Here is a 72,089-nt window from a genome sequence, read left to right on the forward strand (position 1 = left end):
TGCTCTGCAGGTAGAGAGAGGAGAGCTGTCCTTCAGCACCACACAACGTTCCTGAGAAGCTCTGCGTTTACAGCAGGTTTAGAGGAGCTGTCCTCTAGCACCTCATATCATGCACAAGTAGAACCCCGCCAGTCACCCAAATTTACTGGTAGATATAAGGCGTAATTCAGCAAACACATACTCATATGGAACTGCATGCTTATCCACCGCATCTCCAGAGTGGTGATATCCTTAAAATTCTCACATTATTTTACAATGTTATTACCTGGCCCCAAATCTGCAGGCAGTGTGCGTGTTTGGTGGGGTGGGGGGTAATTGCCCTTCAGTACTTCATCACAGACTCAGGTGGTAGACCGTAGCCAGACAGCCTAGAAGTCTCTCTCTTAATGACAAGCACTGCATGTCTGCAGCCCGGTCACCCCTTCTTATCCCCTTCTCCCTCATCAGCTGCAGGATCTAAAGCCACTGCCTGCCTGGCCCACTGGAAGGATTGCCTGACTAGAGAGCAGCAGCGTTACCCGCTGGAGGGGCTGAGGGAGGGAGGGCTGGAGCAAGGAGACATTGCAGCATTGACCAATCTAGAAGACCAGGGTGGGCTCCTTTGGCTGCAGCAGTGCGGCGGATGCCACAGAAACTTCTGTTTTGATTTTTTTGCTCACTCCACCCGAAATGAGGCACCCTCAGAAGAGATTAAGGACTATTAACCTGTCATGTGCCTAACAAGCATGGCTGTTCCCTCTGAGCTGACATGGAGTTAACCCTGTGCGCCTTGGTTCCTGCCATAAGATTTCCAGTTTGCATTAGGGGTGAGTGGGTAGATATAAGGTATTAAAAACCATTCTTGTCACGTCACGCAGAGACTGCTGTTAATCCTTTTTTTATGTGGGAACAGGAACTAGAAGTGCACTGCAGAATATCGCTTGCACGTCTGCAAGTGAAATGGTTAATGACAGCTTGAAAGCAGGTTTGCATCTGAATAACTTCTTAAACCATATTTCATCGTCATGCATCATTGCATGACTTTGCCTTCTGGTTGTGTTCCCATACAAGAGCTAGCTTTCACTGGTCTGTAATAGATTGGGATGCAGAGCTTTGGGTAATATTTTGCAGATGAAGACATACAACAGTGACAGATGGCTTGAATGAAGAAGGCTTTAAAGTGAAGAGCATAAAGGTGTATGGAGACTGCTACATTAAAAACAAGTTGTTATTAGATAACAGTGGAAGCATGGCAGATCATCCCAACAGATTCAGGAGGAAACGCATGTATATGGAAGTTAATGCAGATTTAAGGAAGATTGCATTATTTACACTCTAGCTTTTTAAGTATAGAAATGAAATGAAAAAGAAAATTGTAATTTATGTTACTATATGACAGAGACATTTTATATGACAAAGCATGTATGTATACAGGGGAGTATATATGGCCATAGACATATTTCTCCTTGAATATGTTTACCCATGGACATATTTACCCTTTTGTATGGTAGAGCAAATGGGGATTTAGATAGTGTGTAGGCGAATTGATCTTTATGCACCCAACTGTAATTTGTTGTCTGCATTGTATGTGTATTCTATGCACTGGTGGACATATATGTGCATTAGCAGTTTGTGTATATCTGTATGTTAGTACAAGAGATTCAGTGTATGTTTGGAAGGCTATGTGTAGCTGTGTGGATATTAGCATGATAGAAGGGTGTATAACTCATTGCTTTGAATCACAATGTGCACCCACCTGGCATTCAGAGTAAACCCTCTGTGCGTTATTGTTGTGTTTTTCACTCCTTTGTAATTTGAGATAGAAATTGTAAAACCATAATAATTTAATGAATTTCCACTTCGTTGTGACAGCAAAGGAATGTTGCAGTCCTTAAACATACTGCAAATGATTACCTGCTTGCCAGACTGCTGCTTTGAATGTGTCCGTGGACATAGTATAAAAAAACATCATTTTATCAACTGAGATATGGTGGTCAGAGGACTTAGGAAAAGTTTTTTTTGTCTTTGTGGCTCTTGGGGAGCTTATAAATTAATTAAATACATAGAATGCACATGATCATGTGTTAAGAAGCAGCTCCATCCGTATTCTAAGTGTGAATTATGTTATTTCGTTTTTCTTTATGTACGTCTTTACTGGTACGTGATTCATTGATGAGTTATGCTCTGCTCATTTTGTCTTCTGGATCTATTACCCTAACACTCTGTCTTATAATGTCTTTTATATAATACACATAATACACTCATGTTTGGAGAATTACAAACCATTCCTGGTGATTTCATGTTCTCCTTTGGTTCTCCCAGGTGTCCATGCCCTGTCCATGTTTTTAATGCCCTATGATTACTTCCTTTCTTGTCCTATAATTCCATGTTTTACCTGCTCTATGTTTCCAATAGTAAATTTTCTGTCCTTGTATATACATCTCTTGAGTTCTTAATGCATCGTGACTTCATGTCCTTAATGACCTGTGTGTCTCAATTCTAAATAACCACCTCTATCCCTGTGGTCCTTTCTCTAGCACCGGTGATTTCTGCCTGCAGTTGTGTTAAAATCTCTAATGCATCAAACATGTTTAGTCCTTCATGCTAAATTGACATCCTACTATCATGTTGTACCAATGGCCCCTTGTCTTGGGGATTTTTTTGCCTAATGACTATCAGTATATTGAGCTTTAGGATCACCTTATGGTTAACCTTTAGCACTTTTGTATCTGTACTTGACAGTGATTTGAGGTTTATTTTTTTTAAAAATCGTTGTGACTTCCTTCCTGGTTACAGCCTTTTTAAACTTTTCTTTTTCCATGAACATATCAGACTTGCCCTCTGTATCCAGATACACTGCAAGTGTATCTGCCGTAAATACCTTGTCCAAAGGGTGGTACAAGAAGCTGTGTAAGTAAAGATGTCAAATGGAGATAGACAGATAGAGGAAAACATAGGGTGGCAAAGAAGGTTTCGAAAAGAGACAAAAACGAGTATTGAAATAGAGGGAGGGCAACTGCCTAGATGAAACGAGAGATGATTTGCAGTTGCTCTCCTGCTATGTGATGAGGTGTAATGCTGCAGTCAGCCTGTCTGGGGAAAAAACATTCAAACCATTGCATGTATTTTCTGTTTACCATGTGTGTTTCCATCAGCATCAACATGCAGATACTGTACCTCGACAAATCGCTGTCAGCTAAACTACTTTGTTCTGCTCTTTCCATAGAATTAAAATGTTTCTGTTCTATTGTCTGTCAAAGTGTGTTCCACTGTGCACACAAACTGCAGTTTATAATCTAAATATAAATAAACAGGGGTTTAGATACATAGGTTATGCATAAAAGACTATTCTGGTGCAAAGCGGTAAAAGTATATCATACAAAAGGCACATTATATTAGTTGCTATAGTGATTGCTGCAGTTTTACCTCTTTGCACTAGAGCTGGCCTTTATACATATCTTCCTCCGTTTTCTTATATCAGTTTACCCTACAAGATATTCTGCCTGCTGTATATGTACATTAATATTAATTTAGTGCCTGAAATATGTCTGTATATATGTTTACCTCATTTCATGGATAAACCTCTGTTGACAGACTCCATTAACAGATTATATACACTATATGACCAAAAGTATGTTTAGGTGTTGCAGCCATACCTATTACTAACAACTGTGTAAAACCAAGCACATAGGCATCTCCATAGATAAACATTGGCAGTAGAATGGGCAGTACTGATCTCAGTGACTTTCAAACTGGTACTGTCATAGGATGCTACCATAACCACAAATTGTTACATTTCTTCCCTGGTAGATCTGACCCAGTCCAATGTCAGTGCTCTCATTGTGAAGTGAAAGTGCCTAGGGGTAAGATAAGCTCTGCCACGCAAACTCACATCTTGCTAGAGATGCTATATTGTGATGCTTATACACATTTTGCCTACAGTAAATACTATACATATATGAATATAGTTAGACAGTGCACCACAAGCCAAGCTGTGTTAAACTGATAGCAATATCGCAGTTCATCAGGAACTACAGCAAATGTATTCTTCTATTGCTTATTTCTGTGATAAAGATTTACTCTTATCTGAAGCATTCGTCTATTTACTGAAATTGTATTCTAGTTTTAGTTGCTAGACAAACTAGTTTAGGTAACTAGGAGCATCCATCCCTTTTCCTTTCATTTAATTCTCCCTTTTTCCAGTGGTGTTTTTTTTACTCTCATTTCACATTTTGCGATTGCATATTATGTTTAAACAAAGCAAATACCAGGGCAGAGTTTTCATACTTTGCCTGAATGCATTTAATATTTGTATGTACAGTATATATATAGTTTCCTTATATACCTTACACACATTATCAGGCACTTGGCAATAAACATACCATTTTACCTTTATAATCATCACTATTATTTATTTACAGAACTGCTAATGTAATATACCAATCTGATATGAGGGTGATATGGGGTTATCCTTGCATCCACCCATTCTTCACCCATGAATCCACAAAAACTCTGCTTCATTCACTTATCATTTCCCATCTTGACAACTGCAACACTCTTCTGGTTGGCATTCCACTTTCTCGACTCTCTCCTCTGCAGCCCGTCCTAAATGCTGGTGCTATACTTATCTTATCTTATTTTCATGCCGCTCTTCTTCTGCTTCCTCACTGTGTGAAATCCTCCACTGGCTCTCTGTTACCTTTAGAATTCAATTTAAAATCCTGGTACTAACATATAAGGCCCTCCATAACACTGCTCCTCCATACATTTCTGCCCTCATAAACAAATACTCCCCTACTCGATCTTTATGTTCTTCCCATGAGCTAAGGCTCTTCTCCTCACTTATCACCTCTTCCTTTTCCTGTCTACAAGATTTCACTTGTATCTCTGGAACCTGCTTCCACCAAACCTTCAGCTTTCACCCTCCCTCCCAACATTCAAGAAACTTCTTAAAACCCACTTCTTTAGAGAAGCATACCATCTTAGCTACTAGAACTCCCCTGTCACTGATACAACCCCCACACTACCTCTCACCTTTCTCTGTTCCTTAAGTTTATTCCCCATTCCCTCAAGATTGTAAGCTTGCGAGCAGGGCTCTGTCCATCTAATCGGCTTGTCTTAATCTATCAATTCTTGTTTTGTCATACTACTTGAATATATCTGTATTTTAAGAAGCGCTGCATAAATTGTTGGTGATATATAAATAAAATATATTAATATTATGAGTATCTCTGGATTATTATTTGGGATGTCTTTTTTGGAGTTCACTGTGATAATTAACATAAAAGTCACAGACACAGTATGCGGTAATATAAAAAAGAAATTAGGAGACTAGTTGCCATTTGATGAAGTATTTTTATTGAAATGCCAATGCATTTCACATCACACTATGCCCATTTAACACCTGGTTACACCCAGTGTGGGCACTAAGCATGTGCAGTCCCCAGCAGCCTCAGAAATTGCAACACTTGTCAGAACAGTATACTGTCAAGATTGTCCTGACCAAATTGGAACTGTTGCCAGCTATAAACCATCTGGCTCCTATCTGCAGTGAAATACTATACGTGTCAGTTCAGCCTCAGATTATATTATGGTAAAGGCTAGGATAGCGGTAGCCACCAGTTCATTTTATAAAACTTGAGGCATATTACTGTTTAATGCAATTTAAGTGAATTAACCTCTAATATCCTTATAATCATTCATCTCTATTTTTTGTTGCATCTGCAACAAATATATACACATATGGTACATATATATATATATATACATATATATCCTATTTTTTTATTGTCTTAACCATCTTTGATTCATGTTTCCGACTTTACTCATAAGTAAATGAGGTAAATGAAAGGGGGGGGCATAAAAACAGCTGCTGTTGCAAATGGCCAGGTAAAGAAAAGAACCTTCTCTATCCATTTTGATATACACTGTGTGCACAATTTAGTATTTTGACCACATCATCATTTTTATGCATATTTTCCAACTCCAAGCTGTATAAACTTGAATACTTATTGGATTTAAGCATAACAGGTGATGTGTAGGCAGCTTCATTTTCTCAGGCAAATTTGGCAGAAAAGAAGATTTAGCTAACTCTGAAAGGTCAAAAATTGTAAAAAGGTATGCAGCACTCTTAAGATATTGGGGCGTGATCACAGAACCATCAAACATTTTGTTGCAAATAGTCAATTGGGTCGCAAGAAACATTGAGAATAAAAGACGCAAATTAACTGCCAGAGATTTGAGAAGAATCAAACATGGATCTACTAGGAACCCATTATCCTCCAGAGCTGTCATATTCCAGAACTGTAACCTACCTGGAGTGTCCAGAAGTACAAGGTGTTCGGTGCTCAGAGACGTGGCCACGGTACGGAAGGCTGAAACCCGACCACCGCTGAACAAGACACATAAGTTAAAATGTCAAGACTTGGCCAAGAAATATCTGAAGACAGATAGACTGATGAGATTAGAGACGGTCCAGATGGATGGGCCTGTGGCTGGATCAGTAATGGACAGCAAGGTGGAGGAGGGGTACTGGTATGGACTGGTATTATCAAAGATAAGCTAGTTGGACCTTTTTGGGTTGAATATGGACTCAAACTCAACTCCCAAACCTACTGCCAGTTTTTAGAAGACACTTTCTTCAAGCCGTGGTACAGGAAAAGGTGTGCATCTTTCAAGAAGACCATGATTTTTATGCAGGGCAGTGTTCCATCGCATGCATCAAAGTAATCTGCTGCATGGCTAGCCAGTAAATACCTTAAATATGGAAAAATAATGACATGGCTCCCTTTTGAGCCCTTCCTAAATTGTAGATATATGCTGAAGTGAAACAGTTTACCTCTCTGACCAGTGTCTGGGAGTCTGTGGTTGCTGCTGCACAAGAAGTTGATCAGCAACAGATCAAGAAACTGATATTACATGAATAAAAGGCTTATGGATGTTATTAAAAACAAAACAAATGTTTATTTGTAAATTTTGGGAAAATTATTGTTTTTTATTTAATTGCATTATAATTGTGCACACTAATAGCTGCCCAATAATTCTGCACACATAGATGCGCACCGGTGCGGGGAACTCTGATCTCTGACAGCCGGGGAAGGTCTGCGCGATGGACGCAGACAACCCCCGGTGCCAGCCACGCCTCCTTGCTGCTGCAGCGGAAGTTGTCTACGCGAATCGCTTAGACATCTACACGCTGCCCCAGCTACACACCGGGGACTCAGAAGTACCGGTAAGTGGGGGGATGGAGACAGGAGGATCCAGGCTCCTGACACACAGCACTTGTGCAAATGTTGCTTTAAGAGGTAATTTGGAACTCTGTAGTGAGCGATGCTACTACAGAGGAAAGGTGATTTCTATGTGTTACACACATCAGCACTTAGCAGCCCTGCTTTGTGTGTGAGTGGTCTTTCGCTTTGTGGGTGAGCTGTTGTTACTACTAGATGCCCAGTGGACCAGGGCAGATCTAGCATGGCATAAATTAAAAAAATATTTTTTGCCATGTTTAAATTAACTGAGTGCTTTGTTATTGGGTTTATACACCTGTTAGCAATGGGTGTGCCTGAAACACCTAAACTCAATAATTAGGAGGGTTGTCTACATACTTTGGTGATATAGTGTATATGCATGTATTCTCTGTTGTGGATGACCATATCTATACAGATACCTCTGTTCTATATTTTTGTATGCATATACATGCATATATGCATACATATATGTTTGTATATTCTATATCGTGTATATTCATAAGCTGTATTTATAACCTTACATGATAATTGCACAATCTTTCATTGATATATCCTTTAATAGTGCATAGGGTAATTCTCATAGGGCAAACATGATGCCACTGGCCTTAAACAAATAAAGCAATTCTACAAAATGTGTGTGCTTATTGTTAAAAACCACAAATCTTGTGAAGTATTATATCAGAGAGTCATCCAGGCTAACCTAGGTCATTGGTCATTGGTTATACATCCAGCACGTTCTATTTTGTACTGTGTGCATGTCTTCTGCTTCTATACCAAATGCATTTTTCTGAAATGCTCTATTGCTATAGCATTTGTGATTATGTGAGTTATGATATTCCAAAAAATGGGCAAAACAAGTGAGTTAAGTGTTGTAGCATATGCATTCAGCTGTGTGTATTTTTTTTGTGTCTGCCTTTCAGGAGAACATTAACCTAAAGCCAATCAGTCATGGTGGTCCAGGAGTGTCCTTCAGAGAGTCCAACCCTATTTCGGACATAGCCATGAACAGCTGCCGGTACAACGGGGGAATCCCAAGACCCCTTAGCAGCCTGGGCTCCTCTAGAAGAAACCTACATGATACAGACCCTGAGACCCAGCCCTTGCAGACCCTACATAGTCCTGGACTAGAAGTGGTGGTGTCCAAGAACGACCCCATCAAGACATCACAGCGCAGCTTACGAGGAGAAGAGGGAAGTCAGGGGGCCCCAAAGGGCCAAAAAAAGAACCAGAACGTGGGTTACAAGCTAGGCCACCGGCGAGCGCTGTTTGAAAAGAGGAAACGACTTAGTGATTACGCTCTCATATTTGGAATGTTTGGTATTGTGGTTATGGTCACTGAAACAGAGCTGTCCTGGGGGGTCTACACTAAGGTAATTGATGGAGTGTCAAGACTTTGGTGGAGACTTTGTTTGAGTTAGTCAGTAATGAGGTGATGTTTAGAGAGACTTTAAATAAATGTTGTTGTAAGAAGAGGAAATCTAGTAATGGGTTATTTGACTAATAGGCTGGCTTATAGACAGAGATTATTATACAGAACATATCTGTATTATATTGTATATTATTATACAGAGCAATCATTTGGAGCAATAGTAGTAGGTTGGGGTTATATGTAGCAGGAACAATGAAAGGGAGTTATATTTGGAGTAAGAGAAAGAGTTGATGGATGAGGTTTTATAGAACAATAATAGGAGTTATATTAACTGTACATTAACAATAACAAATGCCATTGTATGTATTTTATAAATGCAAGCTATGAGGCAAAGTAATATGAAATTAGTTTGATTTTCTTTTTATAGGAATCCTCTTATTCGTTTGCACTGAAATGCCTTATCAGCCTCTCAACTGCTATCCTGCTTGGCCTCATTATCATGTACCATGCCAGAGAAATCCAGGTACCAGCTACATACACGTGTTTATGTATAAATGAAAATTGCAACAAAACAGCAAGAGGTACACTTGTCTAATGCAAAATACTGAAAAACACCTGCAAAAAGATCTATAGCAATTATAGCAAGATACATACATAGAACAATTACCATTTTGAGGGCATAGGTAACAATTGCTAGCTCCCTTGGCCTTACAATGATTGAGTGTGAGCAGATCAATAAAGTGACAGGAATTTTACATGCTGAAAGGTGACACATCCAAAAGTTACAGGAAACACAAGACCCTTATGCATGGCCTGGTGTGACCTTGTCATTTGAGCTCATAACCTTGTTCCTTTGGCCGCCTCTGCAGCTGTCAAACTCATGTCTAAACTGTAAACAGAGGAGGACACCACAATGTATGTGTGTCGCAGACTTCATCACACACCTGACATCGAGAACAGTGGCTAATCTATTTATATAATCTATGTAAATATGATCCTGGGGAAAACCCATGTCCCCTGGACTCCAAAATAAATGTTTACTTTCTTGAAGCGATAGAAATGAAAACATGTTTATAAATTTAAAAAAAGGATTCTTAGGAGAGATGATGGCCTTTGATGGACTTTTTACAATGCTTACCATTTCAGTTGCACAGGAAAGAGAACTTTGAATTATCTTGCTTTCAAGGCGGTTTTTCCCTATTGGCTAATTTAGTAGACCACCTTAATTCTTAAATATGCTCTAGAACTTCATCCACAGGAAGCAGGAGCAAGGTCAGCCCTATGGGCAAACAAGGTGTGTGCCTAGGGTGCTGACTTGAAAAGGTGAGCTGCCATGAGGTTTACTCCTATGTAAACAACCCAATGGACGCAAGAAGAGGTGGTATAAATGCTATTGCTAGCTGCTAGCCCTGAACAGTTACTTGGTTACAAGAGGATAAAAAGGAGAGTCAAAAAAGAATGAAAATAAGATTATAAGAGAAATATGAAGTATGAAATGACAGAGCCTGATAATAAATAACCAACCTATTTTACGTTTTAAAAGCCACCCTACTTCGCTAAAGTCTGACAATAATGAAAATAATGAAATAGAAATATTGACAGAAGTACCAAACATTGTGTTGTAAAACACATTAACTCATGATCTTCATAACATTTCTTATTCACAGATTTAACAATGCATTATGTAGTGCCAGCTAAGACATTCATGCAGGAGTGCAGTGCTTTTTCTTGAAGTGGTTGCTGCATTAATTGCTTGATTCTAATCGGCTCCTTTTTCCTCGCAGCTTTTCATGGTGGACAATGGAGCGGATGATTGGAGAATAGCCATGACTTATGAGCGAATATTTTTTATCACCCTGGAGCTGACTGTGTGTGCCATCCATCCCATCCCTGGACAGTACTCGTTCACCTGGACTGCTCGTCTGGCCTTCTTCTACACCACCTCGGTGGCCAATGCCGACATAGACATCATCCTGTCCATACCCATGTTCTTGAGGCTTTATCTGATTGGACGTGTGATGCTACTCCATAGCAAGCTGTTCACTGATGCTTCCTCTAGGAGCATTGGAGCTCTGAACAAGATCAACTTTAATACTCGCTTTGTAATGAAGACACTTATGACTATCTGCCCTGGCACTGTGCTTCTAGTATTCAGCATCTCCTCCTGGATCATAGCAGCATGGACAGTTCGAGTGTGCGAAAGGTAAGCGCTGCAACCATCCTTTCAATATTAAACAGATGTTTTTTTGTGAAAGCAAAATGGAAGAAAACAAGTCTCGTTGTTAGCACGAGTTCATGCATGCTTTTCTGTTTTAAGTCCAGCTCCATTTTGCTTATTTTGATCTGACAATCTGGATATTATAATACCTGTCTGTTTATAATGTTACCAAAAAGGCAAAATTACAGATAATTTCCTACTTAGTGTTATCTAATGTAAGGAACGTCAGCTCTTCTTTTTTACATACTCTCTTTTGATTATTTTATCTCTTTAAGGATTGGAGGAAGAGCAGTGTATTGCCTTTTTTACTTTAGTGCTCATGTGGTTAATGTGAATGTAGCAGGGACCATCCAAGGACAGTACTAGTTTTAGCAGAGTGAGATTTGAATATGGAGCTCTTATTTTAGAATCTCATTAGTGATCCTAAATGCTAGAAGTATATCCACTAATTAATCTTTTACTAACAGTAGCTCATGCAGCTCTGGTCAGATACTTTTTAGTTGAAGATTACTTTGAGCCATATTTTATTAACAGTAATAAACGTATCATTAGTTGTAAGTCCAAATCGTCTCCTTCCTCCCAGTTGAATACTTTTTGATGAAGACCTTTAATACATTTATCACAAGTAAATGTATCAGAATCCAGAACTGTATGTCTAATAAGACATTTGTAACTTTCTCTACTTTTAAAGTGGTAACACGAGAGCTTACTGTTGTTTTATATTTAATGTTCAGGAATTTAGAATTTTCTAAAAAAAAATGGCTAATTGTTTGAGAAAGTATTAAGTAAACATTGTTGTTTAAAATCCAGGGCACACAACTCCAGTCTTCAAACATATCAACAAGCTATTTTTATGTTTTAAGCACTAAGTCTCGGTTCTGTGCTTCCACCTGACTAGACACTTATACAATTTCCCATGCCATTTTACATATTTATTAACACTACTTGTAGCTTGTGTTCCTAATTTTAAGAGCAAGGCTATGTTTAGTGTATATGGGGCAACCCAAAGATATTTCATTACTTTTGCAGCATGGTCTACTGTTTGAGCAACAGGTTATACTAAGCATTTAATGTTGTCTGAAATTATTACTGATGAAGTAGCCAAAGGACCTTCATACACACATATCTCTTACCTGTCCATGTTTGGCAGGGCCCAACATCTTGGAATACTTGTCTGGTATTTCTCATCTCCAGAATGCAGGACAAAAAAACACGACTTTCATGTTCATCATCATACATGCTCAGCAGTTTTTTGTTTTTTTTTAGGTGACTAAGCAGCAGTAACATGCATGCACATATCTCCTTGGCAGACTGTGTGCCAATAATTGCACAAAATAATTACTTGGAGCACTAAGTAAAATGTTATTATTCCTGTCTAATGCTTAGGGGATAGGGACAGTTCTCTTTTAAAGTACTGTATTTGCTCAAATCATAAGACAACCCCCCAAAATTTTAATATTAATTTAGAGAAAAAAGAAAAAGCCTGCCCTATAAGAAAAAAGTTTTATTAGTAAATATTATTTCACATGTAAACTATTTTATTATATTTAATAAAAACTCTGCATTTTTTGTATGCATTTCTTTTTATTTCCCAACCTGCCCCCCAGTTATGCACATCTGCGCCACAGCTTGCTACACTGCCCCCTAGATATTCCTTATACCCCCCTATATGCCTCTTTGCCCCCCAGATATGAATTATACCCCCTATATGCCACTCTGCCCCATATATGCCTTATACCACCCCTATTTACCACTCTGCCCCCCCCAGATATGCCTTATCCTCCCCTATTTGCCAATCTGCCTCCCAACATGCCCCTCCAACTTACCGATGTCTCCCTAGACTTGCCCCCCGTGCTCCAGACTCCCTGGTGCCAAGTTGGGGCAGCCGGTGGACTTCTGCGTGATACGCGTAGACAGCCTCTGCTGCTACCATGGACTTCCGCCGGGGCTTCCATGACTGAGCACCAGAAGGTCACGTCACGCTGGTGCTCTGGCATAGAAGCTCCGTCAGATTTCGGTTGGCAGCGAATGTTGTCTGCGAGCCTCGCACAGACGTTCACCGGCTGCCAGAGAGGAGAATCCAGGTCCCCTGCACTGCTGCATCTTAGTCTTATAGTCAGACCTCTATCTGAGGTCTGATTATAAGACAACTTTGAATTTAAGAAGAGGGGTAATTTTCAGAGCATTTGCTCTGAAAAAACCTTGTCTTATAATCAAGGAAATTTGGTAGATTCCATAATAATTTGGTTATTAATGTTTGAGGACTGGAGTTGTTTACCATTGCATGAAACAAGGTGGGAAAACAAAAACAGTTACAGTTAATTTAATGGTAGTATTACAATGAAACTTACAATATTATTATAAATATATTGTATACTATTTTGAAATATATAGAGAGCTGACATTGAAATGTTACTGCAGCTAAAATTGCACTATGTATTGTAACTATGAGAGTTAGGATTGTCATGTTTGAAATTAACAAAGTTTCATAGCTGTAAAATGCTGAAAAATTGGGTCCAAGCTGTGTAAATTTTCAAAATGTCTCTGATAACTAAGCACTGGTGCACCTGATCTGGTGCAAAGAGACCTTGACATTGTTCATTGATAGTGGTTACCTGGCAGCTGAGTGTAAAACCTTATGCTATGTGCATGTTTTCAGTGATTTTAGTTAGACTAAGAAGATTTATACAGTATATTAGTTTTAGTAATGGTTTTCCCATCATAGCAACCAGTAAAATGGCCAAGTCAGCCGAAATATTTAATTGGTTGCTATGAAAGACTACTTTTCAAAGTGTGCAACTGAATCCTTCTTTATGGACAACCCCCAATGTTTTCTAGAGTGTGGGCATATTACATGAGCAGCCTGTTTTATCAGTTATTTTTATCTGTTGTTGAACTGTATGTTTGTGTTCTGTCTATACAACAATTTGTCAAGTATTAAACAAAAACGTAAGACCAGTGATGCAGTGATATTGGAATAAGCACTCTCCATGCAATATTTCTAATAGGAAAAAAATGTCTGTATATTTGTACAGAATCAATACATTGTAAAAACTTCAATACGGCGTGTGTTCCCTTGTTGATGGAAACATATGCTCTGTGGCCCATAACTCCCTCTATCCTTCTCACTATTAAGATCTCTTCTTAAGTTCTTTGGGTATTGTGAAGGTACCACCTCTGAGGAAAATTTGCTAGATAATTACATGACTGTTTTTGTGCATATCACATAACCACAAACTATATTAAACATAGCCGTTACCATTCCCTATAAGCACAATAGCAGATGGAAATATATATGATTGTCTAAGCTTGGGCAGATAGCACAGCCATCTACTAATGCACTTCGCAACTTTTATCACAATGACAGATTATATATCACACAGAAACACAAGGTGGAGAGACAGAGGTGCAGAATTAATGAAAAGATCACACACCCTGGTGGTGCACCTGGACTTTGATTTTGTAGTAAAATGAATGGAAACGTAACGTATGGCATCAAATTGGTAGTTGGTGTCTCCTCCAAGTTCACTCTCTGTCAGCAAGCAAAGTGCCTGCAGGATGGGAGCCACTCTGGCTATAGTGCTAGTAAAGGTGCTAGAAACTTTAAGACTAGACTGAACCCACTAGTTCTAAATGGAACACGGTTGTGAAGGCCACCTTTTTGGAATTTCTCCATTTATAGATATGTTGTCTATACCGGGTGTTTGCAGCTTTTTGTGAGCTGAAACCTTTACAGGTCACTGAATTTACTATAGATTATGATGGACCAAATCCTGACCTTGTATATTGCATAGTGAATGTGGAAAGATTCCTTGAATGTCATCTACCCATATTAACTATGCATTATGCAGAGCTAACGTAAACCTACTTAAGCAAAAATTCAAGGAACTAAATCTCAAAGAAAAAATATACCACATAATCATGATCTGCTAGGTCAGAGAAAGCAAATTTGGATTTACAATTGATGGGTGGATGCAGCAAAATCCTAGAGAATGTGACCCCGCAGTGATAGGGGATGTAGGATGCTAGAGATATTTGGAGAAAAATAACAAGTACACTATATAAACAAAAGTATGTGGAAACCTGACCATCACACCTTTGTGAGCTTGTTGGTATACTATTCTAAAGACATAGGCATTAATATGGTGTTATACCTCCTCCTCATTTGCACCTATGGAAGCTTCCATTCTTCTAGCAGGGACAAAACTTCACAAACTGACTAGTAGCAACAGTGCCATGTTTAAGATCACTGAGCTCTTCAGTATGACCCATTGTGCTGCCAATGTTTGTCTATGGAGATGACTGCCTATATGCTTGATACCTGTTAGTAATGGGTGTGGCTTAAACACCTAAACCCGATAATTAGGTGGGATGTCCACGTACTTTTGGTCATATAGTATAAGTTCAAAACTGCATCTATGTATTTTGGCATACAGGGTGTAGAAGGAAACAGCCTTTCCATCACAGGGTCATGTAAATAGAGCTCGTAACCATACAGCCCCTGCATTGACTTACAGAAAGACAGTAGTAGACGAAATGGAATTATGGGATATGGAGTATATCCTTCCAATACAAATGAAATCGTACAATGGGATTACCTGTTATTTCACATTCAGCTGTTATCAGGAGAACTGTATGTATGTGTCATGCTTCCTAAACTGCAATATGATGCCTTTTAGCAACGGTTACATTTGAAAATTGAATTGTCTATAATGTGTTTGAAGGTCCGTTGGTGCATTACATTTTACAATTTGTACACGTACAGTGTAATTTTCCTTCTCATTTTGCCCATTATCATCTGCGTAATACTAACTTCTATATCTGCCATTGCAGTAGACTCTAGAACCTTTCCCTTTTAAATACTTTCTTTGTATTATCCCCTCTTTTAAATGCAATGTTGTCCCATTCATTCCCATCACTTGACCTGTATTAAAATTATATGGATGGAGTTGTTGGCTCCTCTGGCACGGAAGGGGTTAAAAACTGAGGAGGCTCCAAGGAAGGCTGGTGGTTTAAAAATGTATTACAAGAGCCACTACCTCCGGTGGAAAAGATGTTGCCTTTGTCACGTGTCAATGCTTGTCCATTCCTGTCCCTTCTTTTACCCTTCTCCTGCCTTTCTCCTGTTGTTTCTCCTCTCCCACCTTTCCCAATATGTTTCACTACTCATACCTACTCTCCACCTCACCCCAGTCTGTTAAATGCTCCCTAACCTTCCGTTGTCTCCCCTTTTTCTAACGTTTAATGCTGCTCCTAGGGAGAAACTGTGAGTTTAATGGCAACTGAATGCCAGGCTTTTCCTAAATGCACGACCACTTGACCACTCAGACCCCATTCAAAGATTTAGGGTTTGCTGCAGCTGTTTGGAAACCGTTAAATGTGTTTGTGAACCCTACAGATTTAGACATATCTTGAATGTCATGACAGTGGTGGTTTTCCATCTAATGGACAGCGGTCTGCCTAAAATTATGTTTTGTACAAATAGCAATAGAATTTTATTACATACAATGGGCAAGATGGATAACTTTTAAACATCAATGAAGAATATGTAATGTTGAGTTGATATATATGAAAATAAAGAAAATCATGTGGTTGATCCAAGGAGAAATCTAACTCCACCTTTGGAGTCAAGGTGTAGTTTTTCCATTTGAAATTAAATGCTTCAGTGTTTTTGTTTTTCCTTTCTCTCTTTTGAATTTAAAACTTTTGTTAGGTACATCCTAATTGTTTGTTTAATTGCTATATTGCTATGAACTTGAATTGAATTGTTAATTAAAGGTGCCACTGGGTTATTTTTTTAAAATGCTTTGTGACTTTTATTTCACCATTGGAGCAACCATCTTAACTTCATGTTTTACAAATTTCATGATTATTCCTCCTGTTTTGTTAATTTACTGTTCCCCTTTGTTGTGTGCTGATTGGCTCTGGTTGGTTTGTTATGGCAGCAATTATGAAACGTGAGCCATAGCTCTAAGCTTCCCCAAGGTAAATTAGCCCTTTGGTTTGCCAAATTCATTGCAAACCAAAAAAAGATCTAGCAAGTTTTAATTTAGTTGCACTAAAAGCTTTAAAGGTACCAGCACTGCTTTAAAAGAGAAACTCTAAAGAAACCATGTAAGCCCCAGAGAAGCCTCCAGGGCATTAAACTAGCTTGAAGTAGACCCCTGGTAGTTCAGCAGTTATTGTAATAAATAATTTATTCATGTTAACATGGCAGAGGAAATCCTGTTGCTAATAGTTACAAACAATATAGATTGATGATTCTACAGAGATAGATGGCAAGAAATTAAATCTCTATGTTAGAATCAATTGCTTGAAAATGAAAGCCAGTATGTGAAAGCTTGGAGGCTGGGCATTATCAGAGTTGTAATCCACAGCAGGCAGTGTGCTTGCCTGCCTGCACAACGTAGGAATTATAGTCCGGAGCAGCTAAGTAGGCCACACTTATCCAGAGAAAGCTCCTGTAGAAAGACAGCTAGAGACAGCTATTTTTCATAAACATTCTGCATTAAGTGGGAGGAGTGTATTATCTTCGTGTATTGTTAAAATGTTCTGCTTCTCTCTGCTGTTAATTTCCTCTGGCTGCAAGGAAGACGAAAATCACATTTGTTTTTCTTTAGAAAAACAGTGTGTGAGCGGTCTCTCTTTTACTGCAGAGTCACGGAATGTGACCTGCTGCCTTCCCGTGGTCATTTGTGAAGTTTTTTCTACTATCTACATACAGCATATACTACACAAGATTCACAGTATTGGCGACATCCCCTAATTTGTAATTTACAGTGAGGTGATATCAGGTTGTTGATCTGGCTCCCTCTTAGGAAACATTCACAGGAATTATAGAAAGACATAATTATTGTTCCACAACCACATCTCCAACATTAGGGAGATCAGTGGATCACATACATACTGTATTGTTCTACAGCCAATAGGCATACCTGGGAACTTCTCAGCTCCGGCTACCTGGAGCCTTCCCCAGTCAGGACTGCACACTGACGTCGGTGGGCGGCCCCGCTGATGTCGTCGGCGTTCCCACTGATGTCGGTGGGCGGTCCTGCTTGGAAACACCCCCATTTTAAAAAAAATGGACAGGTAGCGGGGCAAACCCGGAGAGTTCCCAGGTATGGGTATGCCAATAGGAAGAAAGTCCACTGACATTCCCCAGTCCCAGTGACATTTTTGTGAGCTAGCATGTGTGTTTACAAAAAAAATGTAAAAATTGCTGTGAGGATGCAATTTTACTGTTATTTAACCCCTTAAGGACAATAGGGGTTATTACTCGTAGTATATTGTGGGACAATGGCTATTTTAACATTTTTCAGTGTTGCTGTTTAGCTGTGATTTTCTTCTTTCTCATTTCGTGCTCCCACATATATATTATATATTGTTTTTTTCAGGACAAACAGGGCTTTCTTTAGATACCATTAATTTTATCATATCATCTAATTTACTATAAAAAATGATAAAATATGGGGATTTTTTGTTAAAAAATTACTTTTTCTCACTTTTTAGACAAAAAACTTTTACTCATCTGCAAAAACGAGTGAAAAAACCTGCTAAATAGATTTTACTATTTGTCCTGAGTTTAGAAATACCTAATGTTTTTATGTTTTTTTTGCTTTTTTCTGCACGTTATGGGGCAATAAGTACAGGTAGCGTTTTGCTATTTCAAAACCTTTTTTTCTAAATCTGGTAATTCTTCCCCCCGTGTGCCATTTCAGGTATCTTTGAAGCCGGCCAATGGAATTTACCCCATCAAATCATATATTTTAAAAAAACTAGACACCCCAAGGTATTTGAAATGCTGGTATTTTAACCCTTTCCATGCACTAATTTTACCACCAGCCTTTGTGAAACTTTATGGTAGTACATTTTTTTTTTTTCTTTTTCACACATGTTGTACTTCAGGTATAAATTTATCGCTCCTGGTATATGTCCGTGTCAAACAACACCCCAATATGTGTTCAGTAACATCTCCTGAGCGCAGTGATACCCCCCATGCATGGGTTTGTAGGGTTATTTGGGAGGTAAAAGGCCGCCTTTGTGAGGTGTGTATTTCTATGCCATTTAGACATCTGATCCTACTGCCCCCATGTCCCATATTTGGGACATCTTTGAACCTGGCCAATTCAATTTACCCCATCCACTCATGCATTTTTTTGTCAAATCTCCGTTTATTGACAAGTCATGACAAAGTACATTCAGAACAGTCATTAGCATACACTGACAATATGCATGAAGAGACATACGCCATAAAAACATAGATATGTGAATATAAACAAAGTACGCGTAACATAAAGAAAAAACATAATTAAATTCAACATAATAAACAATGCTCCGAGTGTGTGTCGTGGGTGTTCAGCTAAGGTAAGAAAAAATAAAACATGTAGAGCACGTTATGAGAATTAAAGAAGACGCAGTGGACAGTGTGAAGGTGTAGGTACGCCCCCAAAAACTGGAGAAGCTAGCAAGAGCGTGACAGCAGGTCTAGTAACCGTTCAGAGGCTACAAAAGTAGTCCAAGGCAACCATTTAATGTCATTGGCATATTCACGACCGTGCGCCGCAGCCACCAGATCTTCCATACGGCATATGAAGTTAATCCTAGCAAACCAGGCGTCAACAGGTGGGGGACCAGGAGTCCTCCAGTATCGAGGTATAATGGACTTAGCTGCGTGGATTAAGTGTATAATCAATGACTTCTTATAAGAACCGAACGAGCGTCGGGAATGGTGCAAGAGCAGTGACTCAGGGGTCGCCACAAAGGACGTCACTCATGCATTTTTTAATACGAGACACCCTATGGGCATTTGTAATGCCAATATTTTAACTCTTTCCATGCTGGAATTTTTGTAAAGATAACGAATTTTAGGACTTGCTTATTAAATTTTTTTATTTTTTTTGGTGACAGTGGGGATTTTTACATGTTACCATATTATTTTAATTTTTTTTTTTTTTTTACTAATCACTCATTAGTGAGCTGGGCTCCATTGACCTTGCATGGTTGGATGCAGTACCTGCATTCAACCTGCAGGAGGAGCTCGAGAGTTCTCAAGAGGGTCTGGATAGATCCTCTATGAACTCATATCTATTGTTGATGCCATCCTGTGAATGACGGCAACTTGTGGTTGCTCCTCGGAGCAATCACAAGGCTATCGGGGTAGGGGGGTAGTGTTACTGACATGCCTCGATATCGACACCGTTTATGCTTTATGCGATTCCGATCTCTTCCTAAGCTGTTTTAGCCGGGCGCCGCCGTGATCTTTGACGATCGGTGCGGCGGCAGCCATTTTTCTTCCGGGGAGGGCTTTCCTCCCCGGATTCACGGTCAGCCTCACTTGTGAGGCTTCCGTGGATGCTGCAAAGCCGCCGATCGCGGCTAATTTATAGGTAGCCCGTACATGTACGGGCATTGTCGTTATCTCGTTGCTGGGCAACCCCGTACATGTACGTGGATTGTCGTTAAGGGGTTAATCACACAGTCAATAGTATTGTATTTTAGCAGTGTGTAGGCCCGGGTGCACATTACGTAAGCATAAAAACATAGCATGTGGTAGCGCTGACCTTAAAGTGACCTCTACCTCTGTCCTGAGTAAACAGTAATCCAGTGTTAGAAATAGTGTGTGTTGGGGTGTCATTGTACAATGTTAAAAGGAGTGTGGGGTGGGTGTACAGGATTACAATAAGTGTGTGGGTGACAGTGTACGTGGTTAGAATGAGTAGGTGTGTGTGGATGTAAGTGTACAGCACTGGAATAGTGTGTGGAGTGCCAGTGTACAGTGTTAAAGTGTGTGTTACTGTATAATGTATGGTGTGTTTGTAGTGTGTGTGTTAAAATATGGTGTGAGTCTGTGAGCCTGAAAGGTGGTGTGCAGAGTGACGTGCAGGGAGTAGGGCATTGAGCAGGGAAAAGGCCATACAGAGTAGGGGGCAAAGCAATTATTTCCTGTGCCTGAGTGTGATGCAACCTGTGTAGCTGCTCCTGCATAGAAAATAATTGCTCTGCCCCATACTCTGTAAAGCTTCTTCCATGCTTGGGTAAGGGGCAAAACAATATTCTTACTAAGGGTACCACCTGGTCTAGGATTGTCCCTACATGATTTGTGTTTGTGTCTGGATATGTAATATATGTGTGTGTGGGGTCTGTGTGTTAGTATGAATGTCTTGGTGTGTGCTCCTCCTGAGGTCAATCTCTGGATCCTCCACTGCTTCAGAGGCTGTGTTTTAACCTCTTCCAGACCAGGGGTTTTATACCTGAATCACTAAACTCTTCAAGATTACAAAATTACCACTAAAATGTAATAATTGAAGCCTGATTCATGATCTGATTTTGAAAATGCCTTATCTGTGTAAAATTTCCAATTATATCTGATAATTATAGAGCAAATATAAGAAGGTGTGCAAAGTTGTTTTTCACTGGAATATTGTACAAACAGCCCATAAACCACCCACAAAGCATTGAATAGTCCAGATTTTGCCACCCTATACCGCTGTCCCACTGAGCTTGTTGGGACAACGGAATTCATTCTCTGGGAAACATACCGTGCATACTGTGCATGTGCAGAATTATGTGCATACACAATAGCCAGTTTGAGTTACACTCTACCTCCCAAGCTCTGACGGTAAAAGTTGTAAGGTATGCAAAAGTATATATTTCTAGAAAGCAAGCAACCCAGGCTATGTTTGTAGAAGCATTTTGACTTATGCAGTCATTTGTCCTCCAATCACTGACAAATGTAGCCATAACTAAATGTTTTTGCACTTTTTCCCACCAATGCTTTTTAGTTATGTGCAGTGGCAGACAAATCCATGTGTTCAGCTGCATCTCCAGATTATGGAAATAGCCAACATGCATAGGTTTTCTGTATTTGTGAAAGCTACAGGGGAAGATTCGGAACATGCCAAAAACAGTTTACAAATGTGAAATTTGCACATTTTCTTTTGCTGGCCCCATGGCTCATTTAGGATTGTTTAGCAGTCACCTTGTTCAAAACTTCCACAAAAGTATATATTTCTAGAAAGCAGACAGCTTAGGCTATGTAGCTAGGGGCATTTGTCATGCAGCCATTTTGCAACCAATCACTGCCAAATGGAGTGTAACTTAGGGTCCCTGGATTGAGGAAAATGTCCCCGGATGCAGGGCCAGATGAATGTTCACTTCCACAGGGGCCCTGCAGCTTACCTCACATGACTCCGCTCCGTTCCTGCTTTCCCTGGGAGGGCAAGAGAAGTTGTTCACAAGGTGTGCGAGCAACACAGAGGGAAGCAGCGGCCCCTGCGGAAGTCTGCGAGCAACACCGGGAAATCTGCAGTTCAAGTAAGGGGGCGGGTGTATGAACAAGTATGCATGAATGAATTAATGAATGAGTGTGTGTGTGTGTGTCAGGACTCGGGTGATCAGGTCGGGTAGGAGCCCATGTGCAGGGGATACTTGGGGTTCGGTCTGTAACCCACGGTGCATGATTATGCAAACAAAGACATCACAAGCAGAAATCCAGGTAATGCAGTGTATTTTATGTATATAACAGGACCAGCAAATAAGGGTAATACAGTCTAAGCAAGAAACCGGACGTATGGCAAAATAAGTCTTTTGGCAGGGAGCCCGCTTGGAAGGGCACAAAAGGCAGAGAGCCCGCTTGGAAGGGCACGAAAGGCACACAGTCCGCTTGGAAGGGTACGAAAGGCACACAGCCCGCTTGGAAGGACACAAAGCAGGGAATCCACTTGGAAGGACACAAAGCAGGGAATCCACTTGATCAGGACACAAAGCAGGTAACCAGGAACGGTACAGGTGCAGAGCCACAGCAGAAAGGTCGCAGACTTCAATACAATGGACCTGGCTGAAGGGCAGGGCAGGTTCATAAATGCAGGGTAATCCAGGTAACAAGGCCCAGCTGGATGTATTGACTAGGGCTCAACCCAGGTAACAAGGCACATCTGATCCTAGTAATTGAATTCTGAGGGCTCCAGAGGGGGGAGGGTGGCCACTAGTGGTAGCAGATTTAAATGCCACAGGTATAAAAAAGCCATGGTTCAGGCAGCAAAAAAAGTGGTTCCTGACAGTGTGATAGCATGTATGTGTAAGTGGGGGGCATGGCACAGGGAGGCTGTAAGTGATGTGCATATCTCAAGATTGTAAGCTTGCGAGCAGGGCTCTCTCCACCTAATGAATCAGTTTGTCTTAGTCTGTCAAGTCTCGTCTTGTCATACCCCTTGAATATATGTATTGTATTAAGCGCTGCGTAAATTGTTGACGCTATATAAATAAAACATGATAGTAATAATAATAATGTATTGGCTGCTTGTGCATGATAGGAGTGTGATTGCTGTATTAATATATATGATTGTTAACAGCAATCACACTCATATCATGCCCAGGCATACCCAGATTCCAGCATGTACAGGCTGACTTGGTATGATAGGGGTGGGATTGCTAACAGCAATCAAGAGGGGTTAATAGCTTGGGGTATGTGCTCCAATATGACAGAATGGTTGTGTGCCAGCTTTCCTTTTATTTATTACCCCCTCCTTAATTCTGTAACCCACTACACTACCTAAAATTCCTTCTACCCACCCACCAAACTAACTTAACACTCATCATATTTTTCTCCTCCCCAACCCTCCTAAAAGCCTTAACCCTTCTAAAAGCTCTAGCCCCACTAAAAGCCCTAACCCTCAGATTTCCCCTAAGCATACCTGGAAACTTCTGTGCTCTGGCAAGCCGTAGCCTACCCTAGCGGGACGCGGCCAGGACTGCCCACTGATGTAGATGGGCTGTCCCACTGATATTGATGGGCGGTCCCATTGATTTTGAGGGCGTTCCTGCTGACATCACAGGAAACACCCCCATTTAAAGGGGAAATAGGCAGTGAGTGGGGCATGTAAAGACCCCGCTCCAACAACCCGGAGGATTTTCCCAATCAAGTTTCTATATTTATATCAGTAACATAGTGGTACACAGAACACTCAACCTTTCAACTGCATATTCATATTTACAGCACTTCTGCTTTAAATGTTCAGTGCTTCGGTGAATTCAAACAGTAACAAAATATCCACCAATAATTTGAAACACTAACGGGTCTTGTATCAATAATAACAAATATTTTATTGACATCAAAAAGCAAAGTTTCTAAGCCTGCTCCACTATAAATTTATTTTGTAAAACCTGTTAACAGTAATGGAATATTTATAATAGCTTTAGGGTAATATAGATTCTATTTAATATTATGGTTATTGTTTATGAGTGCAAAAGAATTGTAAAGAGTAGAAATAGCACTGTTCAGAATTTTAGCATCAGAATTATTTCTTTTTAACATCCAGCATATGTGGTGGTAAACAGGCAAATAATGGGTTAAGCTGAGCAGGTATGTGCAGGTGCATGGTGAGCGATTGTCTTGTGGTTGTTTAATTGGCCAAACTCGCAAACATGGTAAAGTTGCTGAAGACAGTTTCAAAAGACAGAAGTCAAAAGTTATACACAGGACATAATGTAATTATACTGCACCAGCATGGTCTCTCACAGGCAAAAAATTCAAGGCAGACAGGGTTTACAAACAGGCAATGTAGACGCAGTGGTCAGTAGACTTGTGCATTCGGATAAGTACAAATTGCAAATTTAAATTTTTTTGGCTAAATCAGCGATTTGTATGACACCACAAAAGCTAGGCCAGACACAAAGTGGATGAAAGTGAGGCAAAAACTTTGAATTTTTGTCCAAAATTTACAGGCCTTTTCACAAACACTCTCTTACACTCACACTCACTCACATTCTCTAAATGTTTCACTACCTTCTTTGCCAACCACTATTCTATATTTTATCTTTTATTGTCTCTCTTCTGTCTTCGTCCATATCTTCGTGGACATAAACTGGTGCGAACCTTTGCAAAAATAGTGGCGCCCCTGATGATGTCTTCTTCCTTGATCTCCAATCAGGGGAAAGGACATCACTGAAGGTGAACTTCTGCCCAAATTGCAGAGCTTTAGCTAATGTTTAGATTTAGCTGAGTGGAGGCGTTAGAGTATAAGAGAGTGAGTGAATATAAGTGAATGTGGGCGCTGAGCAGCAAATTTTGTTCTCAAATAAAAAATGTCTCCCGATTTTTGTCTGAACCGAATTGGCGGGAAACAAAATCTGTTGCCCGAAAACGCATGATTTTAATTCGAATCGTTTTTGACTTCCCTTCTCAATCGGAAGATGTCCAGCAGTGCTATCAGCTCAGCATTGCCAGAAAACAGTGGGAACCTGTAACATACATCTACTGTCCGGAGAAGTTTGGTCAGACGTGATCAAAAAAGCCATATCTCTCATGTGAGAGGCCAAGCAACTCAACTATTCACACAGAAACTGGGTTGGAGAAAAATGGCAGCAGGTGCTCTGGACTGACGAGTCAAAATTGTTAATATTTTGATGTAGCAGAAGGCAGGTCACTGAAGGGCTAGAGAGCGGTACACAAAGTGTTTGCAGGCAACAATAAAGCATAGTAAAGGTTCCTTGCAAGTCTGGGGCTGCATTTCTGCAAATGGTGTTAGGGATTTGGTAAAAAATGAAGGTCTCCTCAATACTGAGAAGGCAAATACCGTATTTGCTCGATTATAAGACGACCCTGATTATAAGACGACCCCCCAAAATCTGAATATTAACTTAGGAAAAAAGAAAAAGCCTGAATATAAGACGACCCTAAAGGAAAAAAGTTTTACCAGTAAATGTTAATTCATGTAAACTATTTTTTTAAATAAAAGCTATGATTGAGAAAAATATTTTTTTTGTTTTTATTTCTTGTATTTTCCAGCCTGTCCCCCAGTTACGCACATCTGCCCCCAGGCTTGCCACACCAATATGGCACTGTGGCCCATGATATGCCTTTTAACCCTCTATATGCCACTGTGCCCCATGGTATGCCTTTTGACCCCCTATATGCCACTCTGCCTCCAGAAATGCCTTATACCCCTATATCCCATTCTGGCATTTAGGGGGTTAAAATGCATATTATGGGGCAGAGTGGCATATAGGGAGGTATAAGGCATTTCAGGAGGCAGAGTGGCATTAAGGGAGTTAAAAGGCATTGTATAGAGCACTCTGCCTCCAGAAATGCCTTATACCCCTATATGCCACTCTGGCATTTAGGGGGTTAAAAGGCATATTATGGGGCAGAGTGGCATATAGGGAGGTATAAGGCATTTCAGGAGGCAGAGTGCTCTATTAAATGCCCCCTTAACGCCACTCCAGAAATGCCCTATGCCCCCATTTAACTAACACACACACACACACTCTCTCCCCCCCTCCCCTCCCCTCTCCTCTCTCCCCTCTCTCCCCTCTCAGCCCTCTCTTACCGGTGCTTCCAGCCGGGGCAGCGGGTTGACGTCGCCTTCTGCTGCAGCCGGAAGGAGGTGGAGTTGGCAGCGGGGGTTTGTATGCGTCCGTCGCGTATACTTTCCCCGGCTGTCAGAGATCAGAGATCTCTGACAGTCGGGGAAGGTCTACGCGACGGACGCAGACAACCCCCGCTGCTAGCCACACCTCCTTCCGGCTGCAGCGGACGTTGTCTACGCGGATCGCGTAGACGTCAACCCGCTGCCCCGGCAATACAGCAGGAAGCACCGGTAAGTGTGTATGATGGGGGGGGGGTGAGACAGGAGGATCCAGGTCCCCTGCAGCGGTGCGGGGGATCTGGATCTTAGTCTCCTAATCAGACTCTATTTGAGGTCTGATTAGAAGACGACCCCGATTAGAAGACGAGGGGTATTTTTCAGAGCATTTGCTCTGAAAAAAACCTCGTCTTATAATCGAGCAAATACGGTACTTATGCATCATGCAGTACGGCCAAGGAGGCATCAGATTGACCCCAAATGTATTCTACAGCATGACAACTCCAAACAAAAGCCAAAGTAACTAAAAAGCACAGGGTCCTGGTGACAAAAAATGGCCCAGGGCCCCCAACCTCACCAAGCAACATGTGCCACAGTGCCACCTTTGCCCTAAACAACTTGTGACTATGCTCACACACAAAGTTACACATCCATGCTCTCACACACTGTAGCAAGGACACACGGCTAGAAGCCCACTGGCAGGGCAGGAGGCAGGAAGCCCTCTGGCAGGGCGCACGGCAGGATGTCTGAAACAATTCAGGACTAGATACAGAGCCACAGCAATATGCTGTACACAATGCGATGCATAGTCCCTGACTGCAAGGCAGAGCAGGTATATATAGACAGGGCTCAACCCAGGTAATGAGGCTCAACTGATCCCAGTAATTAGTTCTGGGTGAGAAGGGTGATCACTTGTGGTTGCAAATAAACCTGAGAGTAAATAATTACTGCATGGTCCAGGCTGAGCAGGGTGGAGCCTGACACAAACACAATTACACATCCATGCTCACACACACACAGTTACATTTCCATGCACAAACAATTCAAACAATTGCATATTCATGGTCACACAATTACACATGTATGGACGAGTAGTTTTATGTTTGAGCATGGATGTGTAATTGTGTGTGACCATGGATATGCAATTGTTTTAGTATTGTTTTAGTATGAGATATGATATATTTCACCTTTCGTGTTTATTTAACCCCTTGGCGACAATTGCCGGTCCAGGCATGTCACGCAAAAACAGAAAGGTAATGACAATTGTGGTGCCAGGACAGTGTAGAAAGCGATCAAATGTTGCTGTAATGCCTGGATGTAGATGCATTCAACAACTGAGATCGGCATCAGGGGCCATATCTGGACAGAATGTAACCTTGCACCTACATTACACAACACCCCCGCCCCCATTTTTTTTGTCTGTTTTACGCGTGGATTATGCCTCAACACATTTCCACCTCATTGGCAATTTCCTGCACAGACAGGTGTCTGGAGGTGCTGAAGGGACCTTTGCTACGCCTCTTCTTGATGGGGTGTTTGTTTATGTTACTTGCCTCCTTGCTTTGGTGGGCACGTGCCCCTGGCTCAGTACTCTCTTGGCTGGTCACTTGGCATTTCGCCTCTCACACTACATACGCATTCACACATTTTTTCCAAACCACTTCTTTCCCTCATCTTACCTATTGCCCTTGGGGCAGATTTTTGTGTTTTGCTGCTGCCGGGGGCCATGTGCTCAACTGATCTAGGTCTTAAGCTCTCGTATTTTGTTTCTGGGTCCTATTGTTCAAATAATTGGGTTCCTTATATGACATCCTTTTTTGATATTCGCTGGTTTATTTTATGTTGGGATGGGTTGATTGGATCTCGCATGGGACTGTGTTGGTGTTTTTTGATTCCTCTCACCTATATTCTTAAAATTTGTTTGCATGGTGCCACTCTAAACTGAGATATCTTGGCTTTCGGACGATTTTTCCCAACTTTATGCTTACAATTTCACACCATTGTTGTGAGGCACGTACCAGCAGGCGGGGGTGACGCTGGCTCACTACGGGATCCCAGGTCCCGGCGTTGTCGCAGTCGGCTGGTTCTTCACTCCCCACGTCCAGGCAGGAGCTGGGGAAATGGCAACGGAGCGGCGGCGGGTTCCAAGAGAGGGGCGGCGCTTCTACACGCCTCCTCCTCCTGCCAACTGTGTGCAGGAAGAGAAGGGAGGCATGGCTGAAGAGGGTATTACTAGAGGGGCTGTGCTTCCGATGCCGTCTCCCTCTAGAGACAGTGTGAGGGGCAGCACGAAAAAGTGTTGAAGTGTGTGACCTGAAGGAAAATGTGTGTGAAAAAAACGCAAAAAATGACTACCACAAATTTTGAAAAAGACTGGTGGCAGAATTAGTGAATGGAAATAGTTAAAATATGTTCCAAAAAGCACATGGGGCAGAATTACCAGATTTGGAAAAAATGGTTTTGAAATAGCAAAATGCTACTTGTAATTATTGCCCCATAACGTGCAGAAAAAAGCAAAAACATTAAACCATTGGATATTTCTAAACTCAGGACAAATAGTAGAATCTATTTAGCAGGTTTTTTTCATTGCTTTTTATAGATACATAAAAGATTTTTCAAGTAAAAGTCAGAAAAGGTCAGTAAATGGGAAAGAAGAAAATTATACCTAAACACGAGCACCGCAGAAATGTTAAAACAGTCATTGTCACTAAGGGTACAAAAAATAAAATCAGCCATTGTCACGAAGGGGTTAATAGAGCTGAGTAGGCCACACATTTCAAAGTCAAGCCAATCCAGCAGTGGAAGCACTGCTGTAAAAAACAATTGTTAACCCCTTAACAACAGAGATGTTTTTATTTTTGTACCCTTTGTTTAACATTTCTGTGGTGCTCATGTTTAGCTGTAATTTTTTTTTCATCTACTGTACCCACACAGGTTATATATTGTTTTTTTCCCCCAGGGCAAAAGGAGCTTTCTTGATTTTGATTGTATCATATAATTTACTATTAAAAATAGTATGGTGAAAATTGAGAAAAAAATAGCTAATGAAAAAGCCTGCTAAATAGATTCTGAGTTTAGAAATACCCAATGTTTTTGCTTTTTTTTTTTCAAGTTATACGCCATTAGTGTATTAGCTATTTTTATGCACTAATTCCACTACCAGCCTTTGTCAAACTTTGTGGTAATAATTTTCTTGCATTTTTTTCACACACATTTTACTACAGGAATGAATTTACAGTTCCTGGTATATGTCAGTTTTAAAGATCAACCCAATACTGCATGTGTTCAGCAGCATCTCCTGAGTACAGTGATACCATCCATGCATGGGTTTGTCAGGTCATTTTTTTTAACTCCCATGTACTATTTAGGGCTTCTTTGAAGCCAGGCACCGTATTTCCCCATGTATAAGACGCACCTTTTTTAGAAAAATTCGGGGTCTAAAAATTGGGTGTGTCTTATACAGTGGTGGTAGATTTTTATTTATTTATTTTTTTTTACCGGAAAGGGGACCTGCTGCTTACCTCTTTTGCTCAGCAGTGTCTCATGATCCGTTGAGGCGACACAGGAACCCAGTGGAGTCACGTGAATGCACACCGCATCAAATGACTCCGCTCAGTTCCTGTTCCTGCTCGAGCAACGCAGAGGGAAACAGCGCCCCCCACGGAAGTCTGCGAGCGGCACCAGAAGATCTGAAGTTCAGGTAAGGTGGGGGAGTAAATGAATGAATGTGTGTGTGTTTGTTAGCATGGATCCGTGTGTAGGGTTGCCTGCGTATGATAGGAGTGTGATTGCTAACAATTGCTAGCAGCTAACATCAATCACACTCCTATCATGCCCAGGCAGCCAGTACAATAACTTTATGTAATATTTTTTTTTTTCGGCCCCCAAAATTAAGGTGCGTCTTATACAAGGGAGCGTCTTGGGTAAATACGGTAGTTGTTAACCCCCATCAAACCATATTTGTTTGAAAATACTAGTATTTAAACCATTTCCATGCACTCATTTTACTACCAGCCTGTGGTCAACGTTTGCGGTAGTATTTTGTGGTAGTTTTTTTCATACACGTTGTACTACCTGGTATATTTCACAGCCAAAAGACACCCCTATATGTGTTCAGCAACATCTCCTGAATACATTGATGTCACCTATGTTTTTGTTTTATTTTGAAATTGTATTACATTTTTATAAATGTTTTAACTATTTTTCCTTTTTAGATTTTTTTTAGATTATTTAATTGTATTTCACTAATCACATGGTGATTAGTGAGATGGGCTCCATTGACCTCCATTGTGAGCTTCTGTACCTGGTGAGACCCTCTGAGAACACTTTAATTTGAATCAGCCCCTCCAGCTTGTTAGAGGCACTTCCGTAACACTGGATAAGCTTAGGAGGCAATCGTTGATATATAGCCTTTCAATATGATGAAAATAACCACTCCTAGGATGTCTGGATGTCTCGATGTTGAGGCATTGCAGCAACACCAACAGGTGTATAAAATCAAGCACATAAGCATTTCGATACACAAAGGTTGGCAGCAGAATGGGTCGTAATGAGGAGCTCTGTGACTTTAAACATGGCAAAAGTAAGTTTGTGAAATGTCTGCCGTGCTAGATCTAGCCCAGTCTAATGTAAATGCTATTATTGTGAAGTGAAAACGTCAAGGAGTAATGTATAGCACATACAAATCTACTGTCCTTTGTAGCATCACTCATAACAGTGTGGGCTGCCTCTGGAAGCAACATAAGCACAAGCATTGTGCATCAGGTGCTTTGTGAAATGGATTTCCATAGCAAAGCAGCTGCACACAAGGCAAATATCACTGTGCTCAATGCTAAGGGTTTGTTGGAGTGGTGTAAAGCACTGAAACAGTGGAAACTTGTTCTGTGGAGGTATGAATCCTACTATGTGGAAGTCTGATGGACGAATCCGGGTTTGGCGGACACCAGTAGAAAGGTGCCTACCAGTGTCTGCTATAAAGTTTGGTGAAGGATGGATAATGGTCTGGTGCTATTTTTCAGGGTTTGGGCTAGGTCCCTTATTTCCTGTGAAGGGTAATGTTAATTCTAGAGCATGCAAAGACATCTCAGGGAGTTGTATCCTTCCAACTTTGTGGCATCAGGGAAAGCCAGCATGACTGTGCTGCTGCGCACAAAGCAACGTCCATAAAGACATGGTTTGACCAATTTGGTGTGTAGGAACTTGAGTGGCCTGCTCAGAAACCTGATGTGAAGGGCACGCCTTGTACACCGGCTGGGTACACCTGTAGGTTCTACGATGCTTCCTGCCGGGACCAAAATGGTTAACCGGTTGAAGCGCTAGCCGACACTAGCGAGGAAGGGCTCAAGAACTGGTCCGGTGTCTTTAGCTTGGAGGCGTAGCCGAATACGGTGCTCTAATTGCCCTGAAAAGGACAATGAGTGATCCAGCGAGCCCCTGAAGCATTAGACAAGACTAATGTTCCAGGGAAGTAGCACACTTTATTGGGGAAACACACGGGCTTATATACAGGTTAGGTGAGATAAAAAAACATAAATCGTGTCCACATCTTCCCGCCCTGCCCAGACAGTCCGGCCCCACGCTTAGGCCACCGAGCCCCGCAATGTCCGTATGACTTTAGCCGTCATTCTCGGGATGATCCCGAAGGAGCGGCATCGTAAGATAGCCGGCGTGCGTAAGATAACCCTGGGACAAACAATACTGCCTGTGGTAAACAATAGAATGTCTCGGTCTTAATCAACCACCCTGATACTCTGACTCATGAAAGTCTATGGAGCTTAATTTGCATTGTCGTAAAGAATGGGTTCAGTGTGGTGCCTGATTAGGGAAAGTCATCCAACATACCTTATAATGTACAGCAATGTCATCCTACAGTTCTGCACATAAAGGAAGTTTACTGGTGCACCATGAAATAAAACCTTTGTACAGCAGTAACCTACATTACTTTATACAGAACTGTATTTAATGCTCAACTAGAGAAATATTAGTCCAACTGGTTCTGCTTTAATCTAAAAAATATACACAAACAAGGACATGTTAGGATCCTCAGAGCAAATTTTTCTGAAGTTAGTCATATTGTAACATGCTTCCTGAAGGATGTGTGTGTTACTTAGGCATTGCCATGCAGAATATGATTACTATATCTATGATCAACCTATGGAAGACTGAGGTACCTCACAACTGTATTTGTTTCAAAAGGCATTATCAAATTAAGTTAAAAAAAAACAAACAACTGCAGCAACCCCTAACTCTATACCCTTCTTTAATAACCCTGATCACCTTTCTTTCTTTCACTGCTTGGTTTTCATAAAACAGCTAGGTATGACTTTCATCTTTACTCATTCCAGATACTGTAAAAAGATTCAGGATGAAAAGTGATTCCTTCATTCTCAGTAACCCAGCATGCATTACTCAATAGAAACAATTTTTTCACTGCTAGAGGAGCTTCATCATAGCACCTGTGGCAGTGAAAGAGTTAACTGAAAATCATGGAGAGAGGCTTCATTTTTCCCTAATATTATTGCACTTAAAATGCATTTTTTATGATATTTTTAGGATTATATTCCCGTATTCCTCCTCTGGAGCTCTGGGGTATAACTTCCTTTATGTTCATTGGTGTCTGTGAATCAAGGCAATTCTTCAGTTGAAAAATATATATTTTATATTAACATACTTAAAGGGAAACTACATTGTTTTGTTTACTGTTATAATACTTACTTTTACCCACAATTACATATGGACATTTGTGGTTTGATTTTATGATCACTTATCAGTGATATTGTGGTATTTCTAACTACCTTACTTTTAGCAGCTTTATTTAAATGTAAAGTCCTCCTAACTACAATTATGTATTAAGTGGAAAAGGACATATAAAATATGTCTGTATTATTAAATGACCTATAAGACTCAGTTGATTGGACATATCCAAATATGTGTATCTTGCAACAAACATTATCTAAAACCTAGAATATCCAAACATTTAAAAAAACTGTTCTTATGCCATGAATTAATCAATCATCAATAAAAAAATAAAAGGTTTCCCTTTAAGTGTGATAAATAGAAGGATTTGTACTAGGTGGCTCGGTGATTTATATATATATATATATTTATTAGGTAGGGATTAAATATGTTTGTGGTGCAAAATGAAGAGCTTTATGCTTATATTATTTATAATACATAGCAGCAGGGTTAAAGAAAAAAATAATCTACAGTGAACATTGAGATTAAATAGTACCACTTTAGGAGTGATTATGTAAAGCAAAAGGAGGTGCAATATCATTTTGCATAGAAGACTAAGAAGATGTAATTGGTGATGTAATAGCAGGCAGTAGTTAAAATGTTACATTTGGCGTTATAAAGAGTACACAAAATCTGTTGAAATCCAGAGTTGTAAAAATACATGTAAAGTTATGTAAATTCTGGTGCAAAGTGAAAAGAAAGCTCTTACCAATGGATTGTTCCTGCTAATTGCACCATTCTGTTTGTTACTATAGTGGTGCACCATAATCACTTTTTATGCATAATCCTCAGTATATCTATAAATCAAGTTGTAGATGGGGATGCCACTAAACCGCTCTAGGTTTAGAGAAAAGTAGAGAGGCACATCAGGACAAATCACATAATTTTATTATGTGGAGCAAAGGTTCAGTTCCTACCATGGTGGGAGGTATTTTTTCTTTTAACATATTTTAACTTTTTTTATTTTATTTTACCCTTAGCCCATCCTTTTTGCCTTGATATGCAGACCCTGGCAACATGCAGCCATTATGGAAATGGCAAACTTCATAAGGCTCCAATTTCAAAGAAATAAAATGGGATTTAAAATCACAATGAAATTTTTTTATTATGGGGAAACAGATTATTGATCCAAGGAGAAATCTGACTGCCATTTTGGGGTCAAAATTGGAAAGAGCGAAACCGGGGTTTTTTTGCCTTCTTTTGGATCAAACAGCAACAAATTAACAGATATAGGAAAGGCTGAACTTGATGGACGCATGTCTTTTTTCAGCCTATGTAACTATGATTAGTCTGTAAATGCCACATAGACATTTCCTATTCTCCATTCAGAAGGGAAGAAGGAACTTTTACCAGGAAGAAAGTTCCTGGATGGTTGCAGCATGCCATAGACTGCCATCCATATGCCTTAGCATGCCCTGTTACATGCTATATGCCTGCGGCATGCATGTGAGGGTTTGGTGAAGCTCCTATTGCATTGAGATAGTCAGACATTAACCTCTTCATGCCAGAGAGGCTTCAGAGCTCAGTATAAAGCATGCAGACAGCATGGTCACACTTAAAGGCTGATTCTTACTGATTGAAAAGTAAGATGCAATGCGCTCTGTAATATTAACCATTTGATGAAAAAGGGCATGTTGGTTGTTTAAGATGTCAAATTCCACTGAATGGCATGATTAAAGGCCAATCCTTACTGGGACCAGTACTGTATGTACTAATAATTGTGGCACTTTTGAAGATCAATCCCTCCTTGAATGAAAAGTATCCAAACAACATTGTTATATGTAAATGCCTGCAATGGCTAAAACATACTTCTGACAATTATATGTTTAAAATAAGGTCTATCATCAACATTGTGTATACATATACAAGCACAATTCATCATCTTGCTATTTTTGTTTTTTACTGTCTGGGAAATTGATTCCAATAATCATGTGGAGGAGTTTGCAATTATAATATCTCTGTTTTCAAAAAATATTTATGCTATGTTGCAGCATAATTGGCAACGATTAACACAAATAAATCGACATTTATGGAGAAAAGGTATTGCAAAAACTGAAGTGATTTTCCTTTTTTACACGTCATACAGTACCAGATTTGCTATGGTTTTACAATGTTTACTAAAGTAAATGGTGCTCATAATATGAAAATCCAGGGCAAATCTGGACATTAAACTGATGTTACAATCATTGGCTCTTTCTTCCTTCCCCTACTCTGTCAACCAAACCTCGACATTCGCATTTCTTCCTCCTGTGCCAACCTCTTTATTTATTTCCCTTTTCTCTTTTCTTTAAGCCCTTTCTTCTCTGCAATATCCATTTGCCTCTTTTCTACATAAGGGAACAGTCATTTTTTTTACAAGACGGCTTCTTTATGTAACATCAAGTAGTTTACCTTTCACCTCTGCATTCTGTATTTATTATGTTAAAAATCATGCAGTTTCACTTGGCCCTACCCCTTTCAGGTTGATGGCACCATCATTATAATCTGAAAATGCTGAATGTATGTGTATTTACAAGTGCACAATTCAGCATTTTTAACAAGTTAAAGTTCACACAAGAAAGATATGCTGATGATAGATACCTTTTTATACATCAACTTATGTCAACGTGAGCCAACCGCAGGAACCTCTGAGAGACGGTTCTTATTAGAATTATGTTAATGGACGCTACATGTTTGGACAGACTTATCCTAAAATAAATGTGCATGAACACTGATATGTTTAAGGGTAAGTCCCTCTTCTTAGTCTGCGCTGGGTCCAAAGTGTTCTAAAGTCTGTAAAAATTGTACTAATTTTAGGCCAAAAGTATGTGGACATCTTACCATCACACCAATAGGAGCTTGTTAGACAGCCCATTGGCATTAATATGGAGTAGTCCCTACGCCACTCCCCTTTGAGGCTATAACAGCTTCTACTCATCTGGGAAGGCTTTCCACAAGATTGTGGAGTGTGTCCGTGCTGATTTATGGTCAAAAAGAGCATTTGTGAAATCAGGCATTGATGTTTAATGAGAAAGCCTGCCTCACATTGAGCATTTCAGTTCATCCCAAACATGTTCAGTGGGCTTAAGTTCAGGGCTCTGTGGAGGCCACTCAAGGTGCTCCACACCAAACTTGTCAATCTATGTCTTTATGGACCTTGTTTTGTGCGCAGGGGCACAGTCATGCTGGAACAGGACATGGTTTTCCAAAAACTGGTGCCACAAAGATAGAGACATACAATCTAAAATGTCTTTGAATGCTGAAGCATTAACATTACCTTTCACTGGAACTAAGGGACCTAGCCCAAACCCTGAAGAACCACCCAGGCTACCATCCTTCCTCCACCAAACTTTACAGTTGGCCCTATGCATTCTGGTAGGTAGGATTCTCCTGGCATCTGCCAAGAGCCGATTTCGTCCATCAGACTGCCAAATAATGAAGCATGGTTCATCACTCCCGAGCACATGTTTCCACAGCTCTATGGTGGTATGCTTTACACGACTCCAGCCTGCGCTTGGCATTGCAGAGAGTGATCTTTGGCAGCTGCTTTGCCATTTTCATAAAGCTCCCAATGAAAAGTGCTTGTACTGCTGTTGCTTCCAGAGGACAGGCGTTACCCCATTCTTTGACTGTGCGTAGTCTACCACTTTGTGGCTGAGCTGTTGTTTTTGGTCCATTTGTTTTCAGACGAAAATCGGGGGGGGGGGGAATTTTAATTTGGAAACAAAATTCTTTTGCCAGTGCCCACATTCACTTTTATTTAATCTCTCTCACTCAGCTTCATTCTTTTTCATTCCCTTTGTATCACTCTCTCTAAATGTTTTCCTGCCTTCTTTGCTAGCCACTTTTGCTTTAGTATCACCTTGTTTTTCATCTTTTTTCCTTCTGTCTCTAATATTCTCTCCTTTATCATCTATCTTTGTAGTCAGCATCTCCACACACATAACCTGGCCCAAACTTCCGCCAAAATGGTGGTGCTTCCAGTGAGGTCACCGAAAGTGCCGCCATTATGCTCTAAATGGTGGTGTTTTCGCTGACATGCTCTCTCTCTCTCGATCCTCCAATTGGGGGAGAGTAAATTAGCCACAAGTCCACCTTAGGGCAAAATGGCGGCACTTTCGATGACATTCTTCCCCCGATTGGAGGATCTGGGGAGATGATGTCCCTGGAAGCGCTGTCATTTTGGCGGACGTTCGCACCAGGTTATGACCACAGAGATATGGACAAAGCGAGAATATTTCGGCTGAATATTCTGAGATTGATTCGTGAGGGGTCAGGTTTAATTGTCGTGGCTTCATACGCATCATTGAAGTCGCCAAAATTCTGTTAATTTGCAATTCATACTAATCCAAATGAACAAGTTTACTCTTTAGTATGACTCATTTTACTGTGAATGGTTGTCTCTTTAAATGACATTCCCATGTGCTTGATTTGAGATACCTGTTAGCAATGGGTGTGGCTGAAATACCTAAACTCAAGGATTAGGAGGGATGTCCACAGACTTTTGGCCAGTGTACAATCCTTGCCATTTCAATGTATTTTGTGATATTACAAATGTTTCATACAGTATATGCTATTCTCATGTTAATTACAGGGGCAATTGGAAATATCGCTATCAGTACCATCCTTAAACCCTAACTACCCAGAAGTCTCATTTAGACATATAAAAAAGTAATTTATTTAGAAGAGATTTCAGGTTTTTACTGAGATTTGTAAATTCTTTATAGTCTTTTAAAACCAAACATTTTTACACAAATTCCCTTCAGGATTGTGCCTTTAACACTTGCCATGCTAGGTACCTGTATTTATTTTATTGTGGCACCAAAGTGCAATTTATCCAGAAACGATACATTTTTAGAAATAACCCATTTGCTTTGTCAGGCTTACTAGCTATCCATCTTTTATTTTCTTTCCCTGACAGATACCATGACAAACAGGAGGTGACCAGTAACTTTCTGGGTGCCATGTGGCTCATTTCAATTACGTTCCTGTCCATTGGGTATGGAGACATGGTGCCCAATACATACTGTGGCAAGGGAGTCTGTCTACTAACTGGCATCATGGTAAGACTGCCACTGTCTCTGATGTTATAATAGCTTCTGTTTTTGCCTTTAATGTCTTCTCTGTCTTGTTCTCTTCATCTTTTAACTTTCTACACTTCCACCCACCAACTTTCGTTCTTGCAAACAATCCACTCTCAACTCACATACAGTTAAATTAAAGGTAGCTCACGTGAGTTGATGCAACTCATGGATTCATTAATGTGAGTTGATGCAACTCATGGATTCATTAATCTGAGTTGCAAATGCGAGTTGTAATTTATCCAAGCACCCTTTGAGTCCCATGAAGGTTGACAATAAAATCACTGTCCATACCCTTTGGATTCAAAGGCTGCATCTTGTGAGGGAAAAACACATGTTCACTTACCTATACCCTAGATCATTGCCTCATTTAATTTTGTGATCTTCAGATGAGTACCGTATTGGCCCGAATATAGGCCACACATTTTCCCATAATTTAAATCTTTAAAGTGGGGGGTGCGGCCTATAATCGGGGTTTAGCATACTTACCTTCTCCAGGGTGTCTGGAAGACCAGATCAGAAGACTGCAGAGCGTTTTCTCTGCAACACGAGCAGAAACTTTAGTTCCGCCCTGATTTTTTTATTCCCAACGTTGATGTAGATGAGGCAGACTGGTGCAGGAAGTGGATGTCACGTCTGCTGCATCTACATCAATGTTGCAAAACTTTAGGTAAGGAGGGTGGGAGCATCCTACCATACATTAAATGTAAAAAAAAAAAAATAATAATAATAAAAAAATAAAATTATATATATATTTTTTTCTTTAAAATAGCACCAAACTATAAGGGTGCTGCCTATAATCGGGAGCGGCCTATATTCGAGCCAATACGGTATATGCAATCTTTCATTTAACTCTGATGCTGTCGTATGCCAAAGAATATGTAAATGTTAGCTTGAGAGAGCATATGACTGCAGTTGAGTTTGGACAGTGAAGTGAAGTTAACTCAACTGACCACATAATCAAATAGGGACATTTGTCTCTAAATTCTGTGTGCTTTTACATTCTAGTTCTTCTCTGTTGTGTACTATCATTACATGTAAACTCTTTGTACTATGACTTTCCTTCAATTTTTTCTGACGTCTTTATTACTACTTTTAGCCTGCATTTTCTTTACTTCTATGTGCCTTCTAATCCTTCTATCAGTGTTTCCCCTTTCTTTTCTTTCATTCCTTGTGTCACTCAATCTCTTTCTGCTCCATGCTTTGCACTGAGCCTGTCCTTTGCTTTCACAGGGTGCAGGCTGTACAGCTCTGGTGGTTGCTGTAGTTGCAAGAAAATTGGAGCTTACCAAAGCTGAAAAACATGTGCACAACTTTATGATGGACACACAACTTTCTAAGCGGGTACAGAGTGGCTTGGGTAGCAGGGCATGGGAAAAACGGAGTAAAAACAGAGAAAAATAGGGTCACATGGTAACATGGCATGTTTTAGGGGATCCAAAACTGTTGTACAGACCCTCAGTGGTCCTCAAAATAATACTATGATTGAAATAGATATCTGGGCTTTGTATAAAAGATTTTTGTGTCACATTCTGGCTATTGTAAATTGCACAGAGAACTGGAAGTTGCCCTTTAGATAAAATACTATTTGCAAACATTTTGAGATCATCTAGTACATACCACCATACCTGAGAACTCTCCAGGTTTAATGTCATTGGTCCCGCCCACTGACACCATGTCACGTTCCTGCTGATTGCTACCACACTTGCCTCTGTATATCCTGTGTCTTATTATGACCCATAGGTAGTATTGTTCGGGTACTGTAGTGCTCCCCTACAACTTCCTCATTCACTGTATTTTCTTCTGTGCAGGTGAAAAATGCAGCTGCCAACGTGCTCAGGGAAACGTGGCTCATCTACAAACACACCAAGCTTGTGAGGAAGATCGACCATGCTAAAGTACGCAAACATCAACGCAAGTTCCTGCAAGCGATTCACCTGTAAGTGAGAGGAAAGGAGAATAGAAGTGAGAGGAAAAAGAGAAGAACGAAGTGAAGGAATGTGAGAGAAAGAGAGAGAGAGGGTAAAAAGGAAGATAAATACAGAGGAATGGGAAAGGGTTGAGTACTGGGAGAGGCTGACAGAAGGTAATGGGGAAAAAAGAAAAGACAAATGAAGCAATCATTGAAAAATGAGTTGTGCACATTTTCGTCTGTTTAAATACATGTGTGTTTATTCTCTTACATAGGTGGACTCGCATACATAAACCTTGTTATACTCTACAGAGGGAAAATCTTATCTTATAATTTAAGTTTGCAATTGAAAATGGGGAAACTCCCTTGATTTCTCTTGATGGTTTCTATTGGTCCCAGAAATGTCTCCTAAACCCCTGTTAAGCTTAACAGAAAAAACTAACTTGGTCTTTTGCTTTAAATGCCATAAACATAGGCACCATAGTCAATGGCACTTTAAAAACATGCCTCTCACCAAACAGTATCAGTAATTTCAATTTGATAAAAAATAATTATAGTAACATGATATCATGAGCATGATATCATATCTGAACCACACAACATATGCACATTCTTCCTAATAGAGTTGGTGTAAGGCAGGCCATGCCAACTACAGTGGGGCAAAAAAGTATTTAGTCAGCCACCAATTGTGCAATTTCTCCCACTTAAAAAGATGAGAGAGGCCTGTATTTTTTACCCAGAATGGGGGGAAAGAATACAGGAAATCACATTGTAGGATTTCTAATGAATTCATTGGTAAATTCCTCAGTAAAATAAGTTTTTGGTCACCTACAAACAAGCAAGATATCTGGCTCTCACAGACCTTTCTTTAAGAGTTTCCTCTGTCCTCCACTCATTACCTGTATTAATGGCACCTGTTTGAACTTGTTATCAGTATAAAAGACACCTGTCCACAACCTCAAACAGTCACACTCCAAACCCCAATATGGCCAAGACCAAAGAGCTGTTGAAGGACACCAGAAACAAAATTGTAGACCTGCACCAGGCTGGGAAGACTGAATCTGCAATAGGCAAGCAGCTTGGTGTGAAGAAATCAACTGTGGGAGCAATCATTCGAAAATGGAAGACATACAGGACCACTGATAATCTCCCTTGATCGGGGGCTCCACGCAAGATCTCACCCCGTGGTGTCAAAATGATCACAAGAACGGTGAGCAAAAATCCCAGAACCACACGGGGGGACCTAGTGAATGACCTGCAGAGAGCTGGGACCAAAGTAACAAAGGCTACCATCAGTAACACACTACGCTGCCAGGGACTCAAATCATGCAGTGCCAGGCGTGTCCCCCTGCTTAAGCCAGTACATGTCCGGGCCCGTCTGAAGTTTGCTAGAGAGCATTTGGATGATCCAGAAGAGGATTGGGCGAATGTAGAAGGTAGAACTTTTTGGTAGAAACTCTCACTGCTCTAGAGGAGATCTGCATGGAGGAATGGTCCAAAATACCAGCAACAGTGTGTGAAAACCTTCTGAAGACTTACAGAAAATGTTTGACCTCTGTCATTGCCAACAAAGGGTATATAACAAAGTATTGATATGAACTTTTGTTATTGACCAAATACATATTTTCCACCATAATTTGCAAATACATTCTTTAAAAATCAGACAATGTGATTTATGGACTTGTCTCATTCTGTCTCTCATAGTTGAAGTGTACCTATGGTGAAAATTACAGGCCTCTCTCATCTTTGTAAGTTGGACAACTTGCACAATTGGTGGCTGACTAAATACTTTTTTGCCCCACTGTATGTTTAAGTTTACTTTTTAATGAGTAGCAGGCTTCAGCTAATAGGCAATGTAATGGTTTTCTTATTGTCATCTATGATTTTTATATTATGTTGATATGTTTAACTTTAGTGTTAACTTCAGAATTCATTACTTGTCTCAAATGAGAAAACAAGGCAGAAATCTGTACTTTAATCTGATTCGCTTCTCCCTTTTGCAGTTTTGCTGCTCACACTGATATTAGTAAGATAGATTTTCTTTAAAGCACACCATTTGTCAGTTTGATTTGTCTCCACACTGCTCTATAAATATTTCAAAACATAATTGGAATATAAACAAGATCAGTATATAACATGCTATATAAAGTACCGTATTGTTAGGACCCTACCGGTCGTCGGCGGGGGTTCTCGCACAGCGGCGACACCGCCGGGCGCCCGCGTCCTCGGCCATGTGTCCGTCGGGTCCCAACCCGTCGGCGACGGAGGTCCTCATCCGGCGGAGTCCCCGCCGAGCAACTACATCCTCGGCCGCACGGCACGGCATCTCCGTGCCGCGGGCCGCGTCCCTGGTCTCCGTTGCGGCGGCAGCCGCACGCGACAGACGCCAGGACTAGCAGTATGGCGGGGGGCGGGTCCTGCGGTCCCAGACCGCTGCTGGCAGCCAGGGGGGGGCGTGTCCTGCAGTCCCAAACCTCTACTGACAGCCAGGAGAGGCGTGTCCTGCGGTCTAACTGCAGAGGGGAGGGATTAGGGACTAATTGACAGCCACAGAGAGAGGAGGGGTTAGAGGAGGAGTAACAATTAGGCGGGCTATTTAAACCTGCAACCCTGTACCTTCAGTACTTGGTTGTTCAAGTTCCCTACCGGATTCCTATACCCTGTTGCTGTTTCTGCTCTATTTGGATTATACGGACTTTTGACCCTTGGCTGGATTTCTGGACTTTGTTTTTGGATTACCCTTGTTGTACTGCGAACCTTCTGATTCGATTACATGGACTTTTGACCCTTGGCTATATACTGGACTTTGTGTGTTGGATTACCCTTTACTTCACTCCCTTGCACCCGGTGTCTCTCTGCGCTGCGCTCCGATCCCAACTCAGCTCTGACACGTATTTCCACATGTATAAGACGCATTTTAGAAAAAATTGGGGTCTAAAAACTGGGTGCTTCTTATACAGTGGTGGTAGATTTGAATTTTTTTTTTACCTGAAAGGGGACCTGCTGCTTACCTCTGTGTTGCTCAGCAGCGTATCTTGATCCGTCGAGGTGACACAGGAACTCAGTGGAGTCACGTGAATGTACATCACATCACATGACTCCGCTCCGTTCCTGTTCGAGCAACGCAGAGGGAAACAGCGGCCCCCACGGAAGTCTGTGAGCGGCACCAGAAGATCTGCAGTTCAGGTAAGGGTGGGGGAAGTAAATTAATGAATATATATGTGTGTGTGTGATAGCATGGATCCGTGTGTAGGGGGCACAGGGAGGGGAAACAGGGAGGCTAAAAGTGATGTGCATGTACTGGCTGCCTGAGCATGATAGGAGTGTGATTGCTAACAATTACTAGCAGCTGACATCAATCACACTCATATCATGCCCAGGCAGCCAGTACAATAGCTTTGTATTGTATATATGTATACAATATGTATGTATATATATTTTTTTATTTCGGGCCCCAAAATTAAGGTGTGTCTTATACTTGGGGAAATACGGTATATGTGAAAAGCTCGAACTAATTGAGTTAATTCACTTGATAATTGAAAAATATGTGCTTGTGAACATAGGGCTGCCTGTATATATCAACAGGCCATTAAAAACAGGAAGTTAGCCATAACTTGATGGAATAACCTGACCAGAATTTTTCAAAAAAAAGGTGATTTTGCATTTTTAGAAGGAGTCCCTAATTTTGCTGCATTAGAACATTGCAGGCCCCATTACTATTTATCGTACAATCTGCATATTGGTCAAGTGCCGATATTTACATGTTTTTAATACACATGGGACTTGGAGAGTAAGTTTCATACTCGTTCAAATAATGATCACTCCTTTACTTTTCTTACCTTCGGCTAGAAACCAGGGCTGCCTGTCTCCCATCCACACCGCCCATTCTTCCCATCTCTGTCAACTTTCCACACATTTCTCCTTAGATTATGCCCATACTAAGGTTATACACAAAAAGAGGTTGGAATGCAGCACTCAGCAGTGAAATGGTGCACGAGCCAGGGTACCACCAAGTCCCTCAATAAATCCAAAATAAAGAAGCAGAGGCTCAGCACTCAAATGATAAGGTGAGTTTATTTCACGCAGGCAACGTTTCGACGCACAGGTCTAAGGCTTGAGAAAGACCTGTGCGTCAAAACGTTGCCTGCATGAAATAAACTCACCTTATCATTTGAGTGCTGAGCCTCTGCTTCTTTATTTTGGACATACTAAGGTTGTATCCCACCTACCAGTAAACTTAAGACAGAAGTATGCAAATCAGCACATTTTAATAAAGTCCCAGGCACCAGCCCTTAGAATGGCACTAAACTCACCTACCGAGTACAGAAAGTCCTTCAAAATGCAGATAAGGACATGGACAAGGAAGAGGTCAGCTTAGCTCAAAGTAATTTCCTAACAAGTCAAGCTGAACCAGACTCACTTAGCTCTAAGAGAACAACATGGTCTTACATTCTAGCTATTTTTTTCCCCTTAATTATGAAACCTTTTTTTCCACAAATATACAGGTGACCTACCGAATTTTCTGCTTCCAGCTGTCTTATACAGCACTTTCATCCATGTGTTCTGGGATCTCATGCACAAGAACATACCAACACGAATCTGGGGTGGTGTGGGGTGGACACTGCTAAAAATGGAAAGTTACTGGTAGAAAAAGTGGGTAAGGAGCCTTGGCTCAGAGATTTTTAAACAGGTCTCCCATGCCTTGCTTTATACCTTAGACGTTGTAAAGAAGTACTTGTCGCTTAATCCAACATCAGTTGAGCAGTGAATCAATGTGACGCCCCTTATATATATATATATATATATATATATATATATATATATTGTGATCCTGCACCCACACAGGGTACCAAACAGCACGGTCCTCTAGGGTATTAACGCCACATCTCAGTTAGGTAATCGCCCACGATTTATTTGTAGTCCACGTATGAAGACATTTACAGGATTACATAGAACACAAATTCACTACAAACAAAAGCCTAGCTCGTCTGAGCACTTACTAACATATAACTCCCTAACTACTAAGGGTCTAAACTAAAACAAAACATAATCCCACCAACCTCTTTGATGGTCTCTTTTGTGCATAGCAAGCTCTGCTGCTTCCAAACAAACTCTCTCTTTTTTCCCTCTGTCCAACAGGTCAGGTTATATTGCAGTCAGTGCAGCTAATTACTTGCAGCTGACCAGTGCATTGGAGTCAGCTTAAACTCCTGGCCTGGAACCTGTGTCAGTCCAGGTGCATGTAAACAGCGGGGTGGAGAACCAGCCTGCCCTATATGTCGTAGAAAACCCTGCAAAATCGAGGAGGAATGTATACCCCTTCCACGACAACACCCCGCACCTTGTTACAATATATATATATATATAAAATTATCATATATGGTAAAATGTCCATCAAAATATACAATTTTATAGAAACATGACAAGGTCAAATTCTGTGTGTGAACCTTGTAAAGTGTCTAAGTTATAAAGCCATTCCATTTCTTTCTTTCCCACTTCCTTAATACTATTGCCTCCTCCCCAATGTTTTTTAACCTTATCTATGGCGCAAAAAGGTATACCCTTAGTGTATTTGTTGTGACATTCTAAGAAGTGTTTTGACACTGAGTGTTGTGTAACACCTTTTTTGAGATTTCTAATGTTCCTCTAACCTCTTCTATAATGTGTGGGAGATCCTTCCAGTGCTGCCATCACAAGTTTTAGGGTCCCTTACAGAACAAATGGTCACTCCCCTTCCCCAGATTAGCGGATGAGATTACACACACAGGTATATATATATATATATATACACACATACACTGATTCACAAATGCACACCCCTTCACGTACACATAAAATACATTTTGCATTAAAGAGATTATTAGGAAGCTATTACCAGACATGAGCAGTCCCAGACAATTAACACCCTCCATTACCCGACATTAGCATCTCAGACAATTGACCCCTTCCATTACCAGACATAAGCAGTTTCAGACAATTACCCCCTCTAATATCCGATATTGCACAGACACACAGTCATACTCTTGTGCTTTAAACGTTTTACAAACTCAAAAGGTTTGATGTCCGTGAAAAAAGGATTTCTGGGTCAAAAAGTTATTACTTTTTTGTTCTCTTTGATTTAATAGGTATATATTTGCTTCCTGAGGTTTTCAGAGAGGTTTTTAGAGGCGCTCCAAGTTTGAAACAAAAACTCACAAGGAGCTATACCTCTAAAATCAAAGAGAAAAAAGTAATCACTTTTTGACCCAGAAATCCATGCTTTTGGGGTACCACTAAGTCCACAAAGCACTGTTTTTTGTTTTTATGGCCCCCCCTACAGCATGCTGTGCCCCCCCTTGTGCCCCCTCAATTGAAATGCCGTCTTTTTTTTTTTTTTATAGGCGCGGAGCCTCAGGGCCGTCTTTAATGCCTGCAGCATCCGCAGTGGGCCAGCCGAACTGGCCGGCACACCGAGATGCCATTGCAGCCGATGCGGCTGTGACTCTTGAAGCGGCGGTTAGACACGCTGGCCGCTTTAAAATCATTAAGCGGCCAGCGTGCCTGCACAGTGCCGCCCAGTGTCCTGTTCCGTGTGACTCCGCATTGTCAATGTGATGGGCCGCTCAAGGTGGCGGAGTCACACGGAACAGTTCCTCGTGACAGGTAGAAGAGCACATTGGAGGACAGCAGCAGTGAAGGATGGCAGCAAAAACTTATTAAAAAAATAAAAAAGTTGGGGTAATAGGAGGAAGGGGGGGGACTGCATTGGGACAACAATTAAATACAAAATGGGGGTGGCTAGGGGGTATAAGTACACAACAGGGTGGTTGGGGCACCACATAAATCAATACACAAAGGTGGGGGGTGGGTGGCTGGGTTCAATATACATGGGTGAGTTATTAACAATGCAAAGGGGGGCATCAATACACAAGGGAGGGAGGCTGGCTGGGGACATCACATAAATCAATACACAAGGGTGTTGGGGCATAATGCACAAAGGGGGCTGGCTGGGGGCACAAATCCACATGGGGCAATACAAAAGGGGCATAATGTACAAAGGGGGCTGGCTTGGGGCACAAATCCACATGGGGCAATACCCAAGGGTGTGGGGAGAAATACATTAAAACCAAAGGGGGGCTGGCTGGGGCATCAATCCACAAGGGGGGAAAACAAACAAACAGCAAACCAGTGTGGAAAGCATTTTGATGTGGCAGAGCCTGTCCTGGTGTGTGTGTGTTTGGGTGTCTGTGTTGCAGAGCCTGTACCGGTGTCATGGCGGGCTGTTTGGGGACAAAATTGGCTCACGCTGGGCTGTTTGGGGACAAAGTTGGCTCACTCTCGACTGTAATTTGTTAATGTTATTTTGGTGCTGGTCGGGTTCTATGTGGGCAGTGTGGACACCAGGGCTGGTGAGCTGCATCCTGTGAGCTATGCCTGTAATTTAGGGGGTTTTATCTATACCGTTAATGCTTAGTAGTTATGTGATTTCCAGTTGATCTGTACCTGCAAAGCTGGGTTTGTGTTATTCTGTTGATCTGTATCTGCTATGCTATGCTTCCATACATTATTTATGTATACCTGCAACTACAGGGTTTTTATTTCTTATTCAGTTGATCTATACATGCACGTGCTGTTTACATGTGTTGTTTATTTGATCTATACCTGAACTACAGGGTGTAAGTAAAAGAGCGGTATGGTTTAGTGAATGAGGGGACAAAGGGATGATTACATTGAGGACCTCTCAATGTCACGGTGCAGTCAGAAGGACTGACTCACTGTCTTCCCCTGATCTGCAGTCAGTGTGGCAAATATATTTTTCTTGGTGTGGTAGCGGAGGGAGTGATTGCATGCAAGGGAGCATTGAGCGGGCCCAAGGAAATGCTTGAGTCCAATTTTTTCACTATAAAATATATTGGTTTAATATTTATATATATTGGCAGCAGGGTCTAATATTAATATATTATACCCTGCTGCCGATATATAAGTATATATATCCGCAGCAGGGGCTAATATTAATATATATCCGCAGCAGGGGCTAATATTAATATATATCGGAAGCAGGGTGTAATATTTCTATATATCTGCAGCAGGGGCTAATATTTATATATATATTTCATATATATTTCAAATATAAATAATATTTCAATCACTTCAAAGAGATAAGTACATATGATGTAGTTAAAAATGCACGTCTAACGCATATATATATATATATATATATATATATATATAGTATATGTACCGTTTTATAATTGGCCCCCCTACTTTGGTCCCTGGCCCCCCATGTGCCCCCCTAAATATGAAAGCTGGAGACGCCACTGCAATAGATATTTTCTTCCTCACACTTTGTCTTGAGAGAAAGAATACATTCATGTTCAAGGAACACTCTGAATACCAAGCTAGCTTCTAATGACTAGTTTACAATGTGTGGTTAACCACAAGTTCTTCTGGCTTATTTTACCAGGCTAATTTAATCGAAAATAGCTAATAATCATTTTTAATAGCTTTTATAATGTTTGATTATCCTCTATTAAGGGCTTTGCATGTGATTTTCACAGGTAACCTTCCAAACATTTCCTCAACCAGCACTGTAAATTAGATGTGTTACAGCATGCTGCTTATTGTCCTGTTTGTTATCGACAACAAAAAAACTGTTGTGTTTTGTCTTTGTTTTGCTAATTCATCCCCTACAGGGCTCAGAAGTAAGTTCCTATTTCCCTTTCTTTTCCCTCCGAGCCAAAAATTTGCCTTTTTTCAGGTTTCTGTATCAATGCTTGCCTGCATGGAAATCTGACCCCAGTACAATCTTGGTTCCCATCTCTCAAATCGTGGTTTTTCATTCACTGAAGAATGATGAAACCTGGTTGTTCATAATTTCCTTTCTCCTAATCTGATGCTGCTTTGTATAATGATTCAGGGTTACTTAATAATTTATTTTGCTTGACAAATAATTTAATAGAAACCCCATTACTTTTGTAGCCTGCCCAAGGATAGCAGTCATATGGGCATTTTACAAATGATCTATTAACATTAGATAGAAAGGCCTAAGTGTGTGTTATCTGTGGATAGTCCTACAATGGCCCTCCGAGTCTACTGGCTGATAATCTGAAGCAAGGTGGCAATTTACCTAAAACAATAAACTGAACCTTTCGAAGGCTTTTAACACTCACAGCCTCACAGGGATGTTTTTGAGACCTGGGCATGCCATTTACACAGAAGCAGACTCTGCATCATGTTATAGAGCAGCACATTCATTTTCAGGACGGGTTGCGGTGGCTGTTGCAGCTTTACACCAACTTCTGCTTTGACGCCTGGGTTGTCAGCGATGGTCACATACAACAGACAATGCATATTTATGCATGCAAAGATGCTTATGTACTTGCAGTATTTTCCCCTTTAAGGGAGGTTCAAGGCTTTGCAAACCTCTTGCAATAATCAATTCTTAACTTGTGCTATGCAGATTTTAACTTTGTGCTCACTCATTTCAAAAAATAACTTTGCATGGTCCGATACATAAGCACAAATGGCAGATTATTAACCCTGTCAGTGCTAGATATTATTGCTACCAGATATATTTGTGCTGGAAGGGTTAATGTTTTTTTATCTGCTTTGGTTTTCTTTTTTGTGGGTGCAGGAAAAATGTCAGTGGCTTTGCATGTGTCATGTAACTGGGTGTCAGGAAGGCCAATCTCCCATGTGAGCTTCATTGTCTTCTCCCCTTTAGGTTGCGAAGTGTGAAAATGGAGCAAAGAAAACTCAATGATCAGGCCAACACCTTGGTAGATCTAGCAAAGGTGAGTGCAATGTAGTGGTAACATTGACCATCACAACACTGGACCCCATAACCTCATTGATGAATACAGGCTTCCCTAGTAGTTTAAATTAAGTTATTGAGACAAACTCCCATTAAGGTCAGCTCAATGCAGGGCAACACAGACTTCTTTAGCTTCTATTGGAAAGACTTATATATATATATATATAAAAACACCAAATAAGCAAACATTCTTCCAGATTGGAAGAACGGATAATGATTTCTGTTATTAAAAATGAAAATTAGCTCTTCTGCCTTACCATCCTCTGTACAGAAAAGTACTGGTAGAAATGTAATTCTTAGAGGAGTAAGCCAGCCAGTGTCCCAGGACCTTTGTGTGGACTTCACGGTAATACAATTTTACATGTCAGAGGAGGCTATTTGTCTATAAACAAAATGTTTTCAGCCTGGCTGAAGAGTTTCTAAATCACTATGTAAGAAATTGTGATATTTGTCTTTATATACTACTTGTAACCATTACTTATACAATATGATATGGTGCTTAGGGTTCCAGTGCAGTTATTAAGTGTTCACAAAACAACCACTATTTTTGTTTATGGCAACTTTGGCAATGGAAGTTATGACCTGCAGGTCAGGAGCCTAAACAGATTTTGGTTCCATCAGCACAGAACACACAATATCCATGTCTAAGTGAAACAGGCTTTTTGTGGCGAGGAAGTCACATCACAACTTTACCACATAATGTTGGTAGTGACGTCACATCATAAATGAACCCCACTTATATCATTACCATATTCTTTCCCAATACCTTGGGAGCAGAATGTTTTATATATATATATATATATGTAGTACATTTTTAGTAACTTACTTTGTTTGTTACTTTCAATGTAGACGCAGAATGTGATGTACGACCTCATGTCTGATCTACAAGAACGTAACGATGACCTTGAGAAGAGGATAATAACCTTGGAGACTAAGATTGACTCCTTAAATGCCTCCCTCCATGCTCTGCCAGGGCTCATCGCTCAGGCCCTGCTCAGAGAACAGGGAGAACTCTTCCTTCTTCGCTCTCACCGTCCCTTTCCCCCATCTAACAGCTCGGACAATTCGTGGAGTCCCCCACGCAGGCGTACCTCTCCTTCCACCGCCCCCCACACCTCTTCAGACAGTGGCTAAAGAGGGGAGTGGAAAGATGAAGTCTTGATTGGGAATAGTAGAGTGAAGACTCACTAATTATCCATAGCCACTGTGTGGTTTGATTATGTCAGCTTTTTTTCTTAAAAGCCTTGGATATTTGTTAACCCCTGCGGGTTCTTTTGAAAATGCTGGAGTGAAAGTTCTATCAAAATTAACAAAAAATGTTTGTGTAAACACGCACACGTGTGTACGCGCAGTGGCGCGATTATCCCCTACTTGCAATATACTGGTAGCTGAGTATAAGCAGTCATGGGGTAAGGTCCAGTCTAGACAGATTTCTTAAATAACCCGCAAATTATTTTTCAAAATGAAATTTATTTTCTTGAAAAAGTAGGAATCAATTGGCTGCCTGATTTTATTTTTAATGTATTTTCAGAGTTCTTGCAGTCTTAGTTTTCCACAGACAGTGGGCAGGCAGCCATATTTTTTTTGTTTTACAAAATATATTTTGGAAAGGCTAGAAAATTGAGGAGGGTCTCTGTCTACGACCCCCTTTGATATTATGGGCTTAAGTGTAAGTGGACTTTAGGTTGGTGAACGTGCGTGTGGGTGTTTACATACATAAATATATGTAAGCATGTATATGTATATATATATATATATATACATACTGAATAAAGCAGAACTTTTTTTAAAACTTTCGTTGCTGGAGTAGTGTAACATGTAATATACCAGTGTTACTGCCCCACTGGGTGGCAAGTATTTAAGTAGAGTGGCTAGGTGGATGACACTTGAGATTGGCACCAAGTTCTTAGAAAAAATGGAAGAAAAGAAAATGAAACTGATAAACTGACTGATAAAGAAAACATAAGAAACATTTAAAAGAACAATCATTTCCCTCCAAGTAGTAAAATTGAGATAGCTAAAGTAGTAGAATGTTTGCTTATTTAACTCTCCCAACAGTCTTTGCTTAGTTTAATGTTTTACTGTAGTTTAACTGTAATTTTCCAATGGGTATATAAATGTGTGATGAAAACAAAGACTATACATTGTTTTAGGGAATTAAACCAAATGTTCATGAGAACAGTCCAAAAATAATTTCCTCGTCATATTGTTTGAATACACATTATTAAGCACTGTGGCTCCCAGATGTTTTTAAGCATTTAGGGTTCAAGAAAAGCCTGTTGCCTAAGATACTATATATGCTTGCATGCTTGGGCATGCACCCAGTTTGTAGCGTGGATGTAAGATAAAGGCAAAAGAACAGTCAGCTTCTTTCCCCTGTGCTAGATCCAATGCTAGCTCAAGGTTTTCAAGGCTTCCATCTTCAGCTAGAGATATAAGTTAGCCTGTTTATTTACTGATCAGTTTAAATTGTACAATTTGGAGCTAGTCCCAATCTTAACCTGACAACCACCAGCCTGAAGATCCCCCTATTGCACCCAAAGGGCAATGTAGGGCTCTGTGATGCCACCTTAGAAAAGTTGTAGTCTTCCCATGGACATATCTGTCTTTATCAATGGCTTAACCCTAGCTTAACCATGTCTTCAACTGAGCGATATCATATTTATTGGAAAGATAGAATATTTTTGGAATTATATAGATTGTTAAGTGGTATCTACTGTATCACAGATGCCATAAAATGTAGGTGAAGATGTTGGTGACTAAATTGCAGTTTTATTTAAAAACTGTTCCATGTTACAAAAATCACTTAACATATGTAAGTGATTTAAGCAGATTAGTGTAATGTCACAGAATTGGTAACATATAACACTATTAAAGAAAATAATTGTGTTAGAAGGTGAAAGAAGGATTATTTTCTTAATTGAATATACAACTGCAGAGGAAATAGTTTGCTGTTACAGAGCAAATTTGAATGTATTAGAATATTGGGATATTTTTTTATTTTCCATGATGATATTTTATTCAGTGTTGTTCAAACTTGTATTGAACTTTGGATGAAAAACAGGTAGAATAGTACAGCATATTGGACCAACATATAAGAATACATATACGTTGCAAAGTTTTGCAAAAAATAATTTACTCTGAATATGTGGCTTATATGTTGTTCCATTGTACAATGTCATACTGTGTGTTCTGATTCCCAGTTTCAATTTACAGCTATACTGTGGGGAAAATATGAAAGACAATCTTACTGTACCACTACCGTAGAGTTCGTTAGCAGAAAATAACAAGATTTAGGGGGGAAGCATGTATGTCATATCAGAAGAATATTTCAATGGAGAGTGTTCTAAAGTCTCTTCCAAAAATTTAATCTGCTTCCAACATCACTCAAATGCAGGGGTTCTAACTGCAGAACATTAGCCCCCTTTTATGCTGTGCAATGAGCTTTTGGCTCTGCTAGAATTGATGATGTTAATACCCCTGCCTCTTAGAAAAGTTTGGCATTTTAGGTGTCCAGCCTTTATTAGTAATAATTTCTAGATTATTTTTTTTTAAATAAAATTAATGACAATTAGAAAATATAACCAGTTTTCTAGAAAATGCCAGAATGCCACAGATCTAGAAAAATAAAAAAATAAATTTTATTGGAGAGCAAGATTGTGATTGTCTTTGTCCTTTGTTCTTTGCACCCCAAGCCTTCACCAACATAACGCACACATACTGTATATGTAAATCTTAGTGGAGTGCAGTCATATTCACAACTGATAATTTGCATGAAATACCACATACTTACACATAAAGTGAAAACAATGGCCAATTGAAAGTGTCTGTTTTATTTTGTAACTAATATCAGGAAAAGGGACCTCTGCTCTGGAGAAGCACAAAGTATGCATTATGGACCTTTCAAAGCAGGGCACAAATTGGAGTAATTATTAGCTGTGTCTGAGGTCAGATTGCCAAATTTAGAGCTGCATGTATCTCTCAAAGCCCAAGGTTGGCATGCATTTACTGTTTTGTATTTTATAGAATCCAGAGATGCATTTGTTTGAAGTCAAACTCAAAGGAAAGTGTGAATGGTGACAAAAGCATTGAGGGCTTTATTGGATTACTAGATCTCAAATTCTTCATTTTATGTGGCTGCACTTCTTGAACGGATATGCACCCCCTTCCTTTCCCGCTCCACCAGAAGGCATTCTTAACGGCTGGATCTTCTTTGTCCCCCTCCAAAGAGAACACCACTGAAGATTTCAAGTGGAGACAAGGAGTCCAAAAAGGCAGCTCACCTCCCCCACAGAAGAAAAAATCACAACAAATATTCTAGGGATTTGGCCCTTTTCAGTGTACCAATATAGTGTATTAATTACATAGTTCAATATAAAGAAAATATTGGTCATATGTGCACTACAAAAGAACTAGTGCAAATGGGAGGGCAAAAAGTAATGCCCCAGTCCAACCGCATCATAAACAAATTATCTCTGGCTGGCCCTAGAGGCTCTTACCAGCGTGCCAAAAACAAGTTCATGTGGTACCCTAATCTGAAACATCTTTTGTGATCATGGACCTGTGGTGACCATAGCACCTTGGGTTTCCAGCCTTCCTGGCCTTAAGGCCGGATAATCAATAATAATGGTTTGTATTTGCACTGATGAGTCGGGAAATCTGTGACTATATAATTTGATCAATGCAGTCCTGGCTCCTGTTTTACACTACCAATCATGTAAGTATTTTTACACATTCTGGAAATACTCCCAGTAGTACTTCTTGCAAAGAAGTGCTCAATTCCTTCACTGAAAACATTCCTTTGGCTATATTAGATATTAATGGTAGACCTCTGGAGCTAGCGACCATCACCACGGAAACCAACCCTTTGGAGTTTTGTGCTGGCGTCATGCATAATGGGAAAATATATTAAGAATCCATATAAAAAACCAGACAGACCTGTTTCCTTGTTGCCTCAAATAGTAGACAACTTTAGGATGTGTACTGCATACTAAGGTGAGCATTCAAGTTATGCCTAGAAAGTAACCTTTCTATGCAAAACTGATAAACATATTATTTCCATAATTATTTCCAGAAACATGACATGACAATTCTTCATATTCCATAATATAGAGTTGTTTTGTGTTATAGCAAGAAAACACCATAAAAAAAAAAGACCAAATTTGGTAAAGAGGATACCTTTATTGCCTAACTGAATTAATAGATTGAAATATTTCAAGACTACATCTAATTCTCAGGCATATTATACATTTGAAATAGAAATTGTTTATACATTTATACAGTCACATACAAACACTTGAACACTAGCATAGTGATGTCAGAAGAATTGCAAAAGTATGTGTGATTGCCAATTCTCCATAGCTATTTTTGGTCAGGAGTCTACTCTGCATTTAAATCACTTCCTGTGACTTTATCTTTGCCAGATTATTGCGGTTCATGTTTTTCCATTAATCAAGCCTGCTACTCAGACTTATGCCTGATGATTTTGGACTGTCTGACTTTGCTGCCTTCTCCTACCAACTAACCTCAGCTTGCCTGACTACGCTTTTACTGTTCTCTTCCAGCCATCCTGCTGACCCAGCCACTGGTCTCCAAACCTGCTTAACATCTGTAGCTTTACAGAATATTATGTCCCATCATGGAGACCAATGGATCAGATTCTGAGTTAGCCTAGCAGGTTGCATTTAATACAAGAACTGTGCAGGCCCAGGTACAAAACCATTTAAGTGTTGAAAGATCAGGTAGTTGAGCTACAAAATTAAGTTCATACCATGCATAATGAATTTGCCATCTACAGTACACAAGATATTGCGGTGACTTCTTCTACCACTGCACAAGATGTCCGCTTGCCTCTGCCAGAAAAGTTTGCAGGTGACTCCCGAAATTTCAGGGGTTTCCTAAGCAGTTTGCATGTCATGATGTTAACAGATATCCATCTGGAAGAGAGAAGGTTGGATAATTTTCTCACAATTGGAGCAGGACAATCCTGTCTTGGGAAATGTAAAATATTTTATTGATACCATTAGCCTAGTTTTTAATGGCCCCAAACGCTGTGCTACAGCAGCAGCCACTCTCCTTAACTCCCATCAAGAGAGGCACTCTGTAGCTGAATATGCTGCTGAATTCAGGGAGTGCATTGCTTGGATGATTGTGAATCCTTTGTGCAGTTGATCTGTATCGATCAGAAACTCTCAGAAAGAAGATTGGAAAGACAGGGCACTTTTTAAATCAAGAGCAAGTTATGGTTTCCATTCAAGAGTTTCTGCTCAGACCCCACAAGTACCTGCTGATACTGAACCAGAAGCTATGGAAGTAGATCGAACAAGAGGACCACTATCCACTAAAGAAAAACAGCGGAGACCTACTCACAATGTATGTCTTTATTGTGGTAGTGCAGGTCATTATGCCATCAATTGCCTAAAAGAACCACAGCTATTGTCACGGAACAGAGGACTGTTTACCTTGTTTGGAGTTGTTTTTCCTCTGTTCCCACACCCTTCTGTTGGATCTGGAACTCTTGCTTGGCCTCCGTACAGACTATTCCCAGGGACGTTTCTGACGTTGTCACTCAGGGTCTCAATGACTGATCAAGTCGCTTTTTGGAACATAACATCCTTGGACCCTGAGCCCTCCAGCAGTTCCCTGGGATTGATGCCGCTCCCTAGAGATCACCACTAAATAGTGACTCTTTGTGGGATGGGCATTTCTGGCCATAGAACTGTAAGGGGACACTGGGCTGTCTTGTAGTTGATTATACTACTGATCTAATTATGATTCTGTGTATAAATATCTGTGCTGTTCCAATACACTCAGTTCCTGTTTTCACCTCCATAGTTCCAGTAGTTCTGTCTGATGATTGGGGTGGGCTGCTATGACAACTTATTGTCCTTATTGACAATATTAGCACCATGTAGCTAAGCTCTGGCTAGCCACGGTGCCAGCACAGCTTCATTAGATTGCTCTCCGTTTCCTCTGGTCAGTGCTAATCTCATCCAATGCTGAAGGGGTTAAACAGCAAATTCTCTGAATGAAGGAAGTATGATTTCTACCCAGTCGGGGTACAGGTCGTCCCATCACATTTGGTGGCAGTGCTGGTATGCTTCCTTGTTACCGGAACATCCAAGCCACCACCAGGACCTCATTGCAGTGAATGGAGCAGAAGGAATTGCTAGAGGTTAGAGGACAAATGGCCAGCAACAATTCTAAAGCGACCCTGATCTCCAAGTTAATGGAGGGAGACCGAAGTAGCCTAGCCCCCATCTGGTGGCACCAACGCCTCGAAGTTCCAGCGAGAAGTACAGTGGCGCTTAGCCCTACTAGGATCTGAACTGCCACTAGCGATCATCCCCCAGATGCTTAGTGATGCCACTCAGCTGAAGGTCGCATAATTACAACGGTACAAAGCCAGACACCCAACCATCTCCTGTAAGAAACTGCCCTATGATGCCATCCCAAAGTTCGATGATGGCAGGGAAGAGATTGATCGCTATTTGCAAATCTTCGAAAAACAGTGCAGTCTACAAGGAGGTGAGGAGGCAAGCTGGGTAATGCTCTTGTTGAGTCGCCTGTTGGTGAGGGCATTGGAAGCATACAAGGCCATCCCTGACAAGGACAATGCAGACTATGGGAGGGTGAAGGAACGACTACTGTCCCGATATGGCATCACACCAGAGTTCCATGGCTGGCACTGGCAAAATGGAAAGCCTTTTTATGGACTCGGGCCATTGAAGGATGACTGGAGGGTGTGCTACAGTTTTATGATCAGACCCCCGCTACAGTGCAGGACTGGATAAGGGATAACGACCCCTCACTGCAAACGAGGCAGCTGTACAGGTGGATCAGTTTGTGTATATAAATATCTGTGCTGTCCCGCTTCGTCTCATTAGCGCTAGTCTCATCCAGCACTAAAGGGGTTAAACACCAAAGCCTGAGGATGAAGGAAGCACAATATGACGGTGTACCCAGTCGGAGTACAAGTCGTCCTGTCATACCTATGACTGCTAAAGATGCACTGATCCAATATCAACCCCAGACTTTAGACCAGTGGTTCTCAACCCGTGTATGCTCAGGACCCACATTTGTCTTTGGTCATTAAGTCGCAACCCAAAAATATTTTTATTTTAAAACATATTTTATTCCATAAAACAACTTGTGCAGTATTCCACATATATATATGCACTTTTTAAACACTAAACAAACAAACTGATACTTCGTGCAATGAATAATGCAGTAATCACAGCGCTAGTGAAAATTAATTGTGCAATAATCACAGCGCTAGTGAAATGAAAGTGCCATTGAGGCAAAAACCCAATAAATAAATAAACAAACAGTCATTGAAACATATGAGGTAGAACTAATAGGAAAACTGGGGATGCTTTTTTGCTTTTGAGGAGTGTCTCAAAGTCTGGGGTGATGGTAGACAAAGCAACTCTGACGTCACGTTCAATGTCCATTCTCTTTCTATGCTTCGTCTTTAACTGAACCAGAGTTGAGAAGCCACTCTCACAAAGATACGTTGTGCTGAATGGTAGTAAAACTTTGATGGCATGGGTTGAGATGGAAGGATATTCAGCCATAACATTACACCAAAACTGGGGTTAGCTCAGTAATTTTTTTTTTTAGCATCTGATCGCATGAAAGCTCTACAAGCTGACTCTCTTCGTTGCTTGGCAACATAACGCTTTCCAAATCAATTCCAAAGGGATAGCGTATCCAGCAGTCATCCCTGTGCTGCTCTGGGAAGTAGTCTTTAAAACGTTCCTGCAGCTTTGTGAGATGTGCTACTATAGTGTTCTTCAGTTCATTTCTGCCTGTGGAGTCCAGATGTGTAAGCTCATGACTAGCATTGGGGAACATATCAAATCTCTCTTTGGAAACATGACTTGTCCACAATGCTACTTTCTTTTTGAAAGCCTCGATTTTTTTCTGTCTGTGCAAAAATATTGTGTCCCTTCCCTTGCATAGACACATTCAGTTGCTCAAACACATCTGCAAGATAAGCAACTTGTGCAAGCCACATGTCACTGTTAAACAGATCGGCAAGAGGAAGGCTGCGATTTCCGTTCTCAGTTCCTATAAACGTGACAGAACTTTTTCCCTGGAAAGCCAGCGCACCTCCGCATGATACAGCAACTCTACATGTTCACTGCCCAGGTCTATGCACAGCTTCTGAAAACACCTGGCACGCTTGGCACTCCGTTTAATGTAGTTCACCACTTTGACAGCATCTTTTAAAGTTTCGTGAAGCACTGGCACCACATCCTTGGCTGCTAATGCCTCCCTATGCAAAAAACAACGGTTCCAAACCGCATTTGGTGCCTTTTCAAGAATTCTCTTCACCACCCCTGAGTGTTTTCCAGTCATGCAGGCTGCACCATCGGTTGTGATTACGACACACATATCCCATATCAGGCACACCGAACCCAAGTATGAATCCAAAGTGCTGAAAATGTCCTCTGCAGTAGTAGTGGTGGGAAGCTCTCTACTGCAGAGAAACTCCTCCTGAAAGTCTCCTTCCCACACATGCCTCACATAAACCAGTAAAATGGCATGGTTCACAACATCCGTGGATTCATCCATTTGTAGTGAATAGTATTTGTTAGTGTTGATGCGAGCTGTGGTCTGTTGTTTTATGTCACCTGAAATTTCTTGAATCCTCCTGTGTATCGTGTCATTGGATAGTGGAATTGTCTTCAATTTATCTGCAGCAGATTGATCCAGGACCTCTCTGGCCATATCAACGGCAGCAGGTAAGATAAGGTCTTCTGCAATAGTGTGGGCTTTCTTGCATTTTGCAATACGATGAGCTACGTGGTAAGATGCTCGGAGTGCCTGCTCTTGCTTTGAACAAGAAGATGTTAGGCACTTTTGTGATGCCCTCAGCTCTTGTAGCTTTCGTTGAAAATACTCAACAGGTTTTTCTGCAAAGGCCGGGTGTTTTGTGTCTAAATGGCACTTTAGCTTTGATGGCTTCATGCTTTCGTTAGCCAATGTTTCGCTACACAAAACACACTGTGGTTTCTGTCCATCACGTCTATCTTCAATATATGAAAAGCCAAATTTAATATAATTTGTGCATAAGAGCTGCAGTGGGGGGAAAGGGGCTGTGGTGGGGTAACTGGGGCTGTGGTGGGGGGACAGGGGTTGTGGTGTCTGGGTAATGGGCTGAGATGGTGCATAGGGGCTGTGGTGTGGGGGTAACTGGGGCTGAGATGGTGCATAGGGGCTGTGATGGGGGGACAGGGGCTGTGTGGGGATAACTGGGGCTGAGATGGTGCATAGTGTAACCACCTTACCTGTGGCTACAGCTGCAGCAACCTCCCGCAGATGCTGTCGGACCTTGCGCATGCGCAGGCCACTCCAATGATAGCCTACCATTTACTCATGTGGCAGTATACGCATGTGCAGGCCATTTCTCCGCCTATTTGTGCACTTGGCTTGGGGCGGGGTTATCTGCCTGGGGCCTATTTTAGGGCTCCTTAGCTGTCCGCTAGCTGCCTGTCAAAGAGATTCAAGGCCGGGTGTTTTGTGTCTAAATGGCACTTTAGCTTTGATGGCTTCATGCTTTCGTTAGCCAATGTTTCGCTACACAAAACACACTGTGGTTTCTGTCCATCACGTCTATCTTCAATATATGAAAAGCCAAATTTAATATAATTTGTATCATATTTACGTTTTGAGGCCATGTTGACCGAGGAGCACTGCTTTGGATGTAATTCAGCAACCAATTTACTCCTCCAGAGATCATGGTGTATTCTCAGTAGCGTGCAAATTCCTGAATGGAATGGGAAGTCTTCAGTGACATTGAAGGGATAGGGGAAGTAGTGAGGGCACTGGTGGGGTATATGGGCTGTAATGGGGGATAAGATTTATGGTGAGGGGATATGGGCAGTATTGGAGGATATGGGCAGTTGTGGGGAACAGTGGCTGTGGTGATGGAAACACAGGCTCTAGTGAGGGAAACAGTGACTGTGATGCTGGACAGGAGGTGTGGTGGGGATAGTGGTTGTGATGGAGAATAGGGGCTGTAATAGGGTTCAGTAGCTGTAATGGGGGAACAGGGACTATGGTCAGGGATAGGGGCTGTATTGGGGGGCTAGGGGCTGTATTGGAGGGAGGGACTATGGGTGGGGATAGGGGCTGTAATGGGGGAACAGGGGTTGTGGTGGGGTAACTGGCGCTGTGGTGGGGATAACTGGGGCTGTGGTGGGGAATAGGGCTGAGATGATGCAGTGGGGGGGAAAGGGGCTGTGGTAGGATAACTGGGGCTGTGGTGGGGAGAAGGGGGCTGTGGTGACAGGGTAACGGGCTGTGGTGGGGTAACTGGGGCTCAGATGGTGCATAGGGGCTGTGGTGGGGGGACAGGGGTTGTATTGGGGAAAGGGACTATGGGTGGGGATAGGGGCTGTAATGGGGGAACAGGGACTGTGATGGGGATAGGGGCTATAGTGGGGGACAGGGGTTGTGGTAGGGGTAACTGGCGCTGTGGTGGGGATAACTGGTGCTGTGGTGGGGAATAGGGCTGAGATTGTGCATAAGAGCTGCAGTGGGGGGAAAGGGGCTGTGGTGGGGTAACTGGGGCTGTGGTGGGGGGACAGGGGTTGTGGTGTCTGGGTAATGGGCTGAGATGGTGCATAGGGGCTGTGGTGTGGGGGTAACTGGGGCTGAGATGGTGCATAGGGGCTGTGATGGGGGGACAGGGGCTGTGTGGGGATAACTGGGGCTGAGATGGTGCATAGTGTAACCACCTTACCTGTGGCTACAGCTGCAGCAACCTCCCGCAGATGCTGTCGGACCTTGCGCATGCGCAGGCCACTCCAATGATAGCCGACCATTTACTCCTGTGGCAGTATACGCATGTGCAGGCCATTTCTCCGCCTATTTGTGCACTTGGCTTGGGGCGGGGTTATCTGCCTGGGGCCTATTTTAGGGCTCCTTAGCTGTCCGCTAGCTGCCTGTCAAAGAGATTCATGGCTTGTTCTCTGGGGTCTGCTCGTGCTTCTCAGTTATCCTGTTTGTTCTGGTTCTGACCTCGGCTACGTCTCACGGCTATCCTGACTTCACCCATCCTTGCCCTCGGCTACGTCTCACGGCTATCCTGACTTCTCCAATCCTTGACCTCGGCTTCGTTTGTGGACTGCTGTACCCGTGTCCCAGTCGCCTCTTCTGGTTCGTGTCTGGGTTCTGTACTGCGGATCCTCAGTTACTGATCCTGACCATTCCTGGCTGTTACAGTTTTGACAGGCCCTTATGGATCCTGCGGACCTCAGTAATTTTTTATCTCGACATGAACGGCACAAACAGGTCTTGGCTTCCCATGCGTCTCACCTCCTTACCCTGGAACAGAAGCTGGACACTGACTGATCTTCTTCAGGCTCTCTCCTCTCCAGCTGCTCCTGCTCCAGTCCTGGCCTCTGCCGCAGAGGTTTTCTCCGCTACCCACTCTCCGGTCAAGTCCCCCAAGATGCTCGAATGTAGGGGGTTCCTCAACCAGTGACAGCTGCATTTCAGGACCCAGCCTCAAACCTTCTCCTCACATGCTACCAAGGTTGCCTTCATCATCAATCTATTAAGAGGGGAGGCTCTGGCCTGGGCCTCACCACTCATATAGCAGCACTCTCCGTTATTGGATAACGCTGATTCCTTTATTGTAGCCTTTCGGGCTGTTTTTGATGCTCCAGGACGCCGTGACAATGCAGAGACGTCTATGATGGACTTGCAGCAAGGTAAAAGAACTGTTGCTCAGTTTACTGTGGAATTCCATACCTTAGCGTATGAAACAAAATGGAACAATGAGGCATTGAGAGCAGCATTTGCAAGGGACTTAATAACCACTTGAAGGATGCTCTGACCTATCGAGACATTCCTGAGGACTTAGAGGATCTCATAGCCCTTTGTCTCAAACTGGATGCCCGAGGACAAGAGCGTAAGTTGGAGAGAGAACAGGGTGGAAAACCTTGTCCATTCCATCACACCTCTGATCACCGAATTGTACGACCAACTCAAGGATGCAACCATATTCACTAAACTAGATCTCCGCGGGGCCTACGCGGGGCCAGGGAGACGAATGGATGACTGCATTCAATACCCGGTATGGTCACTATGAGTACCTTGTGATGCCATTTGGGTTATGCAATGCACTCTATTCCAGAGTTTTGTTAATGACATATTTCGTGATATGCTGCTGTCTCATGTGATCGTTTATCTTGACGACATCTTGATCTATTCCAAGACTCTGAAGGAACACCGCGCACAGGTCCGATCAGTGCTCCAACGGCTCAGGGAGAACAACTTATTTGCCAAGGCAGAGAAATGCGAATTTGAGCGATCACGTACCTCCTTTTTGGGCTATATCATCTCTGAGGGTCATCTGGAGATGGATCCCAATAATCTGGCCGCTGTGATTCAATGGCCCCTTCCTACTGATCTAAAGGGGATCCAGCGCTTTGTTGGTTTTGCCAACTACTACAGACGATTCATTAGAAATTTCTCTCAAATCATTGCACCCATCACCGCCCTAACTAAGAAAGGCTCAGATCCCCGGACTTGGTCTCCGGAAACCCTGGCAGCTTTCCGCCGTCTCAAAGCCACTTTTGCATCCGCACCTATCCTGAAGCGTCCGGATCCGACCAAACCATTTATCTTAGAAGTGGATGCTTCTGAATTGGCCGTAGGGGCTGTGCTGTCACAGAGACATCCATCTTCCAATAAGATTCATCCCTGCGCCTATTTCTCCAGACGTTTTACTCCCGCAGAGCGTAATTATGACATTGGTAACAGAGAGTTGTTAGCCATCAAATTGGCATTCGAAGAGTGGCGTCACCTCTTGGAGGGTTCAGAAACTCCTATTGTGGTCTACACCGACCATAAGAACCTCACGTACCTCGAGAATGCTAAACGCCTCAACCCAAGACAAGCTCGGTGGGCATTATTCTTTACCCGCTTTAACTTCAGAATCACGTATCGTCCTGGGTCAAAGAATGTAAAAGCAGATGCCCTCTCCCGGCAGTTCGAGGACTCCAATGTTGGAACCACCAACGAACCTATCATCCCCAGAGATCTCATCATAGGGACCATCAACGCCGATATAACCCGACTAATCGCCGGTTCTCAATACCCACGACCCATGTCCCTTCGAGTACCTAGTCAACGCCTGTTCGTCCAGCCTCCGGTCATCAGACCTTTACTCGCTCAGTTCCACGCATCTCCCGTGGCAGGACATCGTGGTATCCGCAACACCCTGTTCCTCCTGCAACGGACTTATTGGTGGCCCGGCATGCACAAGGACGTTAAAGACTTCATTCACGCTTGTTTGGTCTGCGCCCGCCACAAAATCCCACGTTCCAAAAAGTCCGGGTTGCTGTGTCCCCTGCCTGTTCCCACTAGACCGTGGAGCCACATAGCAATGGACTTTATCACAGACCTGCCAAGATCCGACAGTAACACTACAATCTTAGTGGTGGTCGACTTATTCTCCAAGATTGCTCACTTTACCGCTTTACCCAAGTTACCTTCTGCCAAAGAACTCTCCACCATCTTTCTGCGAGATATTGTTCGCCTTGTTGTGCCGCAACGAATCATCTCGGACCGCGGTCCTGAATTCGTCTCACGTTTTTGGAGGATCCTGTGCAAACATCTCGGCATAGCTATACACCTCTCATCTGCATAACTGTCACTAACGGTGGTTCAGGCTGTGGATCCTCGCTGCAGTACAAGGAAAGGCGCCCCAAGCGGTGATGACGAGTAATGCAGGAGCAGATGGTATAGGAGCAGACAATCGAATAGTCGGGGTCACGAGCAGAGATCAGGACTGGCAGCAAACACGGATAGTCGGGGTCACGAGCAGAGGTCAGGGCAGGCAGCAACAACGGATAGTCAGGTACAAGCTGAGTTCAGGTAAAGGCAGGCGGCAAACAACGGGTGGTCAGGTACAAGCAGAGTTCAGGCAACAATAAATCAAATCATGTACAGGAACGCTAGTGTAGGCAATAAAGGCTCTATCACAGGCAAGGTATAGCTCTAAACTGAGGGTTTAAATATCCCTCCATCCCTAGATCCTCCTACCCACCTAATTAAGGGGGAGGAGGAAAAAAGATAAAAGGTCCCTTTAATTCCCCTAATGAATATGATGTCTCTGTCTCATGATGTCTCGGCGCGCGTCCCGTCTAGATCACTCGATCCACACGGGGGCGCGCGTCCCACAGCAGGACGGACCTCGCCGCGTTTCCCGCGAGCGAGACGAGCCGGGAGCTGCCGGCGCGAGCTTCGTCTCGGTTCCCCTGCACGAGGACACCGCGGATCCGCCGGCGAGGTAACAATATCATCCGCAATCCAATGGTCAGACCGAGAGGACCAACCAAGTCCTCTGTCAGGGTCCGCAACTCCGGGTCCGCCGAAGCGACTCACCTGAATACCCGATGCCCACGGGTACTGAATCCCGCGGCGCGTCTCCAGCTTCTTCCTCCTCTGCCAACATGTCTGCCACTAGGCGCGCGCGCGCGCCCTCAACAAACGTTATGCTTCCCCGAAAGGAGACGCCGGGGTACGCGGATGGATGACGTCACGGCTGGGAGCGAGGCTTCCCCCAGGCGGCAAGTTTAAAAACTGAGCACTGAGATTAGCTCAGTGCTCATTCTTCCTATTGAGCTCCAGTGCATTTATGCTTTCTCCTTGCGATTTCTGTGTACCGACCCTGGCTTGCCCTCGTCTCTGCTGCTCTCTATATCCTGACCTTTGGCTACTAAACGGCGTTCCTGATATTTTTGGTTTCCTGACTTTGGCTTTGGCTTTTGACCTCGCGGCTCGCTATTTCCCTGACCACGGCATCGTTCTTGACTTCGGCTTATTCTCGTCTGTCCTATTTGCTGATTCCTGGGGTTTCGTATCTGTATACCGGACTCCACCATTGTACCAGCCACACAACCTCACATCCTCAAACACTACCTCCGCTCCTACGTATCCGAAGATCACTCCGATTGGTCCCACTTGCTGCATTTGGCGGAGTTCTCCTATAATAATTCGTTCCACGAATCTCTAAAGAACTCTCCGTTCTTTGTAGCATACGGATTTAAACCTTATATGTGGCCCTCTGCTCTGACGCCGTCCAACTTACCTGCAGCTGACTCTTCGGCACGAGACATTGTTCAAAGATGGCAATCTACTAGACAGCTTCTCGCTGCTGCCAAACGGAAACAACAGAGGGCAGCTGATCTGCATCGCTCTCCAGCTCCGTCTCTTCAGCCTGGCGATAAAGTCTGGCTTTCCACCAAGAATCTTCGCCTGCGTCAGAATTCCAAGACTTTGGGTCCCAAATACATTGGTCCCTACACGGTTCAGTCCAGGATCAATGACGTGTCTTACAAGCTGGACCTACCCATCACCATGAAGATATCCGATTTGTTTCATGTATCCCAGCTCAAAACCTGCGGTCGCCAATAGATTCTCAGAACCATTTAGAGCCCCCAAGCCCGTGGCGATCCAGAGCCAGGAGGAGTATGCGATGCGTCAAATTCTCGATTCTCGCATTCGGAAGGGTCAACTACAATATCTAGTGGACTGGAAGGGTTACGGACCAGAGGAGAGGTCTTGGGAACCCGTTTCCAATATCCACGCTCCGGCCAGGATCCATGACTTTCACTTACGTTGGCCTGCTAAGCCTGGTCCTGGGCGCTCGGAGCGCGCCCTTGTGGCGGGGGATGGTGTAACTACCTTACCTGTGGCTACGGCTGCAGCAACCTCCCGCAGATGCCATCGTACCTTGCGCATGCGCAGGCCACTCCAATGATAGCCGACCATTTACTCCTGTGGCAGTATACGCATGTGCAGGCCATTTCTCCGCCTATTTGTGCACTTGGCTTGGGGTGGCGTTATCTGCCTGGGGCCTATTTTAGGGCTCCTTAGCTGTCCACTAGCTGCCTGTCAAAGAGATTCATGGCTTGTTCTCTGGGCTCTGCTCGTGCTTCTCAGTTATCCTGTTTGTTTTGGTTCTGACCTCGGCTACGTCTCACGGCTATCCTGACTTCACTAATCCTTGACCTCGGCTACGTCTCACGGCTATCCTGACTTCACCAATCCTCGACCTCGGCTTCGTTTGTGGACTGCTGTACCCGTGTCCCAGTCGCCTGTTCTGGTTCGTGTCTGGGTTCTGCACTGCGGATCCTCAGTTACTGATCCTGACCATTCCCGGCCGTTACACATAGGGGCTGTGGTGGGGAGTAGGGGACAGGGACTGTGTTGGGGGGCAGGGACTGTGATGGTGGATAGGGGCTGTGATGGGGGTAACTGGGGCTGTAGTGGGGGTTATAGAGGGTTTGGTGGGATAACATGGGCTGTGTCCTAGTGGGGGACAAAGGCAATAGGGACAGCAGAGCAGATTATATATATATATACATAATTAGTACACTAAAAAAAAATATACTTACCTCAGTAAAGATGAAGGAGTGGAAAAGCTGTCCGCAGGCTGCAGCAGGAAGAGGGGAGGAACAATCAGAGAAAAACTTTATTCAGCTCCCACTAGGAGCAGACAGCTACCGCAAAGCAATCAATCAACTTGCTTTGCGGTCGGGGAGTAATACTAAAGTACATGCCGGACCGGAGGCTGCCTGATTGTTGCGGCCGCGGTCCTGACAGCCTGCGGCTCGCGGATTGACGCTAGAATGTGTAAGGCTGTCCCAGGAAAGTGACATTTTCCCGGTGTGCCTCCAGGACCCAGGGGACCCACCGCCCCACTGGGACATCCCGATCAGCTGACCATTGCGTGGAGGCTGCAAAATCACTTGCCAGCCAGGAATGGGTTGAGAACACTTCAGGGTGCTTCATAGAGTCGGCCGGCCAGACCAAGGATTATGGGACACCGGGGCCACATTCACTCTGGTCCAACCCCAGATGGTGTCCGCTGCCGTACAGACCAATCACTCGGTTGCTGCCCCGAGTGACTGGAGGGAAAGTGTTGCAAATGTTCACCTGGAACAGGGATGAAAAATGTGGGGGTGATGAAAAATTTACCCACAAAAGGTTCTCCTTGACAATTATTTGGGCCACTTAACCTCTGCTTACCATATGCATTCATCCACGAAGAACTGTGCAGCTGTCATCCAACAGCGGGCACAGAGAGCAAAAGACATGCTCAAGGACAAGACCCAGGTGAGCAATTTTAACTGTAACCCAAGCCCTGACTGTGTCCCAGGTTCCCCTGCCCTTTTGTGGCCATCCCCGGGCCAACTTCGATCAGGAGACCCTGACTGACCCGACTTTACCAAGATAGAGCAGGGGCTGACCCCGGGGGACTAGGGAAAACTCAAGTAGAGTGGCACAAGAGGCTACTATACCTCTGTAGAGAAGACCCAGAGGACACCAGTGGGCCCAAGCGTCAGCTAATAGTGCCTCAAAAGGACCAGCACATTGGGAATGACATTCCCCTGGCTGGAACACATAGGCATATGGAAAACACAACACCATATCGCTCGACAGTATTGCCACACCTGCAACATCTGTCAGCGAATGGATGACTGATCCTTACATCTCCTTCCCATCATAGATGAACCGTTTAGCTGGATTGCAGTGGATTTGGGAAGAGATACATACTGACAGTGGTGGATTACGCTACCCTGTACCTGGAGGCAATCCCCTTGACAAACATCCATGTGGGGACAGTGGCCGAGGCCCTACCCCCGATCTTTGCCAAGGAAGGCTTTCGCCAGAAAATTATCTTGGACCAGGGGACTTAGTTTACAGCTGAGATGGTGCAGCAGTTATGGAAGTTGTGGGGTATCAAACCTCCTTATCGACTCCAGATGAATGGACCATGTGAGCGGTTTAACAGGACCCTGAAGCAACTGCTTCGGATGTTAGCTACCTCTCACAAAGACTGGGAGAAATATTTACTCCATCTCTTATTTGCATACCGGAGCGTTCTTTCCCTACGAATTGGTGTATGGAAGGCCGGTGTGGGGTACCCTAGACTTGCTTAGAGCCCACTGGGAAGGAGCATTTAGTATAGAAGGGACCCCAGTAGTAAAATATGTCCTAGCCTTCAGGGGCCGGTTGAAGGAACTCACTGAAATGTGTAACTGAATGTCCTTTAAAGCACAAGGAGTTAGTCAGAGATCTTTCAGAATCACTTGTCTTCTAGGGTAATATAAAAGCCAATTACAGATCCAGATACAATTTAAATATTTATTTTCTTCAAATCGGCAGCTAAACAAAAATAAACCCTTGCTCATCTGAGCACTAACTAAACATAGGGTTTTGCTTCCTCTCTAGGTTGGGGTGGCTTCCCCACCTCCCAACAAAACACTCCAAAACCAAAAAAATAAATCCAGCAAGGCTTTTTGTCCAGCAGCTCTCTTGGCTGGAAATACGAAGATAGACTGAATTGCACCAAGCTGGACTTTTTAAACCCTCCTGGTGAGCTGAACTGTAAATCCTGGTCTGGATTTTAAAAACTGTTGGAGCACCAGCCCACCCTGCTCGTCTGGATACTCCACCCCAGGGACCCATTACACAATTTATAAGTCACATTCCTATATTTTAGTTTTTTATTGTACTACACTTTACATGTAAGGCAAACAAAATTAGCCAAAGTAGGGAGTTTATATCGCCCATCCACTACCGTACTGGCCTTTCTGTCACACATGGTACGGGAGAACCTTCAGACCGCACTGAGACGGCAGAAGCGGTGGTAGGCTCGTACTGCCTGAGACTGTACTCTGCAGGTAGGACAGAAAGTTCTCGTCCTAAAACCCACCAAAACAGACAAGCAACAGGCCAATTGCCACAGGCCTTATCAGGTAATGAAGCAACTTTGCTAGACTACCTTCCTAGTAACCAAATGTTCTGATGAAAGGGTCTAATGGACCATCCATGTTTACATGCTCAAGGCTAATCAGGAGAGTCCAAAAGAGGGAGCCACCATCTGCGATCCCTACAGCTGAAAATTCGAAGAGTCCACCACTGCCGGAGCTTCCCCAGAGGCTGTTCACTAGAGGCAACTCAGAGACAACAAGTTAGACAGGTGCTCTAACAGTGCCAGGAAATGCTATCCGCCGTCACTGGGTATTCTACCATCGCAGTTCACTAGGTGGGGACCACGGGTTAGCCACCCATGCGGCACACAGCTTACCATGTCCCTGAGGCAGTTAGGGAGGGGATGCGGCATGAGATTAGGGTCAAGCTGGGAGTCATCGAGATGTCCAACAGCCCCTGGGCTTTACCAGCAGTACTAGTGCCAAAGCAGGACAGAACGACGCTGCTGCAAACTGAACGGCCAAACCACAAATGGCGCTTTTCACTTGCCCCGGTCGATAAGCTTCTGAACCGCATCACCGGGGTTAACTTCTTTACCACCCTTGATCTGTGTAAAGGGTACTGGCAGATTCCAAGGTCATCATTCATCAACCCATTTGGCCTGTACCAGTTTAAAGTCACGCCATTCGGGGTGAAGAATGGCCTGCAACATTCTAGTGGATGATAGATCGGCTCCTTGATGGCCTCCAGGACTATGCCTTTGTATACCTGGATGACATTGCAGCGACACATGGAAAGAACATTTCGTTCACCTAGGCGTCATGTTAGGGCTGCGGGACTATCCCTGAAGCCATAAAAATGTACAATGGGGTATCCAAAGTATCCTATCTAGGGCACTGAGTGGGCAGCGGGTGACAGCAACCTGAACCCACTAAGATAACACCCCCAAAATGACAACCCAGGTCCTAGCCTTTTTAGGCACTGCAGGTTAGTGCTTCATAACTAAGCTCCTGACTGACCTGACTGGTCCTGTGGCCCCTAGAGTGCAAGACCACTTTTCAACACTTAAAGGATGCCCTAACATTTGCACCTGTGTTGGCTCTAGCCTGGTCTACCGGACTATGGGTCAGTGGGGAATAATGTCAGTGAACTGGGGCTGCTCAGAACTGTTTACCTTGTTTGGAGTTGTTTTCCCCCGTTCCTATAGGAGTATAATCGCACCTTACTGTTACCAACCTGTTGGATCACCGTTTCCCTAGCCCAGCGCCTGACCGGTACAAAACTGCAAACCAATGGAACTGTGCAGCTGCGCTATGGATGTTGCCCTACCACGTTGCTCTTTTTGGGTTCGTGGTGGGTCACAATCGGTGGTGGTTACAGAAAGGGAGCTTATTTGGGAAAACTATTACCCATTATTACCCATCCATGGCTCTGGAACTCTGGCACGGCCACCCTACAGACTATTCCCAGGGACATTTCCGACTCTGTCGCTCAGGGTCGCTCAGGGTCCCGACGATGGATCAAGTTGCTTTTTGGAACATAACATCCTTGGACACTAAGCTCTCCATCGGTGCCCCACGATTGACGACTCTCCCTCCAGATCAACCCGAAATACTGACTCTTTGTCAGGTGGGAATTGCTGGCCATAGACCTGTCTGGTAGTTAAAGGGATTATAATCCTGATCTAATTGTGTTTGTGTGTATAAATATCTGCGCTGTTCCCAATAAAATCAGTTTGTGTTTTCACCTCAACATTAGTTCTGTCTGATGATTAAGGTGGGCTGCTATGGTAACTTATTTTGCTTTTCAGGACAATATTAGCACTGTGTAGCTAAGCTGTCCCGCTTTCTCTCTTTAGCGCTAGTCTTGTCCAGCACTAAAGGGGTTAAACACCAAAGTCTCGGAACAAAGGAAGCACAATATGATGCTGTACCCAGTCGGAGTATAGGTCGTTCTGTCACACCTACGACTGCTAAAGATGTACAGATCCAATATCAACCCCAGACTTCAGACTAACTGGATTCTCTCATACAACCCCTGTTTTTCTTTGGCACAGGGTGAAAAGGGTATGATGACTCAGCATCTTCATCTAGTGGTGTTCATCACTTTGCAATATGGTAGTAAAAAAAATCCACTTCAGCTATGAAAGACTCAGGAGCAGGAGGCAACTGTATGGACATCAAAGTTGTGGCAGTAAAAGCAGTGTAAGCTTAAACCTTCACCTGTGTTAATGGAAACAGTGGATGGTTTTCCACTTAAGTCAGACCCAGTATCCCCTCATACATACTGGATTCTTTGATATGCTAAGTGATCACTAGCAGTCAGGAAAACCATTTCATATCCAGGTCATATCCAATACATATCAATAATAACTCATAGATTCATAATCACACCCTACAAAAAGAATACAAACATGGCCAGTATAGAGTAAGCCGTTTGGGAGAAATTGTGAAGTCCGTGGTATTCAGTCATAAGTAGCAAGTGTGACATATCTATGGACTTCATAATTTACAAGAAAATAAGGCATGATAAATGCATGAATTATTGCTGTGGCGAGCACGGGAGGGAGAATAAGATGAAAATGAGTTATTTTGATTGATATGGTTCCACCACACAAGGGGGAGGTCACTTATGGTTCCTATAGTTATACCTTCCCTCCGCTTATACCACC

The 72,089-nt window shown here is 42.3% G+C and overlaps 1 protein-coding gene across 2 annotated transcripts; it reads left to right on the plus strand.

Annotated features, from left to right (window-relative positions):
- The first annotated feature begins 8,203 nt into the window (after nucleotides 1-8,203).
- LOC149289497 (small conductance calcium-activated potassium channel protein 2-like) lies at nucleotides 8,204-50,809 on the plus strand. 2 transcript variants are annotated; one of them, XM_089490492.1, is made up of 8 exons: nucleotides 8,204-8,596; nucleotides 9,023-9,118; nucleotides 10,380-10,798; nucleotides 37,811-37,952; nucleotides 39,204-39,314; nucleotides 39,782-39,909; nucleotides 49,586-49,660; nucleotides 50,527-50,809. In XM_089490492.1, the coding sequence occupies exons 1-8, from the start codon at nucleotides 8,228-8,230 to the stop codon at nucleotides 50,807-50,809; spliced, it is 1,623 nt and encodes a 540-aa protein (XP_089346618.1). In that variant the 5' UTR covers nucleotides 8,204-8,227. The 2 variants fall into 2 exon arrangements, with proteins under 2 accessions (XP_089346618.1, XP_089346619.1); XM_089490493.1 differs by having other exon boundaries at nucleotides 49,586-49,655; nucleotides 50,525-50,809.
- Nucleotides 50,810-72,089: the final 21,280 nt, after the last annotated feature.

Source organism: Sceloporus occidentalis, unplaced genomic scaffold (assembly GCF_023333645.1).
Source record: "Sceloporus occidentalis isolate IW3139 unplaced genomic scaffold, rSceOcc1.0.p SCAF_45, whole genome shotgun sequence".
In the NCBI taxonomy this organism is placed as follows: domain Eukaryota; kingdom Metazoa; phylum Chordata; class Lepidosauria; order Squamata; family Phrynosomatidae; genus Sceloporus; species Sceloporus occidentalis.

Bases quoted from the DNA above. Each gene is read 5' to 3' on its own strand.
- LOC149289497 (XM_089490492.1), top strand. From the start codon at position 8,228: ATGAACAGCTGCCGGTACAACGGGGGAATCCCAAGACCCCTTAGCAGC. The intron at 10,799-37,810 runs GTAAGCGCTGCA...TTTCCCTGACAG, and splicing joins ACAGTTCGAGTGTGCGAAAG to ATACCATGACAAACAGGAGG. The intron at 49,661-50,526 runs TGCAATGTAGTG...TTCAATGTAGAC, and splicing joins GTAGATCTAGCAAAGGTGAG to GCAGAATGTGATGTACGACC.